Source organism: Moesziomyces antarcticus (genome assembly GCF_000747765.1).
Source record: "Moesziomyces antarcticus DNA, scaffold: scaffold_v10023, strain JCM 10317, whole genome shotgun sequence".
NCBI lineage: Eukaryota > Fungi > Basidiomycota > Ustilaginomycetes > Ustilaginales > Ustilaginaceae > Moesziomyces > Moesziomyces antarcticus.
The window spans coordinates 1-52,652 of NW_014638987.1; the positions used below are offsets into that span (position 1 = coordinate 1).

General features: G+C 61.7%; 20 protein-coding genes across 20 annotated transcripts; 9 read left to right on the forward strand and 11 right to left on the reverse strand.

The window, feature by feature from the left end:
• Nucleotides 1–119: 119 nt before the first annotated feature.
• PAN0_023c6097 (cortical actin cytoskeleton protein asp1) lies at nt 120–2,894 on the forward strand (the record flags this gene model as incomplete). The annotated part of the gene is made up of 1 exon (XM_014798429.1): nt 120–2,894. One exon carries the CDS (start codon nt 120–122, stop codon nt 2,892–2,894), a length of 2,775 nt encoding a protein of 924 aa, XP_014653915.1.
• A 129-nt stretch (nt 2,895–3,023) lies between these two features.
• On the reverse strand, nt 3,024–3,688 carry PAN0_023d6098 (tspO/MBR-related protein; the record flags this gene model as incomplete). The annotated part of the gene is made up of 2 exons (XM_014798430.1): nt 3,024–3,563; nt 3,656–3,688. 2 exons carry the CDS (start codon nt 3,686–3,688, stop codon nt 3,024–3,026), a joined length of 573 nt encoding a protein of 190 aa, XP_014653916.1.
• Nucleotides 3,689–5,030: 1,342 nt separating this feature from the next.
• Nucleotides 5,031–5,843, forward strand: PAN0_023c6099 (alport syndrome; the record flags this gene model as incomplete). The annotated part of the gene is made up of 1 exon (XM_014798431.1): nt 5,031–5,843. The coding sequence occupies one exon, from the start codon at nt 5,031–5,033 to the stop codon at nt 5,841–5,843; it is 813 nt and encodes a 270-aa protein (XP_014653917.1).
• Nucleotides 5,844–6,051: 208 nt separating this feature from the next.
• On the reverse strand, nt 6,052–8,516 carry PAN0_023d6100 (cysteine peroxiredoxin; the record flags this gene model as incomplete). Its single annotated transcript, XM_014798432.1, has 6 exons — nt 6,052–6,661; nt 6,740–6,795; nt 6,972–7,349; nt 7,427–7,529; nt 7,992–8,389; nt 8,514–8,516. 6 exons carry the CDS (start codon nt 8,514–8,516, stop codon nt 6,052–6,054), a joined length of 1,548 nt encoding a protein of 515 aa, XP_014653918.1.
• Nucleotides 8,517–9,605: 1,089 nt separating this feature from the next.
• Nucleotides 9,606–11,112, forward strand: PAN0_023c6101 (uncharacterized protein; the record flags this gene model as incomplete). The annotated part of the gene is made up of 2 exons (XM_014798433.1): nt 9,606–10,497; nt 10,607–11,112. 2 exons carry the CDS (start codon nt 9,606–9,608, stop codon nt 11,110–11,112), a joined length of 1,398 nt encoding a protein of 465 aa, XP_014653919.1.
• A 28-nt stretch (nt 11,113–11,140) lies between these two features.
• Nucleotides 11,141–13,836, forward strand: PAN0_023c6102 (RAS-domain-containing protein; the record flags this gene model as incomplete). The annotated part of the gene is made up of 3 exons (XM_014798434.1): nt 11,141–13,100; nt 13,190–13,292; nt 13,611–13,836. 3 exons carry the CDS (start codon nt 11,141–11,143, stop codon nt 13,834–13,836), a joined length of 2,289 nt encoding a protein of 762 aa, XP_014653920.1.
• A 264-nt stretch (nt 13,837–14,100) lies between these two features.
• On the reverse strand, nt 14,101–16,617 carry PAN0_023d6103 (MCM-domain-containing protein; the record flags this gene model as incomplete). The annotated part of the gene is made up of 1 exon (XM_014798435.1): nt 14,101–16,617. The coding sequence occupies one exon, from the start codon at nt 16,615–16,617 to the stop codon at nt 14,101–14,103; it is 2,517 nt and encodes an 838-aa protein (XP_014653921.1).
• A 494-nt stretch (nt 16,618–17,111) lies between these two features.
• PAN0_023d6104 (C4-dicarboxylate transporter/malic acid transport protein) lies at nt 17,112–18,773 on the reverse strand (the record flags this gene model as incomplete). Its single annotated transcript, XM_014798436.1, has 1 exon — nt 17,112–18,773. One exon carries the CDS (start codon nt 18,771–18,773, stop codon nt 17,112–17,114), a length of 1,662 nt encoding a protein of 553 aa, XP_014653922.1.
• Nucleotides 18,774–19,165: 392 nt separating this feature from the next.
• PAN0_023d6105 (acyl-CoA dehydrogenase NM domain-like protein) lies at nt 19,166–20,554 on the reverse strand (the record flags this gene model as incomplete). The annotated part of the gene is made up of 1 exon (XM_014798437.1): nt 19,166–20,554. The coding sequence occupies one exon, from the start codon at nt 20,552–20,554 to the stop codon at nt 19,166–19,168; it is 1,389 nt and encodes a 462-aa protein (XP_014653923.1).
• A 1,207-nt stretch (nt 20,555–21,761) lies between these two features.
• On the forward strand, nt 21,762–22,754 carry PAN0_023c6106 (zinc metalloproteinase; the record flags this gene model as incomplete). The annotated part of the gene is made up of 1 exon (XM_014798438.1): nt 21,762–22,754. The coding sequence occupies one exon, from the start codon at nt 21,762–21,764 to the stop codon at nt 22,752–22,754; it is 993 nt and encodes a 330-aa protein (XP_014653924.1).
• A 664-nt stretch (nt 22,755–23,418) lies between these two features.
• Nucleotides 23,419–25,752, forward strand: PAN0_023c6107 (uncharacterized protein; the record flags this gene model as incomplete). Its single annotated transcript, XM_014798439.1, has 1 exon — nt 23,419–25,752. The coding sequence occupies one exon, from the start codon at nt 23,419–23,421 to the stop codon at nt 25,750–25,752; it is 2,334 nt and encodes a 777-aa protein (XP_014653925.1).
• Nucleotides 25,753–25,793: 41 nt separating this feature from the next.
• PAN0_023d6108 (srrm2 protein) lies at nt 25,794–26,888 on the reverse strand (the record flags this gene model as incomplete). Its single annotated transcript, XM_014798440.1, has 1 exon — nt 25,794–26,888. The coding sequence occupies one exon, from the start codon at nt 26,886–26,888 to the stop codon at nt 25,794–25,796; it is 1,095 nt and encodes a 364-aa protein (XP_014653926.1).
• Nucleotides 26,889–27,257: 369 nt separating this feature from the next.
• Nucleotides 27,258–32,377, forward strand: PAN0_023c6109 (dicer-like protein 1; the record flags this gene model as incomplete). Its single annotated transcript, XM_014798441.1, has 3 exons — nt 27,258–27,293; nt 27,388–31,446; nt 31,547–32,377. The coding sequence occupies 3 exons, from the start codon at nt 27,258–27,260 to the stop codon at nt 32,375–32,377; spliced, it is 4,926 nt and encodes a 1,641-aa protein (XP_014653927.1).
• Nucleotides 32,378–33,917: 1,540 nt separating this feature from the next.
• PAN0_023d6110 (uncharacterized protein) lies at nt 33,918–36,518 on the reverse strand (the record flags this gene model as incomplete). The annotated part of the gene is made up of 1 exon (XM_014798442.1): nt 33,918–36,518. One exon carries the CDS (start codon nt 36,516–36,518, stop codon nt 33,918–33,920), a length of 2,601 nt encoding a protein of 866 aa, XP_014653928.1.
• Nucleotides 36,519–37,812: 1,294 nt separating this feature from the next.
• On the reverse strand, nt 37,813–40,098 carry PAN0_023d6111 (CCR4-NOT transcription complex subunit 3; the record flags this gene model as incomplete). Its single annotated transcript, XM_014798443.1, has 2 exons — nt 37,813–37,843; nt 37,928–40,098. The coding sequence occupies 2 exons, from the start codon at nt 40,096–40,098 to the stop codon at nt 37,813–37,815; spliced, it is 2,202 nt and encodes a 733-aa protein (XP_014653929.1).
• A 603-nt stretch (nt 40,099–40,701) lies between these two features.
• On the forward strand, nt 40,702–43,578 carry PAN0_023c6112 (hydroxylation of heme O to form heme A; the record flags this gene model as incomplete). The annotated part of the gene is made up of 3 exons (XM_014798444.1): nt 40,702–40,879; nt 40,959–41,541; nt 41,835–43,578. 3 exons carry the CDS (start codon nt 40,702–40,704, stop codon nt 43,576–43,578), a joined length of 2,505 nt encoding a protein of 834 aa, XP_014653930.1.
• Nucleotides 43,579–43,671: 93 nt separating this feature from the next.
• PAN0_023d6113 (MFS multidrug transporter) lies at nt 43,672–45,495 on the reverse strand (the record flags this gene model as incomplete). Its single annotated transcript, XM_014798445.1, has 1 exon — nt 43,672–45,495. One exon carries the CDS (start codon nt 45,493–45,495, stop codon nt 43,672–43,674), a length of 1,824 nt encoding a protein of 607 aa, XP_014653931.1.
• Nucleotides 45,496–46,844: 1,349 nt separating this feature from the next.
• Nucleotides 46,845–47,816, reverse strand: PAN0_023d6114 (proteophosphoglycan 5; the record flags this gene model as incomplete). The annotated part of the gene is made up of 1 exon (XM_014798446.1): nt 46,845–47,816. The coding sequence occupies one exon, from the start codon at nt 47,814–47,816 to the stop codon at nt 46,845–46,847; it is 972 nt and encodes a 323-aa protein (XP_014653932.1).
• A 328-nt stretch (nt 47,817–48,144) lies between these two features.
• On the forward strand, nt 48,145–49,978 carry PAN0_023c6115 (mitochondrial 40S ribosomal protein; the record flags this gene model as incomplete). The annotated part of the gene is made up of 4 exons (XM_014798447.1): nt 48,145–48,393; nt 48,476–48,534; nt 48,900–48,973; nt 49,104–49,978. The coding sequence occupies 4 exons, from the start codon at nt 48,145–48,147 to the stop codon at nt 49,976–49,978; spliced, it is 1,257 nt and encodes a 418-aa protein (XP_014653933.1).
• Nucleotides 49,979–50,100: 122 nt separating this feature from the next.
• PAN0_023d6116 (splicing factor sf1) lies at nt 50,101–51,927 on the reverse strand (the record flags this gene model as incomplete). Its single annotated transcript, XM_014798448.1, has 1 exon — nt 50,101–51,927. One exon carries the CDS (start codon nt 51,925–51,927, stop codon nt 50,101–50,103), a length of 1,827 nt encoding a protein of 608 aa, XP_014653934.1.
• Nucleotides 51,928–52,652: the final 725 nt, after the last annotated feature.

The following is a 52,652-nucleotide window of genomic DNA, read 5'->3' on the forward strand; positions in this document are numbered from 1 at the left end:
TTTTTTTTTTTTTTGTATTTCCTGCCTTTCGCACGGCCATTTCATATTGGACCGAGCTGCAGAAGGAAGTCGTCCATCCTCTCGCCCATCATCGCATCCATAGCACACATTCGCCCAGCATGGAACGCATACAGCTGGGCGTCGCCGCCATGGACCGCAAGGCGCGCTCCAAGCCCATGCAAAACATCCTCAACCGCCTCATCAGCACCAAGGACTTCGACGTGACCATCTTTGGCGAAAAGGTCATCCTCGACGAACCCGTCCAGGACTGGCCCATCGTAGACGTGCTCATCTCCTTCTTCTCCACCGGTTTCCCACTCGAAAAGGCCATCTCCTACGCAGATCTCCGCAAGCCCGTGCTCGTCAACGACCTCCGCCTCCAGCAGGTCCTCTGGGACCGTCGTGCCGTCCTCCAGATCCTCGACAGCGTAGGCGTGCCCACCCCGCGCCGTCTCGAAGTCGACCGTGACGGCGGCCCAGACCTTGAGGATGCCATCATCGAAGATCTCAAGTCCCGAATCGGCGCAGACCTTCGCAAGGACCGCGACCCCAAAGAGTGCCGCCTCGAGTCGTACGACCAGCTCGTCATCGGCGACCACAAGATCGCAAAGCCCTTTGTCGAGAAGCCCGTCTCGGGCGAGGACCACAACATCCACATCTACTTCCCCAAGGCCAAAGGCGGCGGAGGCCGTCGCCTCTTCCGCAAGGTCGGCAACAAGTCGTCCGAGTACGACCCCAACCTCGTCCACCCGCGCACCGACGGCTCGTACATCTACGAGGAGTTCATGGACGTCGACAATGCAGAGGATATCAAGGTCTACACCATCGGCCCGCACTTTGTCCATGCAGAGACCCGCAAATCGCCCGTCGTCGACGGCGTCGTCAAACGCAACCCAGACGGCAAGGAGATCCGCTACATCACCAAACTCACCCCGGACGAGATCAAGATGGCCACCGCCATCTCCACCGCCTTCAAGCAGAACATCTGCGGCTTCGACCTCCTCCGCGTCGGCGGCAAGAGCTACGTCATCGACGTAAACGGCTGGAGCTTCGTCAAGGGCAACGACTTCTACTACGACAAGTGCGCAGACATCCTCAGCCGCTTCTGCAACGACAAGGTGGTTCGTCGCCCCATCGGCAGCTCGGGCAGCGGCGTCGGCAGCGCAAGCCCGCGCGAGCGCGAGCGCTCCGCCTGGAATCTCAAGGCCTCCGTCACCGTCTTCCGCCACGGCGACCGCACGCCCAAGCAGAAGCTCAAGCGCTCCTTCAAGCCATCCGACAGCTGGGCGGCTCCCCTCATCGCGCTCCTCCAGGGACGCAGGGAGGAGATCATCCTGCGAACCCAGCTCGACCTCGTCTCCACCGCCGCCTCCGAAGCGCTCGCCTTGCCCGGCGCCAACGTCGAGGATCTCGAGCTCATCATCCAGCTCATCAACCGCAAGAAGGATATGCCCGGCACCAAGGTCCAGATCAAGCCGAGCTTCGACAAGCAGTCGGCCGAGCTGGCCAAGATGCAGCTGATCATCAAGTGGGGCGGCGAGTTCTCGCATGCGGCGCGCCACCAGGCCAAGGAGTTTGGCAACAACATGCGCAAGGACATGATCATCATGAACGCCGACGCGCTCTCCAACTGCACCGTCTACACCTCGTCCGAGCGTCGCGTCACCGCCAGCGCCGAGATCTTTGCCGCCGCCTTCCTCGACGAGTCGAGCGGCGAAAAGGAGATGATCATCCGCAAGGATCTGCTCGACGACAGCAATGCCGCCAAGGACGTCATGGACGTGGTCAAGAAGAAGCTCAAGGCTTCGCTCCGGCCCGATTCGCCCGAGGCCGGTACGGTGCCCGACGATTGGCCCGAGGATCTGCCGCCTCCGGCGCGGTTGGCGCTGGATATCGCCGCACTGCTGGGCAAGCTGCGCGAGATCATGCGACAGAACTACAAGACGCTGGGCAAGGCGATCGACAGGGTGCAGACGCGATGGTGCACGCACGAGACGCCCCAGCTCTTCCGCGAGCGCTGGGAGAAGCTGTTCAACGACTTTGAAGAGGATCCGCACGATCCATCGCGATCCTCGGAGCTGTACGATATGCTGAGCCACGATGGTCTGCACAACCGCCAGTTCATCGAGACCGTCTTTGCCGATGCGGCGGTGACGGACGCGGACCTGGACAGGAGGTTGACGCATCTGCACGAGCTGTACCGCAAGGCGCTGGCGCTCTTCCAGTTCATCTGTCCGAGGGAGTACGGCATCACGCCCGAGGAGAAGGAGGAGATCGGATTCCTCACATCCATGCCTCTGCTCAAGAACATCGTCGAGGATCTCGAGGGTGCCAAGGAGAGCAAGGGCATTTGCAGCCTCTACTTCACCAAGGAGAGTCACATCCACACGCTGCTCAACCTCGTGCTCGCTTCCGAGCTCAATGTGGTCATGCAAAAGATCCCGCCGCTCGACTACTTTGCCAGCATCACGTTCGAGGTGTACGAGCGCAACTCTTCCACCACACCCGCATCGTCTACAAACACGCCGGGGAGTGCGTCGAGCAGCCTGCACGATGGATCGTCCACCTCGTCCCTGCCTAGCTCGCAGCAGCAGTACTCGCTGCTGATTAGCGTCTCGGAAGGCGCCCACTCGAGCAACATCCTCAGCATCAACCTCGATGCACGCCATGCGCTCACCGCCTTACCCAGACGTCCGCTCACCACGCACATGGACTTTGACGAGGCCATGAGCAAGCTCCAGGCGCACAGCAGCCGCACCAACACCGTCGAACGCGGCATGGTCGAAGGCTCCACCGTCTTTTTCGGCCAGCACGATCCCGACCGCCAATTCATCCCCATCAAGAACCGCCGCGACAGCGTCGATACCGACCGCAGCTCCGTGCGTCAAGCTTAGCCTAGAACCAGCCTTGCGAATTTTTTCATGTTTGGATTTCATTCACCACACCATCGATGGGGGGGCTACGTGGGCAAGGTGTATAGAATACAGGAAGCCGATTGAAAGCACGCGCGTGTGGCTGGGAGCTTAGAGGTCCTTGGCCTCCTTCTTGAGCTTGCCGAACTTGGCGTTGCCGTAGTTCTGCCACCAGATGCTGGCGTTGAGGTAGGTGGCGTAAGCGAGCCATCCGACGTAAGGGATGGCGAGGAGGCCGGCGGTCTCGTCGACGTCCTTGACGGTGGCGGCCCAGTAGCCGACGGTTCCGGTGAGCGCGCCGATGTTGACGAGGGCGAGGCCGACGTTGCCGGCGCCGAAGAAGAGGGGCGACCAGAGCGCGTTGAGGCCGAGCTGGATCCAGTAGAGCGAGAGCGCCTTCTTGGCCGTGTCGCGGCCGAGGCCGGGCGGGGTGCGGTCGAGCGCCTTGACGGTGAGGTGCGAGGCCCAGCCCATCGAGGCGTACAGCACGGGCCACACGATGCCGTAGTAGCTGCTGGGCGGGTTCAGGCTGGGCTTCTTGAGCGACTTGTACCACACCGAGTCGGCCGAGTAGTTGGACGACTTGGTGGCAAAGCCGTTCACCACGCCCACGGCGACGGGGATGCCCACCGCCAGGATGGGGTTGCGCGGCTGCAGCGACAGGGTGGATGCAAGCATGCGAACACGGTCAGCGCGCGGCTCGCACGAAATACGTAAACAGCAGTTGCGGTGGAGGTACTCACGATGTCAATGAGGAGACCGGGAAGGTTGGACATGGTTGGCGAGATATCAGAACGGGCAAGGATGGATGTGGATGGAAGCAAAGGTGCAAAGTACGCTCAGCAGCCGGTTGAGCAGCAAAGCCGAGACTCGAGCCAGAGTCTATTTGTAATCCAGACCAACACGGGGCAGAGCGCGAGAGGGGGCGCGGCCGAAAAGGGGAGGGGGAAGGGGGGGAGGGCTGGCTCCAACTGCCGCGATCGCGAGCGACAGCCAACGCCGCTCTCACGGGCGTCGCCTCCTGCCTGCCTGCTGCTTCTATCTTTGGTGACAGCTCAACCCCTCGTCCAGCTCCCAGCTAGCTCTCGCTCTCAGGCTGTCTCTTCAATCGGCACGCGGATTGACAGCCCGTCTTTCGCTCTATGAAGCTGGTCCCTCGCGGCTGGCTACGGTTCGGCTGCTCCGCATCCGACGTGCCCGATGGATGGGGGCGTGTCTGTGAGGCTGCGTTGGCGCGTGCACGTTGGGCCGGCCCGCAGCTGCCCAACCGCGACCAGCCTCGGCATTTTGTTTCGGGATGCAGCTGTGCACTTGCGCACGTCCCAAAACGTGCGATGCACTACTGCAGTTGCGTTGCGAAAAAGAAAAAGTGGAGAAATTGCGGCTGCGAGCCAAGGCGCGCTGATGTCATGTCGGCCTCGACCCGATGCTGCGTGGCGCCTTGTGAGGCCCGTCAGTCATCGTCGCTCGTTGTGCCCGCGCCCCAATCCGGCTCGAGTCGGAATAAGCCAGGAGGAGTCGGCAGTGATCCGTATCGGGGGCTCTGCTCTTCCATTCACCAGCTCGAGGCCGGACCCTCACCACCTCAGCCAAGCACTGTTTGAGGCCCCTTTTCTTGATTTTTGGGATGCTTTTTCAGGGTGTCTTTTCGGGTCGCTTTTTTCTTTTAACTTTTTCGTTTCTTTGTGCCGGGCTGGATCCTAGGCGCGGCGAGCCAACGGGACGAGGCTCCGCTCTCCGCTCTCGGCTCTCCTTGGCCCTCAACGCAGGGTCCAAGCGCTCACGCAGCCAAAAGCTTAGCCGTGCGCAGCCAGGTGTACTGCGCAATCCTCAAAACCCTGGCGGGTGTATCGACACAACCATCATCGTCTCTGTATCATCGCAGCGACCGTAGCAGCCCCCCAAACCCTTCCTCTCTTCCTGGCGTCGTTGCGAGCTGGCTTCCACGTCGCCGTCCCAGTCCAAATTCGACTCACGTTTCGAAGCACTTGTCCGCGAACATTTCCTTGCCCTCTCTCGAGCGTTACGATCCAAGCTCCAGCACGACTTGCCCACATTCCACGTCCAAGCCACTCCTCTGCGGTCGCTGCATCATACAATTCTGCTTTTGCAACCGCAATGGCTCCATCGCAATCGGACAGCGAGCCCTCGGCGGCTCTGGCTGAACACTGCTTCTACTGCTTTACGGTCATCGAACACGAGCTCAACTCGAATTCATACTCGTCACGCCCACCTGCTGCGCCCTTCGAGGACGACGGCAACGAGTACCCCCTCTTTGTCACCTGGAACATCTTCCCGCACAGCTCGACTGCGCGCAGGTCCATCCTATCCTCGGCTTCCTCCACCGCCACTCCGCGTCTGCGCGGCTGCATCGGCACCTTTGAGCCCTATCCGCTATCGCAGGGTCTCGCCGAATACGCAAGCATCGCCGCATTCAAGGACCGTCGCTTTTCGCCCATCTCGTCGTCCGAGCTGGCTCGCCTCGAGTGCGGCGTCTCGCTGCTCACGCATTTCGAAGACTGCGACGACCACCTCGACTGGGCTGTGGGCGTGCACGGCATCTACATCCATCTGCCCAATCCCGCGCTCGCCCCCAAGCCTCTGCTGGCGAGAGGCAACGAGGATAGCGCCAGCTCCTCGTCGGGCTCGGGCGCATCCACCCCTGCCCCACTCAAATCCACCAGATCATCGCGATTCTCCAAATCCGCTCACAGCGGCCCCAATTTCCTCACCGCCACCTACTTGCCAGATGTCATCCCGGACCAGGGCTGGACGAAGCAAGAGGCCATCGATTCGGCCATCCGCAAGGCCGGCTTCAACGGCAAGATCACAGACGACATCAGAAACGCCCTCCGCGTACGCAGGTATCGCTCCCAAAAGGTCTCGCGCACCTACGACGAGTACCTCGCGTGGAAGCAGGACCACAACTAGAAGACTCGCTTGCGTCCTTGAATCCATCGTTCGCCTCGACTTGATCGCACTCTGTTTTGTTCGCCGTGCAATCGCATCTGCATGTCTTTTTCCAGTCTTTCAGTCTCGACCCTGCCTTGGAGCCAAATCATTGTGCTCAAGGGGAATCATTTTTGTGCATTGCCAGCATGGGATGCATAAATCAATTAGGTTGCGGTCGAAGCACGAATCAGGCCGCGTTGGCCGAGGGGTCCTTGGTGAATCGGAGGTAGGGCTTGACGGTCTCGTAGCCGGGGAAGAGCTTTTCGGCCTCCTCGCCCTGGACCGAGGGGTGGACGATGACCTTGTCGCCCTTCTGCCAGTTGACGGGTGTGGTGACGCGGTACTTGTCGCCGATCTGGAGCGAGTCAATGACACGCAGGATCTCGTCAAAGTGGCGACCGGTGCTGGCGGGGTAGCTGATCTTGAGGCGGATGACCTTCTTGGGGTCGATCACAAACACGTCACGCACGGTGAAGGGGATTCCCTTGGCATCGACGTTGGTAGGGTCGAGTGCGTCGAGCATGTCGTATTCGGTCGAGACCTTGCGGTCCTTGTCGCCAATGATGGGGAAGTTGACCGAGGTGTTGCCCACCTCGTTGATGTCCTTGATCCATCGGTCGTGCGATGCAATGTCGTTGGCCGACAGGCCGATGATCTTGACGCCGCGCTTCTCGAACTCGGGTGCCTTGCGTGCAACCTCACCGAGCTCGGTGGTGCAGACGGGCGTAAAGTCGTCCGGATGCGAGAAGAGGATGCCCCAGCTGTCACCCAGATACTCGTGGAAGTTGAGCACACCGCTGCAAAAAGCACAGATCCAACCCGCAGTCAGTCTAAAGCGTTCATCCTCGTTGTGCGTGTGGGGAATGCAAACTTACTGGGTGGTCTCGGCGGTAAAGTTGGGAGCAATGGATCCAAGTCGAAGGCCAGGCATCTTGAAAGCGTCAATGGGTATCGATGATCGAAACAGAGCAGTTGACGGATGGTGATGGTCGAAAGGCAAGCGTGCATCAATATCTCTGCTTCTTGTAGGATCTTGGCAATCTCAACTGCGAGCCCAGGAATCTCGCCATCCAAGAACACGCGGCACAAATCCTTGGCTTTGCCCACCACTGCCGCGAGGGGTGGCGAACCCAATGCAGCCGATCCGGCAATCAACAGCGCCAGAAAGCGCTCGCCAGGGTCGCAAACGGCGTTAGAAGAAATGCGCTGAGCTGAGCCTGGGCCGTGCGCGTGTGTGTGGAGAGCTGCGCCGTGTTGAAAGAGCGGGCGCGCGCTGACTGACACCAGACTCGAGAGCGATGGCACCTTGCCGGTCCCACCCCCGCACACCATCCGCTGCATCGATGGCGTGCTTCGGACATTTTGCTCTCCTCCCATCTCGCCGAGCAATTTGGCGACCAATTTGTGCGTTTTACCAGGCGTAACATGAGCGAGAAGAGCGCCAAGGTCACATGACCAGAATCGGAGCTTCGCGTGCGAAAGACCCTGTGCACACACGCGAGATTTTAGGCTCCTGCCGCAACGTAGCCGCGGGGATGCAGGGACCGACGCTGCTGGCTGACGCTCGGTAAGAGCCACAAGCCCGCGGATGCCGAAGTGGTCATTCTCCGCAGTCCAGCCTTGAACTCCACACGCCCGCCACCACCAAGCGGTGACTGACGATGGCTACATGGCAAGTCGCAAGCTCTTCAGCGCCAGCGAGTCGCTCGGCCGACTCTGCAGAGACAAATAAATGGACCTTTGCGCTTGGCGTGACCATTAGACCATCCAGATCAAGTCGGATCTGTAGGACGCTTCCCGAAGGCGATGCTTCACAATATTACGCATCGAACAAGGCGACTTTTCACGTTCTCTCGCTCTCCAATCTTTGCGCGGGACAGTCGAAGGGGCTGGATGTGGGGCAATGCTCGAGCATACAGCATCGCACGCGACCCTGCGTCTTTTGGCAATGCAGGGTCCAAAGGCGACAGCGTACCAGACGCACCCAAGGTGGCGCGGCGAAATTGGCTCTCCGCAACGAGGCCGAGCGTGATCATGCGTCCATGGAGATTCCACCAGCCAGTAGGTCGCTCGTCGCGGGGCTGGTAGCTGCTGGCCAGCTTGCGAGTCCAGACCGCGCTGGCCTACGCCACGACTTGGCTCGCGACTCCGACGCGGAGCGCAGAGGCGACCACGGCATCGTTATCCGAAGCGGAGTGGCTTGGTGATCGCATTTTACCACCAGCTCGTTCTTGCACCAGCCGGGCATACGTTGGCCTACTCGACGAGGTCTTTGGGCGACGATTGCTGAGCTGGCCGACGAGCGAGGTAAAGCTGCGCAATGAGGTCGATGCATGAAATTCAGCCGCCGCACTAGCGCCAAGCGCGTGTGGGGGAGCGCTAGCCGAACTGGTCTCCTCGCCGCCTCCTCCGCACGTCTGCTCCAGCAGCTTTTTTCGTCTCTTTAGCTCTGATATCTCGGCCCACGTTGAGCTGGGAGGGAGGGGGTCGTTGTCTAGCGAATCGATTAGCGGGCAAGTCGGTCGCTGTCAGCCCGTCGAACAAAGGGATTTGACGGGTCAAGGATGATTCGGGCTACGAGTCACTGCCAGCCGAGCAATGTGAGAGGCCCCAACTGCCAACGCAAGCGAGGCGCGCCGAGGCACTCACCATTGCCGCGCCTGCTTCATGCGAGGCTGCGGGGCACGCAACGTTGCCCGCGGGAGGGTGCTCGACACATCACCCTCTGCCTCGACGCGCGCTAGAGAGAGAGAGAGAGGGAGGGGCGAGACGGACAGCCGTCATCTGAGCTGACCGAGCGGCACCACCCCACACGGGCGCCCCGGCTCATATCGTCCATTGCAACGCGCCAAGCGCCCCTGACTGGAGCAATTTTGCGCGCCAGCCCGTCGTCGGATCTCCTGCCTGCGTCCAGCACGCATACCGATAGATACGCTTGCACGCCAAGCCAGCATGGACTCCTAAACCAACGGATAGCAGGGAGGAGATCGCATCGGAACAGCCGAAGGCGACAGAAGTGACTGGGCACGAGGTGACGTGCTTCTTTCCACTTCGAGAATCGCGCGGCTGACAGGTTTGGACCCTGATGATGGCAATCCGAGCCGACCGCGCAGCACTTTGGCACACGGCTGCTGGCGGTTGCGATCGCGACGCTGGCCCGTCTCGCATCGTCTCTTCCGATGCGATAGCTTACTGCACTCTCGTTCCCTTTGGGTCTGAGCTTAAGGCTGAGCTAAAGCCTCAAAACCATGGCCTTGTCGGCCTTCCCTTTGTCCCTTTTTCGATGTCCAGGCTCGCTTTGTTCCTCAGTTTTTCGTCGACATTTAAATATTTATTTTTTTGTAAAACAAAAAGAACTCGAGAGGGGGTGTTCTCTGGGCGTGTGTTGTTGGCCGTGCTCTCGTCGAGCGACACTCTACTGCCCAATGCGATCCGCGGTGGCTTGGCCTTGGGTAGGTCAGGCCATGCTCATGATTGGCGGCTGACTGCAGCTCGACAGCAGCTTGGCCGACTCGAGCTTGACCGGCAAGCACGAGCGCATGCTGTCCCGGCACGGCCAAGCCGACGATGTGCATGGCCCGGCGTGCTGGAAAAAGAGGGGCTAAAAAAGTGTTGGTCGCAACCGCTGCGTTTTTTTGACCGGTGGGCCAAGCGCGCTGCAACCAAAAGAGCGTCGGTTGCAGCGCGGTGCAGCGCGGTGCAGTGTGATGCAGCCAAAGTGTGCAGCTGAGATGCAGCCAAATGCGCGGATGTGCAGCTGATATCGCCCACCCTTCATCAGCGACGCCCATCCTGGCCACGCCTCGACGCAACATATTACCAACCCACCTCGCTGTCACCTGCAGCTTCTTGCATGGCCTCCATCCACCGACCCGTCGCTTCCCATCCCGCCATCCTCTCCGCTCCGCATTCCTCTCATTGCACCCACCTGCAGCACCACGCATACAGTCCACATCCGCACTTTTTTGGCAAGCGTCTCCACCACACCGCGCGCCATCGCCAAGCCAAAAAGCTTGGGAGCTATCGTATCATAGAGCGGTTCATCCGACACGTCTTGGCCTTCTCAACAGTCTCTGGGCTAAGCACGTCAATCGACCACGCATCGCAAGATTGGCATCTCGTTTGCTGCGACTGTCGCCCGTCCAAAGTTGCGCAGATTGCATCAATTCGGGCCCGCCTGCACAGCTGCGCACCACTCGGCCGTCGTGCAGACGCATCGGTTGCTGCACATCGTTCTCAGCTACTATTCCTCTGCAGCTCCTCGCTTTGCTGCCCGCTGCGCCTCTGTCCCCACCGCCGCACGCACTCGTCGCGCCTCCTCGCCTCATCACCTCCTCCCCTATCCATCTAGATCCTCCTCCCTCGTCGCTGTACAAGCCTCGCTTCGGCGCTACCGCAGCTCTAAATCAAAGACAAGACCCTGTCTCAGGAAGATTGGCTTCACTCCACCAACCCTTGCCACCACCTCGGCTTCCGTTCCTGGCTCGTCCCTTCCGTCTCCCAACCGTTGCGTCAGGTCCTCGCCTGCCTTCATCCGCACAGCCTTCGAGCCTCTTTTGCTTCTACGCACGGATCCATTTGCACGGCCCGCCTCATCCAATACACCTTCGACGTGCCTCGGACCTTCAACACGGTGCTTCTTCTGAATCAAGTTGCGGCTCGAGCACACACCTCCTCGCCCTCCTCGCCCTCCTCGCCCTCCTCGCCCTCGAACCCACTTTGATGCATCGCATGCGAGTCAGCATCACCACCCGCCTCTAGACCTTCGCATCTGGCGCTGGCGCTGGCCATTGGATCTTTCTTCCCTCTTCTTCCCCCCGCGCGCCACTCGCCATACCCGGCATCCTCCCGATCCGTCAATCTCAACTCGCTACGCACCCGCGCTCGCCATCTTGCTCCCGCTTCCGGACAAAGTGTAGATCATCCTTCGATACGCCACCCACCCCCGGACCCTTTCTTCGCAAGCGCTTCCAACTGTTCCTTCACGGACCCTGTCGATCCCTGCAGCTTGCCTCGTGCTAAGCGCACCCTGCCCCCCTCCCATTGCTTCTGGAGTCCACCCAGATCTCCCCACCTCAGCTTCGCCTGTCTTCGCCATCTCCTTTGCGCTTCGCCATCATCCGATACGCCTCCATCACTTGGTCAACCCACACCAAAGCGAAAGCTTGACGTCGAAGCCAGCGCAGCAACCAACCTTCTTTCAGCCACAGGCGTAGCGATTCCAGCGCCCATCCTTTGCCAACAATAGAATGACGGCACAGGTAGTCCTCGGCACAATGCCCCACCCCTTTCCATCGGCGTTCTCATCGCCCGTGGCCACACCTTCCCCAACCAAGGAGCTCCAGTTCCCATCACTCCCACCGTTCTCGCGTCAGACGTCCACACCCGCGTCAGCCGAATCAAGCAGCGACGCCATGCACAGTCAAGCACAATCATCGACCGCCGGCAATGCCTCTTCCAACACACCCTTTCCCGGTGTCGCAACCGCAGTCGCCGAATCGAGCGCACCGCGCACCTACCGTGCCCCCGACGCACGCCGCTCTTCTCGGCCGCGATTGCGCAGCCTGCAGAGCCTCAACTCGACACCAGCATCTCCTTCGCTCACCGAGCAAGACAGCGGTCGTGCTTTCATCTCCACCTCCCGCTTTCACACTTCCCATCCCAGCCTCGGCAGGGCTCCCTCACGCAATGCCGTCGAGTCGCTCCAGCCTCTGGCCGAGTCGAGCGTAGCTGCTTACTCCATCATAGCAGACCGTCCACCAGCACGCTCCCCCAACTCCGCCTCTCATCCCTGGCCCGCATCCAATCATCACACGGACACCGCCGCGTTGCCGCCACGCGCGCGCCGCTCTTCCACCAGCCCAAAGCTCGACTCGGGCCTGAGCGAATTCGGCCAGATGGGAGCTCCCTTCTCTGCCCACGCTCCCAACCAAGGCTTCTTGCGACGCAGTCACACCATTACAACAGGCATTAGCTCAGCTACTCCGAGACGCGCACCAGATGATCCCTCATCTCATCGTTCTCCGCCTTCCAGCGCCATGACTTACGGCCCCAGCAGCGGCAGGCATGCTCCCAAACTATCTCAACGCCGACAGACCGTCTCCAACGTGTCGCCATCTTCGCTCGATCGCGCGACTCCGGCACAAATCGCCGGTGTCTCTCCTGTCCCCAGCCGCACCCTATCCTATGCACAGCAGCACACGCCCCATGCTAACGGCGGCAGCGCCATCTCGGTTTCTTCGCCCCCGAGCCGCATCCGCGAACGTGGCACCTTGCCCAACAACCAACTCGAAGCCAAGGTCGTCATCCTCGGCTCGCAGGGCGTCGGCAAGACCTCGCTCGTGCATCGCTACACTTCGGGCCAGTTCAGCGTCGCCTCAACACCTTCCACCATCGGCGCCAGCTTCTTGACCAAAAAGCTCATCGTCGATGCCGTAAAGGTGCGCCTGCAGCTTTGGGACACCGCAGGACAGGAGCGCTTCCGCAGCATGGCGCCCATGTACTACCGCGGCAGTCACGCTGCCGTGATCGTGTACGACATCACCTCCATGTCGAGCTTCCTCGACGTGCGTGCTTGGATCGAAGAGCTCAAGAAGAACATGACCACCGACCTCGTCATCCACGTCGTCGGCGCCAAACTCGATCTCGCTTGGTCCCAGCGACAGGTCGAGCTCGACTACGCACGCGCCACCGTCAAGAGCTGGCTACAGCCCTACCAGACCCAGGCGATCACCTTCCCCACGCCCGGCTTCGCCAACGACTCGGACGGCAGTCCCGGCTCGCCTACACGGCCTCCGTCACGGCTGAGCGGCCTGGGTTCCCTGGCGATTGGATCCGCCTCCCGCCTCGCCGCCTTCCAACGAACATCCAGCCAGGCTGCAACTCCGTCGTCAGCCGCGGCGGGTGGACTCAAGCCCAGCAGCTTTGGCAGCAGCGGTGCTTCCAGTGGGTCCGCAGGCAGCGACACCGGCCGCGACGTCGCCGCCGACCTGGACGCGTTTGGCTTCAGCCTCTCGTGGGATGTGGTCGAAGTATCCGAGGTGTCGGCCAAGGATGACCGCGGCATCGAAGAGGTCTTTCTCGCCGTTACCAAGAAGCTCGTCGAGCGTCGCAGCCAGATTGAGCACGACCGCGCCGAGCGCGAACGCAACAGCATCTTTCTCTCGTCGCACGACGCTGATCAGCTCCTCGCCGGCAGCGACCAGCCAGCTATCACGCCCAACAGCTGGACCTGTTGTGGCTGAACTTCCTTTTCTCTTTCTCTTTCTTGCATCGCACTTTCCGTTCCGTCTACATCATCACTACCCAACTCACATCCGCTCCAGCTTCCGCATCGCATGCTCTGCTCATCCTGTCTCGTACCGCCGTCGACATCGCTGCGTTTCTCTGTCCCGGCCTCATCCCTCGCACTGCTTATACCTCTGAATCGTCAGCAAGTTGCCCACCTACAAGCTCGAGTGAAATGTCTGAAGATCACGAATGTGGGTTTGGTGATGCTGGAGGCGGGAGGGACTTTGTCATGAGGTGGGAATGAGTGTGGTTGCGTGAGGTTGGCTGTGGCGTTGAGTTGGTCAGAGGATTCTTGAGAGAAGGCTGGAGCGAGCGCGGTCGATAGCATTTGCATCGTCATGACGGTGTTTGCATCGCATGGAACTTGCACCACGGGCGCTGTGGGGCTTGAAGCGATGCATGGACTCGAGCGAGTGTAGCGTCGCACTTGGATTCTTTGTCTTGCTCCGCGTTGAGAGCGAGTCAGACCCAATCGGAACGCGAAGTGGAAGAACCAGCCATGCGCCCGCTCAATCGCGCGTACGTGGCTGCTACCAAGCTGATCGTCGTCGCAACCGTGTCGGTAGGATACGACTTTGAGAACGTGCGTCGCCACGACCTTGGCCAAGCAACAACTGGAACCATGCGAGCCGCAACGATAAGCATCATCATCCGTCTGCTTGCCCCCCATCGCCACGGGTGACTCTTGCCTAGTCGGCACGTCATTTGCACCTGCACCATCGCCAGCACCTTGGCTCTCCATGTCCGTTCTACGTCACGCTGCTCCAATCGACCAACACTGAAATCCAAATAGCAAACAAAGCCGACCCAAAACCTTTGACCCTCCCTCTTGACCATGTCACAATGGATCTCTCCTTGCACACGCTCTGCTGTGGCTGCCCCAAAAACAAAACAAGACTGAAACATTGAATACGAGACGCGGAACGACAATGACAAGGTCGAGAGACTAGAGGAAGAGGAGCCGGTTCGCCGAGACCTGCAAAACGCCCAAGTCCTGGTACTCTTGGAGGCACTCTTGGAACTGGTCCTCGACGAAGCCGGAAGCAAGGATGCGTGCCCGGAGCTGGGGGATGGGGATGGCGTGGTCGATGTCCATGGCGTCGTCGTCGGCGAGGGCGGCTGTGTGGGTATTGTAGAACTCGCGGATGATGCGGTAGATCTTGGAGATGTAGGTATGGTCCTGTGCAGTGTCTCTAGTCGCCAGCGAGGGGTGGTTGAGTACGGAGCTCTTGGAGACTTCGAGCAGACGCAGCGCCTCGTCTACATCGGGGAGGGAGACTTGATCGTCGAATCGCAGACGCGCCAAAGCCTGAGACAGACGGATGATACCCAGCAGCGTTCGTGCACTGACGTAGCCGGTACCGCTCGATGAAGGGCCAGTGGAGTCGGTGGAGAGTTCGTCTTCCTTGTACTGGTTGCGCATCTGGACGTAGGCGCCTACCACGTAGTCCGATACCGCCTTGCTGAGGACGGGACGCTTCTGACGCGCAAGCGCAATGTAGTGGCGCATGAGTGTGGGGCTGATCACATCGTACTCGAGCTCCGGATGCGCACTGTGCATATGCACATACGTCACATGCTGCGCAAGCCGCTCATCATCATCCCTCGAAGGCGTATCCAGAATCAGATACAGGATGTCGAATCGCGACAGCAACGCAGCCGGAAGATTGATGTTATCCACCGGACTCACGCGCGGATTGTACCGTCCGTACAGCGGATTCGCCGCGGCCAGGATCGAGGTGCGCGCGTTGAGCGTGGTGGTGATGCCCGCCTTGGAGATGGAAATCGTCTGTTGCTCCATCACCTCGTGAATCGCCGTGCGGTCGCTTTCTTCCATCTTGTCGAATTCGTCGATGCACGCAATACCGTTGTCCGCCAACACCAACGCTCCACCCTCGAGCACCATCTCGTCCGTCACGGGATCGCGCATCACCGCCGCGGTCAAGCCCACACCGGAACTACCGCGTCCCGTCGTGTAGACGCCGCGCGGAGCGACTTTGGAGATGTACTTGAGCAGCTGCGATTTGGCCACACCTGGATCGCCCATCAGACACACGTTGATGTCGCCGCGGATCTTCATGCCGTCGCCAACGGTCTTGCTGACTCCACCCACGAGCAGGAGGAGCAGACACTTTTTCACGTCGTCGTGGCCGTAGATCTCGGGCGCAATGCTCGATGCCAGCTTCTGGTACAGCGCCGGGTCGTCCTTGAGTTCGGCGATCTGTGCGGCGATTTCGGGCGTGCGCTGCATGGCGGTATACTGTTTCTTGAGCTGATGGATGCTCTGTGCATCCAGATACGTATCCGTAAGCAGACCGGCACGGATCGCCTTGAAGCCCGAGTAGGGCATGGGCAGAAAGATGCCGCCGACGTGGACGACGTCTCCCGGATTCATGGCGCGTGTAAGTGGGCCGTAGACGTGGATGGTCATGGTGCGCGGGATGTGGCCGACGGGAACCTGATCGGCCATTTCTTGGATCTTGACTTCCTGGAACGGCACAAACTTGCTCGCGCGCACCTGCGGGTACAGCGGGCCGCGCGTGTTGTTGGTGAGGCACCGGCGCGAGTTGCACTGCGTCAGCGGCATGTACTGGCGCGACGTGACCTCCTGGAACACCTCGGCGCCGCACACGTCGCACGCATACGCATCCACCAGCAAGAACGGCTTCACCTCCGACACGCGCGTCACGATACCACGCACCGTAATCAGCTTGCCCAGATGCGAGCCACGCACCGCACGCACCGCCAGCGGCTCCTCGGGCTGCTCTCCCGCCACCCGGCGCGTGGACGGCTTGAGGTAGAGCGTGTACCTGCGCAGCAGCACGGGCGGGAAGACGTTATCGCTGGCATCTTCGGGTGCGACGCCGGTGTCGTTGGGGTCTTGGGCGCTCTCGACGGTGCGGGCGTTGCGCTCCATGCGCTGGTGGCGGATGACGTCGAGCACGTCGTCCTTGTGCGAGATGTCCTTGCTCGGCTCGGGCACCAGGCGGTCGACGCACTCGGCAAACAGATCCGCATACCGCTTGGCATTGCCCCGAATCGCTCCGACGAGCTGTGCGCCCGACTCGCCCGTTGCTGTGTTGACGTGCGCCGCCACATCGTCGAGCTCGACGACGAGCGAGTCCTGCTCGCGGTTCGCAATGTTCTGCAGCTGGTGCATGTAAAACGGCACCTGGCGCGAACTGGACGCCTCGGCCTCGGCGCGAGCGCGACTACGACGCTGTGCCGCCGAACGGTCCACATTCATGCGGTCGATGGCACCGCTCAGCTCGCGCTCCAGCTCGTCTTCGTCGTCGTCGGCATCCTCGAGGCTGATGGGCGCACCGGCCCCCTGCGAGACCAGCGTGGTGAGCCGTGACGCGGGCGCCTTGAAGAAGCACAGGAAGTCGGTGATCTTCTGACGCTCCTCGTCGTAGTCGACGTTGATCGAGATCGTCGGCAGGATGGGAGCGGATGCAGCCATGGCGACGAGACTCTTTTTTTTCGGCAGCGGCGGAGGTATCTGAAGCGACTTTGCTGCGGTGCTGCGCGGCCTTGGTGAGTGTCTAGCGCTAAGGATGTATGCGGCGTCGTGTATGGAGGGATGGGAGTGTGACGAGGATGAGGAGGGGTGCGCTGGATGTCGAGAAGGAAAGCAAGTGTTGCGGACTGGCGCGAGGAGGGAATGGGCGCTGTGGAATTTCTGCCCATCTCTGCCTCGATTGCGACTTCGCCTTCGCCTTGGCTGCTGCGCTTCAGCGCGCGTGGCCGTGCAATTTACACGACGTGCGACGCGCGCGCTCGTGCTGTCTCGGCGCGTCTCACAACACGCCCCCACACGCGTCTGGCTCTCCGCACGCGTTTTTCTTCCACTGTTACGCCAGCGCGTCTCGGACGACGACACCATGCTCCACTGCCAGACGACGACACTGATTGCAAAGACGGTAACATACAAAACGTAGCACCTCGTCGCTTACACTACGGCTTGAGCGGCAGATCCGCCAGGCACGGCGCGCTGAACAGCCTTCCCGTCCACGCCCCCCGCACCGTCGGGATCGCCACGTACGTCCACAGCGCGATGTTGGCGACCACCAGCGCGGTATAGGTGATCTTGAGCGCCAGACTGTCGAGCTCCACCGCCAGGCTCGCGGTGCAGATGGCGAGACTGGCCGAGGGGAAGGTGAGACCCCACCAGCCCATGTTGAATCCGAGCTTGCCGTGGCTCAGCTCGCGTACGATCGTGCACACGCCGATCACGAGCCACCACATGCCCAGGCCAAAGAGCATCATGGCCGAAATGAGCCCAGCGCCGTACAGAGCCTGACCTACCGAGAAGAGCTGCGGCACCCCGGAGGACGATGCCGGCACAGAGATGACGGGAAAAAGTTGCAGCGCCACACGGCCGAGGTGCAGACAGGCGTAGCCGCCCTGACCGCACGGTCCGAGCGGAAGGAATACCGAGATGATCACGTCCCGCGGTGGACTGTTGAACAGCAGCAGACGCTGAAAGTACAGCACCTGGATCAACAGCGCCAGCGGCAACCCGATCCCGAGCACCAGGTAGCTCACCACCATGATGGTGAAGGCATAGGTCGGGTAGCGCTCGATAAAGATCTCGGCGAGCACGCTGCCCGTTGCAGCGGCGGTGATGGGCGGGACAATGGGCAGCAACAGTGCGGCGGTGATGCCTTCGAAGTAGTGCTTCTGGTACGTCATCATGCTAAACGGCACCCCGACGCTCGTTAGCAGACTCAGCACCACACACGCCCACCACATCCCACTCGCGGCCAGTGCAAAGCCCATCCCCAAACCGAACTCGACCGTGCCCAGCTGGGCGATCCCACTGACGATGGTGATGAGGCCCATGGGTAGGGTGCCTAGGAACATCGACTTTTGCGGATGCTTGATCGTCAGCGGCAGCACCTCGGGGTACATGACGTACCGCGCCAGGAACGCGCACAGAAAGACGATGAAGATCACAATATCCGCCAGCAGAAACACCGCTGCCGGGTATCGCAGTCCCGCGTGGATCGATGGCCAGGGTAGGAGGTTGAGCAGTGTGGCGATGACGCCCGTGCCCATGGTTACGCTGAACCACGAGGGGGTGAAGTGGAGCACGCGCTCGCGGATGCCGTGTCGACGCATGGGCTTGCCATCCTCACCCACCATCTTGATGCGCATCGGCACATCGCTCGCCTGCGTACTCGATGTGCCACTCTCCCCACTCTGCGTTCGAGCGGTAGTGGCTTTTTCCGAGTCGGCGGTGCGTGCCAGCTCTTCGGCCCGCTGGCGAACACCCGTCCTCCAGGCTGCCTTGCTCGCCTTGCGCTTCGTGTCGACCTTCCTACGCCGCATCAGCGTGGGCTTTGCTCGAGCGCGATTCGATCCACCGTCTTTCTGCGCTGAAGAGGGCTGTGTTGCTTCGGCTTCACCCGTGAGCACACGCGTTAGACGCTCTCCATACGTCTCGGCATCCTCCATGCCAAACTCGTCGTCCGCTGCTGCTTCGACACGGCCTGCCTCGAGCTGGGTGGGCGCCACATCGTCCTGATCCGCATGGCCATGCTCGTGCGCTGCGGCCATCACGTCTCGTTGCGCCTCCAGACCCGGCGCGTCCTGGTATACCTGGTTCGAAGTCATCCCCGAATGTGCAGCCTGTAGTCAAGCTAAGGGTCTAGCTTTGGGGATGCGCGCATCTTGTATTGATTCTTCGAGGCGTGGGGGGAATGAACAGGGCTGACTCGAATCGACGGAGCTCGGAACCTCGGCCGGGGTGTTGGGACGCAAAGGATGGTGGACGTGCAGATGCAAGCATGGCGCACAAAAGTGGGGCGCTTCGGAGGCAGCGGCCAAACTTGCAGCGGGTGGCGCGCTTAATCCCGCATCTGCCTCCACCTGCATCTCCCCGCGCGCGCCAAAAAAAACATCAAGCTGTTACATCGCTCACCAAAAGGGTATCGCCACCTCACTGCCGCTACTCAATGCTACGAAACGTCGTTTGATTTCCAACACTACTTGCGACATGGAGCGCTTCAGAGGTGCGACTTGAGGCCATTCTTGGCGAGCAAGCCTTCCGAGATGGCGTTGGTCTTGTTGAGCCTCTCCCACACCTCGGGTGCCCTGCGCAGTTCGAGCTTACCGAGCTGCTGCAGGTGCACCTCGTCGGGGCCATCGGCGTAACGGAGCGTACGCAGCTGGGCATAGGCATACGCCAGGATGGTATCTTGCGAAACGCCCTCGGCGCCGTGGGCCTGCATGGACATGTCGAGCACCTCGAGCGCTGCATTGACCACCGCGACCTTGGACATGGCGATCTCGCGCAGTGCGCCCTTGGCGTTGGTCTTGTCGATCATGTTGGCGGCGGACAGGACGAGCAGACGCGACTGCTCGATCTTGATGCGCGCCCACGCAATGTTCTGGACGATCGTGCCGTGCTCCGAGAGCATCTTGCCGAATGCACGCTTGCGCTGGTCGGTGGCGCGTGCCAGCATGAGATCGAGCGCGCGCTCCGCCGTGCCGATGGTGCGCATGCAGTGGTGGATGCGTCCAGGTCCCAGACGACCCTGGATGATCTCAAACCCACGACCCCAGCCGAGCACGAGGTTGCTGAGCGGCACGCGCACATTCTCATAGATCACCTCGCAGTGGCCCTCGGGTGCGTCGTCGTAGCCAAACACGGTCATCGGACGGATGACCTTGACGCCGGGCGCGTTGGCGGGCACAATGACGATGCTCTGCTGGGCGTGCGTGTTGGAGTTTTCGGGGTCCGACTTGCCCATGACCAGATGAACGGCGCAGCGCGGATCACCCGCACCCGAGATCCACCACTTGTGGCCATTGATGACAATCTCGTTGCCCTCCTGACGAATCGAGGTGCGGATGTTGGTAGCGTCCGACGAGGCGATGAAGCGCTCCGTCATGGCAAAAGCCGAACGGATCTCGCCGTTGAGCAGCGGCGTGAGCCACGTCTGCTTCTGCTGCGCATTGCCGTACTTTGCAAACACCTCCATGTTGCCCGTGTCGGGTGCGGCGCAGTTGAGCGACTCGGAGGCAAAGTGCGAGCATCGACCGGTCATCTCGGCGATCACGGCGTACTCGAGGTTGGTGAGCGGCGATCCGACGTCCGGGTAGTGCTTGGCGGAGAGGAAGAGGTTCCAGAGTCCCTGTGCCTTGGCCTTCTTCTTGAGCTGCTCCACCACCTCGGGCACCACCTTCCAGCGCTTGGCCGGGTCGGTGGACACCTGGGCGTGGTAGAGCCTCTCTGCGGGGATGCACTCGTCAATCATAAAGCGGATCACCTTGGCGAGCGTCTCCTTGCCGAACGGCGTGAACTTGTCCTCGATGAATGCCCACGTGCCGGCGCCGACGTAGTTCTTGATGAGCGCGTCGCCACCCAGGCTGGCAGGAAGCACGGTCGACATGGTGGTGTGTAGTGTGTGTGCGGGGTTCGGTTATCGAAAGGAGGGAGGGGAAGAAAGTATCGCGAGCGGATGTCACAAGGCGGGGGTGATGGAGGAGGCGCAAGGTAAAGGGACCGGCTTGGGTACTTGTAGCGAATCAATGTTGCTGGCCGGCTTTGGGGGGCCAAAGGGTCCGGGAAGAGGTTGTCCGGGGATGGACCGGAAAGCAGCCGTCGTTGGGTTGGCGTGGCGGGGCGCGAGAGAGAGAGAGAGGCCGTGCGCGCATTTCCTCCAGCTGCCGCTGCTGGGATGCCCCAAAGTAGCAGAAGCCAAGCGGATGAATTTTGTGGGGATTTCTCTTCCCCCGCGCGCCGAAGCGCTCGTTGGCGGTGAGTGAGCGCGCGGCACAAACACGCGGCTTCGCAAAATTGGTCAGAAAAGAGAAAAAAAAGAGAGCTTCGTGTGGCTTCGTTCGGCTTTGGACCGGCTAGACGCGCGGCGCTTCGAGTAGCCGGTCAGCCCGGCCACGCCTCTGTGCCCACTGCATGCCTCTACTCGTGCTGCTCACCTCAGCCAAGTCACAAGTGCTGCCACGGGATCCGCATACGAGCAGCCCACACTGATTTCAACACAGACATCAAACAACTTGCAGGTTTGACTACGCTCGGGCTCAAACTTCTGATCAAGAACAAGCTCGAACGAACGAAAGAGAAAGGCGTAGACAGCCGAAAGCGGGCACCAAGTGGTGTAAGTTACTGGAGCGCGAAGCTGCATGTAGCGGAAAAACTCGAGATGCGCATGTGCACTCTGCATTCCTTCGGCGTGGTAGCTTGTCGAGGCTGAGGTTCGGAAGCTCAGGACCGAAAGGGTTTGCCCCGCCCTGTGTAGACTCAAAGCCAAGCAGCGGCAACCTAGAAGGGCCAATTTGGGGTCAGGAACAAGCTGGCGGACCCTTGGGCGGACGTCCATTCGGCCGGGTTGGTGCTGGCGCTTCTCAAGTGGATTGCCGGCCAAAGCCACGCGTCGGCGCTTACGACTGCGCTTTAAGCCCGGCTGAACCTCCACCTCGCGCCTAAAATTCTGGGCTCAACCTTGGGCTCAGTTCGGCTTGCCACCGTTGAGGATGTCTTTCCCACCAACAACGACCATTCGCAGGCTGTTCATGCGACACTGACATACAGCGCTAGGCGTCGACGCACGGCGGAGGTGGAAGAACCGAACGCTCATCATGAACAGCTTCAGCCTCGAAGTAGTGTACCGCAAGCAGTCGTACACTGTGCAGGGACTGAGGTCGGACACCACCGTGGCGCAGTTGCGGCAGGCGATCGAGGAGCTGACGTACGTTGCTGCGGATAAGCAGAAGCTGCTCGTGCCGCGAACGGCTGGTGTGGCCGACCTCAATCATGGCGCGGACGAGCGCACGCTGGGCGATGTAGGCCTGGCGAGCCGACCCGAGACCAAGGTGACGGTGCTGGGACCATCGTCTTCGGAGCTAGAGGCGCTGTACTCTGCCGAGGCGGAGATGCAGAAACGCAACGCACCACGGAAATACCATCCGAGCGTGCTTCGTGGCGCCAAGCTTCGCAACACAACCCAGGCGGGTTCGAGCCATTCGCCATTTGACAAGATCTACGCACATGCAACGACGCCCGAATCATCGCCTCTGCACAGCAAGGTGGTCGACTACCTCACGCGGCTGAGTCGCGATCCGGGTATCCTGCACATTTGTGCGCTCAACCACTTTCGAGTGGGTGCGCTTACCGAACTGCTGCCATGGGAACATCCCGGCCTGCTTGGGCTTAACGAGAATGCGGGGCAGCGAATTTTGCTGCGCATCCGCACGGATGATGCCGAGGGGTTCCGGGACTACAAGACGACACGGCGTGTGCTGGTGCACGAGCTGGCGCACAACAAGGTCGCCGACCACCCGCCCGAGTTCAAGATCCTGAACAGCAAGCTCAACGCCCAGATCGACGAGTTCGAACGCGCGCAGCGGGATGGAACGCACAGACTCGTCGAGGGCGACGTTTACGAACCTTTGCCACCGACAATATCGGGTGGAGGGCAGAGGCTGGGAGGAGGTCCGGGGGCGGAGAGCGAGAGCGCAGAGGAGCGGCGCCAACGCGTGTTGATGGCTACCATGCGCCGACTCGAGCGCGAAGAGCACGAGATCGAACAGAGCTGTGGCAGCGCTACCACCAAGCCGAGCCATCCTTCGTGAGCGAGCGACAAGACGATGACTTGTTTGTATACTAGAGAAAGACCGTGCTAATCAAGGTGTAGATGCTATTCATCAGAAGCCGAGACTGATCTGGATCGGCAGCGGATGCTTGGGATCGGGAGAAACCCCAAGCCGGGAGTTTTTTTGGAACTGCATTTCGAAAGACCAACACCACTCTCGCCTTTTCGCCGCTTTTTTCCCGCCTTTTTTGGGCTGTGCTGGGGCTGCGATGCTGTGCCGGGCGCGCGTCGAATTGGGTCCAACAACAACACGCAGCTGCTCCTGCACGGGCGTCGGACTTGCCGAGAGGTGGGTGTGCCCAACCAAAGCGGTGCAGTGCGACAAAGGCGCAGCGCCAATTTCACGGCTTGGGCCCAGCACAGCTTTGGTCGATCGGTCCAACTCCGCCTTCAGCGCCGGTCGAGTGGAGTCAAGACAGAAAAGAGTGTGGTCGGTGAATTGAGTTTGAAGATCAAAACGTGCCCGAGTGGGGGAGGGAGGCAAAGAGAGAGAGAGGGAGAGCGCCGCTAGGAGAGTGTAAGGAGACGCCCAAACGCGCCTGTGCGTACCACTACTCGACCAACACCTGGGCCGCCTTCCCGTCCGCTGCCGCTTCAACACCACCATCTTCCACCATCACCGTCGCTGGATCCGGTCGCCCACCATGCCGCCGCCATCATCCGAGCCCGTGCACAAGGGCACGCTCGTCTGCGTCGTCCTCAAGGCGCGCAACCTGCCCAACAAGAAATCCATCGGCAAGCAGGATCCCTACACCGTCCTCACCATGGGCACCGAACAGCAAAAGACCAAGCCCGACAAGCGCGGCGGTCAACATCCCACCTGGGACGAGCAGCTCCACTTTGAGATCTACGAAGACATGGAAGACGCCCTCGCAAAGGCCTCCAACACTGGCTCCGGCTCCGCTGCCAAGTCCGCCTCCTCCTCCGCTACAGACAAACTCAAGGGCGGCAAAAAGGTGCTCAAGGTGGCGTGCTACGCCGACGACAGCAAGGAGCCCGAGTTCATCGGCGACGGCATTGTCGACCTCACAGACACGCTCAAGACCGGCGAGTTCGACGAGTGGGTCACCATCAAGGCAAAGGATCGCTATGCAGGCGAAGTCTACCTCGAGCTCACCTTTTACTCGTCCGCTGCGCCCCCCAAGAAGCGCAAGCCCCACACCAAGCCTCAACTCTCCGGCACAGACACCTACGGCGGCGCAGGCACCTTCCAGCGCATCGACGACCTCGCCGATTCAGCTGCCCCACCAAAGCCACCCAAGGGCAAGACCGACCATCCTCCCATCCCTGCCTCCATGCGGCCCGGTGGCGGCGCTGCCGCTGCATCCGCTGCCAACTCGCACGGTCGCATGTCCAGCAGCATGTCTACCTCCAGCCTCGCTTCCTCCCTCCACAGACCCGCCGGCTCCTTGTCGCACTCCCAGACCATGCACGACCTTGGCGCTGGCACCATCCGCCCCAGCTCGTCGCTCGCCAACCTCGACGCCTACACCCCAGCCTACGCCCCCGCCAGCATCTCGCGCTCCACCAGCCCCGTCCCGCCCTCGTCCGCCTACCACTCGGCTGCGCCCTCGCACGCCTCGCACGCCTCGCACGCCTCCTCCATCGGTCCCGCCGCTGGGTCTTCGCGCCGCAACAGCTTCGCCGCTCCCCATCCCTCCGAGTTTGGCCATAGCGTCACGCCGTCCGCATCGTACTACGCACAGCACTCCATGACTCCCTCGCAGAGCCACCACCATCTTGCTGCCGCCCAGCAGCCGTCCGAGGCCAGCGACGATCGCTACGCCACCATTCGGCCCGGCGCAGTGGTGCAGCAGCATCAGGTGCAGCAGCACCACCATGCGCAGTATGGCATGCCGCGCTCGCACTCCATATCCCACGTGCCCGCGTACGCTCAGATGCCCCAGCCGGACTACGGCGCCGATCAGCTCGCGCACTCCATGGGCCAGATGAGCTTCCATGCGCCGCCCGCGTCCTCGGGCACCGACAAGCCGCTGCCACCGCCAACGCCCGTGCAGCAAGAAGAAAGGCCGCCGCAGTCGCACATTTACCAGACACCCGCGCACCTCGCCTCGCTCTACACGCCGCCCTCGACGGTAGGTTATGCAGCGCAGCACGAGGTGCATCAGGGCTTGCAGAGGCCAGTGTCGCCCGCGGCGAGGCCGGCATCGGCGCTTTCGCAGTACAGCACCAGCCCCGCAGCGCCACATGCACAGTCGGTCGTGAATGCGCAGGCGTACTATCAGCAGCAGGCGTCGCAGCCACCGCCGCCGCCGCCGCCGCAGCAGCAGCAGCAGCAGCAACAGCCGCAGGTGGGCGCGTACTTGTCGCAGCCGCAGTCGGTGCCGCCTCGTGCCGCCTCGCCGGGCATTCCGCAGGGATACACGCCTATTCCTTCGCCCTATAGTCAGCCGCCTGCGCCGCAGCATCATCAGCAACCGCCTCCTCCGCCGCAGCCTGCACCACCACCTCAACAGGTGGCAGCGTCGGGGCACGTTTCGCGACCTTTGCCGTCGACGCAGAGTTCGACATCGTTGGCGTCGCAGGCTGTTCCGCCGCCGCATGCGTATTCGCATCTGTACCAGGCGGTGCAACAGCCTTCGCCTCCGCCCGCGCACGCGCACACGCACTCCTACTCGCAATCGAGCTGGACTGGTCCTCCCCCCTCACAGCAGCCTGCGTATTCTGCACCACCGAACGGGGGTGGGATTGCAGCATCGACGAGTGGGTATCTCTACACCCAAGGTGGCGAGGGATGGGCACCGCAGCGTTCGCCATCGCCTCTACCGCCCATTCCACAGCCACAGAATTATTCGGCTGCACCTTACCCTCCCGCAGCGGCGGCAGCGGCGGGGTATGCGTATGCAAATCAGCCACAGTACGCCCAGTATCCACCGCAGTATCCACAGCAACAGCAGCAGTACGGCGTGCCCGCTTCGGCGTCGTCAGTGTATCAGCCTCATCAGTACCACCATTAGAATCACAGGTAATTGCATGTTATCCGAGGGAATTGCGGGGGTTAAAGGCCGGGGGGACGTGTGGGTGGGGGGCCGGGTGGAAGCGCGCGTGCGGGACTAGCACTGCGACTGCGACTGACACTGCGACTGAGGCTGCGGGAGGAAGCTGAGCGAGAGGGAGAGCGCGAGTACGAGCGACGACGACCACCGCTGTGCGATCGAGACGAGACTGAGCGCGAACGCGAGTGCGATACAGAGCGTGATCTCGACCTCGACTTGGATCGCGAGCGCGAACGAGAATCATACCTCGACCTCGTCGTGGACCTCGACCTGGACCTGGAGCTGGAGGTGAAGCTCGATCTGGAAGGCGATCGACTTCTCGCACGTCCCCGTCCCACCTCTCGCCTCGTTGACCTGCCCTCATCTCTGCGTCGGGGGGATCGCTCGCTCGAGCCCGAATCGGATCCCGAGCTTTCGCTGTACTTGCCGCGCTTCCTTGCACGAGGCGATGGCGAACGCACCTTTTCCTCCCTCTCCCTACGCCTACTCCATCCAGCATCCCTCTCCTCGCCCGCCCTTTCGCGCTCTCTCCTCGCATCGGCCTGTTGTTCCTTCCTCCTCTCCCACTCCTTCCTCCTCTCCTCATCCCTCCTCCTTCGCTCTTCGATGCGCTCCTGCTTCTTGCGTTCCTGCAGCTCGCGGTCAAACGCATCGCCCTCCCTATACCCGCTCTCCACCCCCACTGCCCTTGCGAATCGTCGTTCATCATGCTGCTTAGCTTCTGCCAGCCTATGCGTATCCCCCGCCCTCAACTTGGCCGCATCGATTTTCGATACCGCCTCCTGCTCGCGTTGCTGCTCCATCTGCGCGGTCAGCTTCTCGCGCAACGCCTGCACCTGGAGCTCAATCTCGTCGTCGTGGACATCGTCGTCTTCGAGCTGCACGCGTAGTTCCATACAGCGCACTTCGACGCGGCGCTTGCGTTCGTGCTCCAGAATCGCTGCATCCGGCTGCGTGTGTCGCACATCAGGGGCGGACGAGGAAGCGGCAGGTTTGGTGAAGGGATTGTCGCGCGGTCGGACGTTGGATAGGTTGCGTTGGATGTAGCCATTCGTGCCTGTGCCACGCGCCGTCTTGAGGCCAATACCGTTGTACATGGCGATAATAAAGGCGCCGAGGCCAAAGATGGAAGAGATGGATGGTGGTGGTGGTGAAGAGAAAGGGTGGATGTGGACGCCAAATTTAGATGGCTCAGATTCGGATGTCGGAACTGCGAATCGATTTCGGCCGGCTCTGCTGCGCGGCGCCAAAAAAGGCCAGAAGGTTGGACCCTGAATCGGTTCCACCTGTCAAAGCTCCACTCACCGACTTGGTGCGCACCCACCTCCTCGCTCATTGTTCCTGCCGCAACTTCCATCGCACAGCGGACCGGCTCCAACAAAGGGACATCGACTGGATATTATCTCACTTGCCAGACAAGCTCGCGGCGCAACTGCCGCTATCCGACCTCAGCTTCATCTGCACACATGAGCAGCGGCATCCCACGCCAGCCTGCACCAGCCGTGCGCGAATCATATGAACCCACCAACCTGTCGGCAAGCTTCGGCTGCTTAGAGGGTGGAATGCCCTGGAAGCCTTAACTACGTCTTCGAACAGGATGCGGCTTCGTCCTCCTCCTCAGCCGCATCCGCACCCCTTCCCGCACTCCCTCTTCCGCAGCTGAACCTTGAAGAGCCCGCACGGAACAGCATCGGAGACATGGATATATTGTCCGCACAGGCTCGTGTGTCCAACTGGCTTGCCGACGTCCATCTGTCTCCGCCCACCTCGTCTCCAACACCCATCGACCATATCGATATCGACCACCTCTCGTCCGTCGCTGCCACTCCTCTGTCTCATCAAAGTCTGGATACAATGGCAAAGCGTTCTCGTCAGCTCTCGGCCAGTCCAGCGCTGGAACCAGCCGATCCAGGTATAGCACCCTCACCGCCCCCACACGCTACCGTCGAGGACGATGGCGCGCGCAAGAAGCGCAGGATCCTCGAGCACATCGCTGCCCAGACCGCCGTCGATCCCTCCAACCAGCTTCGCACCGACCAGCTCACCTTCGTACCGCGCTCCTACCAGCTCGAGCTCGCCCAGATCGCCAAGTCTGGAAACGTGCTCGTCTGCCTCGACACGGGCAGCGGCAAGACGCTCATCTCGGTGCTCCTCCTCCAGCATATCCACCAGCAACCCCTCCCTCCCACCAACCCGACCGCCAAGCGCAAGGTGTCGTTCTTCCTCGTCAACCTCGTCCCGCTCGTCCACCAGCAATCGTCCGTCATCGCCGGCAACTCCGACCTCGCCGTCGGCAAGCTCTATGGCGAGCTCAAGGAGGCCACGCGTGGCCGCAACAAGCTCACCGTCGACCACTGGCACGCCCCCCAGTGGGCCGCACTGCTCCAGTCGCACCAGGTCATCGTGGCCACCGCGCAGTGCTTCCTCGACGCGCTCATCCACGAATTCATCAAGATGGACGATCTCAACCTCATCGTGTTCGACGAAACGCACCACACGCTCAAGAATCATCCCTTCTTTAGGATCATGAAGTACTACCGGCTCGCACCCGCCGATCAGCGGCCCAAGATCTTTGGCATGACTGCCAGCCCCATCTTTACGAGGAGCGGCATGTTCCACGAGGCCGCGCACTATCTGCAGAGCACCATGGACGCCAGGATCCACACCGTGTCCAAGGCAGCACTCGACGACCTCGACAAGGTCAAGCAGAAGCCCGACGAGCTCGTCGTCGAGTTCGCGCCCTTTGTCACCGTGCTCGACGACGAGCTGGACGGCGTGCCGCTGTCGGAGCTCAGCCGCGAGATGCTCGGCATGTTTGCGGTGGATGTGGCGCTGGACGATGACCAGCTTGATAGCGTCGAGAGGCACTTTCGCGACGAGGTGCAGCCCAAGCTCGAATACACCATGCGCCATCTGGGCGCCGTCGGCTGCGATGTGTTTTGGCATAGTACGCTGCTCGAGCTGCGCTCGCGCGCGCGCAAGTGGGCGGCTATCGGCAGGGATAAGCGCACGCTCGTCAGCGATGCGTGGATCGTCGATGCCAGCATGCGCAATCCGCCCGAAAACGGTGATGATGGCGCAGAAGAGCCGCAGAAAGCGCCTCTACCGCTCGGCGCCGCTCACCTGTCCACCAACAGCGAGCTGAACCGACGCATCCTGCTGCACATGCGCGCCCAGCCCGCGTTACCCGACGAGCTGCGCATCGATGCTTCCAATGCATCGCCAAAGCTGCTGCGCCTTGTCGAGCTGCTGCAGTGCTTCGAGCCGGACGCGGCCAACTTTTGCGCGATCGTGTTTGTCGAGCGTCGACAGACGGCGACGCTGCTCGTCGAGCTCATCAAGCGCATGCCTGGGCTCGGCTTTATCCATCCCGAGTTCCTGCTCGGCCACGATAACGGATCGGCCGCTGGCGGGGCGCCTGCCATGGACTGGCACGACCAGGTGCAGGTGCTCAACCGCTTCCGCCGCCGCGCGCCCACCAACCTTCTCGTCGCCACCTCGATCGCCGAAGAAGGCCTCGACATCCAAGCCGCCAACCTGGTGATCCGGTTCGACCTGTTCAACCGGCGCATTTCGTTCCTCCAGTCGCGCGGCCGCGCACGCGCGCGCGGGAGCCGGTTCATCCTCATGGCCGAGAGCGGCAACGCCGACCATGCCCAAGTCATCCACAACGCCTTCGACACCGAGGCGCGACGCAGCAAGTGGCTCGATGCCATCACCGAGTCCGGCGGCGACGATGCCGATGCCGATGCGATGCTGTGCGACGAGTGGCAGCAACGACTGCGCATCGAGCCCGAAGATCCCGATGCCGAACCGGCGATCCACGAGCCGACCACAGGCGCACGGCTGTATGCCGAAGACGCCCCGAGCCTCGTGGCGCACTATGCGGCGACGCTGCACAGCGAGTATCTCAAGGACGCCGTGCTGGCGTACCGCATGCAGAGCACCGAGGTGCTCGGCGGCACGCCCGCGTTCAGCTGCACGCTCGAACTGCCTAGTACTGCGGCGGTGCGCAGTGTCGAATCCGGGCCGTGCAGCTCCAAGAAGCGCGCTAAGCGCATGGCGGCTTTACGCGCATGCCAGCAGCTGCGGAAGCTCGGAGAGCTCGACGAGTGGCTCATGCCCAAGCTCATCGGTGCCAAAGTGGCCGATCGCGACGCTGCGCCTGCGATGATGAACCCGCACCATAAGGCGTGGCGCGGGACGGGACAGCCCATCCACGTGCCCGTCAAGAAGATGGATGGATGGGCGCGGTTTCACGCGCAAGGTGCGAATGAGCAAGTGCAGTGGCATGCGACGTTCCTCCCGATGGCTAGCTTTGATGCGGGATGCCAGCCGCTGCTGCTGCTCACGCGCGGTGCGCTGCCGGCTACAGAACGGTTGACACTATACCATGCAGCTTCGGGCAAGATGAAGCCGATCCGCGCTGCATCGCTCGGCGCCGTTCCGCTGGAAAGCACAGACCTCGAGGCCGCGACGCGGTTCACGCGGTTCGTATTCGCGCTGTTGAGCCGCCGCGAATCCGGGCCTGATGACGGCGAGCCAGCCGTGCTGGTTGCACCTGTCCGCGTCGCCGATGGCGTAAGCGACGTGACGACCTGGTCGCAGCTCGCGTTCGACTGGCCAGCCACGCTGCAGCCATCGCGCATCGACCCGTCAGGGCTCGAGTCGCTGCACAACACGGTGCTTACGCGGCAGCACGGCTATGCGTCGAACGCGCTGTACATCTTCCAAGACGTCAGACACGACCTCACGGCTCTCTCACCGCTCCCATCCAAGGCCGGGACGGAGACGGTGGACGAGACGCAAACGTACCTCTCGCAGCACCTGACCAAGTACGCGCGCCGCGTCAGCGCCGACGAAGCCGCCTCCCTGGCCACCCAGCTCGCCTCGACGCCGCTCGTCGCCGTCACAAAGCTCGGCAAAGTCACCAACCTGCTGACACCCCCGAGCCGGGGCAGCCATCGCACCGCCACACCGGTGCGATTCGTCATCCCGCGCTTCTACCGCATCTTCCCTCTGCGCTCCGACACGCTTTCGAGCGTGCTCGTGCTGCCGACGATCCTCACGCGGTACGACCATCTCCTGCTCGCCTCTCAGTGCAACACCGCTTTATTCAGCGGGCTGCTGGAGGTGGACTTGGTGCTCGAGGCGTTGGCGAGTCCAGCTGCTCGGTGCGGGCTCGACTACGAACGGCTCGAGTTTCTCGGGGACACGTTCCTCAAGCTCGTTGCCACCTGCCACACATTCACAACGCAGCTCGGGCGGACGGAGGCGGAGCTGCATCTGGCGAACAAGGCGATCCTGACCAACGTGCGGCTTCTGCGCGAGGCTCGCCGGCTCCAACTTGGGCGGTGGGCTTTATTCGGCAGTGCGGACTTTGCAGCCAAGCGATATACCGCGCCGATGTCGGGGTGGATCGGTGGGGCACTGCTCCAACCCGGGCGCGTTAAGGTGGAGGTGGGGGCGGGGGAGACGGATGTGATTCGCGAAAAGACACTCCCCGACGTCGTTGAGGCGCTGATCGGTGCGGCGCTGGTGGGCGGTGGCACGGATGCGGCACTGCACGTGTGTCGAGTCCTCACACTGATCCCCGAGTCCATTCAAAGGCTGGACGACTTCAACACGCTGCTGGAAGAGCTTAAGCTCACATCGGTGACGCAAGGTTGGGAGCGGAGGGTGGATCGGTCGGGGTTGGACCATTTGCAGGGGCTGTTCGGCCACGTGTATCGCTAACCCCCATCTGGGGCTGGAGGCCTTTACGCATCCGTCGCTGCTCGCATCGGTGCTGCCGTCCTACCAGCGGTTGGAGTTTCTCGGCGATGCGTGGTTGGATCTGAACATTGTGCGGTACTCCTTTTTCGCCCATCCGGATTTGTCTCCGGGCGAATTGACGGCGTTGAAGGGGATGTTGGCATCCAACTCCACCTTAGCCGCGCTGGGGCATCGACTGGGATTGCACAAATACGTCGCGTCGAATAGCGAGGTTCTTGCATCCACGCTCGGCGCATATTCTCGTGCGATGGAGGGCGCGGGGGAGGGTACGGCATATTGGCAGGACTGTGGGGTTGCAACTCCAAAGGCACTGGCGGATGTGGTCGAAGCGAGCTTTGCCAGCATCGTGGTGGATTCCTCCTTCGACCCTTCGACCGCACAGAGCGTATTCGACCGCATCTTTGTCCCCTTTTACGCCAAGTTTTGCCCCTGGGATTCGATCCCCCTTACGGATATCAAACGGCTCCTACTCAGCACGTCTTGCACCCTCACCATCTCTTCCTCCCTCGACGGCGACGAGATGGACGTGGATGTGGATGCGCTTCTGGACGAGCTGACAGTATCGATTGCAATCCACGCTTCCACCATCGCCCAGCTCAAAACCGTCCCAACGTCGATCAACCACCTCGCCAAAGCCAAAGCCATAATGGCCGGTATCAACGCAAAAGGCAAGGACGAACAGCGGTTCTTGCTCGCCCAACTCGCAAGGACGCTCGCGTGGAAGAACCCCTTCCAACCCCCCGCAGACCACAACCAACCTACACTGGCCCAGCTGCTCAGCCTCACAAAGGATTGCGATTGCACAGCCTAAACCCCTCCCCACTCCTCCCCACGACACAGTGTAAAGTAAGACATCGCCATCCGAAACGCGCCACAGACGCCGCACCCTCACGCACTCACACTCGCACACTGCCATTCGCACAAGCCAAACGTGTAAAGAAATTGCTGTGTTGCGAATGATCGGTGCAACGTGCGACTGTGAGTGTTCTGAAGCCGGCTTTGGGCTACAACGCGTTCGAGGGCGACACTGTCCGACGGGGACTGCGGCGGCTGTGCATTGTGCTGACCGTGCCTATTCGTGCGACTTCAATGGCCGAGATGGTCGTGCCGGCCACGTTGCTGACGGAGCTGTGGCGGACTGTGCATTGTCGTGCAGGCGGACGGTCCGACTGCGAGGTGCTGCAGTACGATCTTGCTCCACCGGGAGTTGTCGGCGAGTTGGACGCCTGTTGCCTGGCTCGACTGTGCCTTGCTCGACTGCGCCCTGTCCGTATTCGAGTGGTCCGCCTGTTGCCCTGCTATAGTGTGCTTTGCGGGGGCTGCGCCTGGTCCGACCGCGGCTGTGCATGGCTGCAACTCGGGCGCAACTGCGGCCTTTCCCCAGGGCCGTGCTTGAAAATGCCTTGCCCGAACGTGCCGTGTCATGGCTGCGTCCGGTCTTTCTGCGTCTTGCTTGACTGCGAACTGTCCGCCTGTCGCCTTGCTTGCCAGTGTCGCGCGTAGTTGCGAGTGTGCTTGGCGGCAATTTCGCGCGGCTGGTCCCTAAGATTGTTGCCTTGTCATGATCGCATTGGACACCACTTGCGAGACGGCGCTTTGCGGAGGCTGCGCTTTCTCCGACTGCGGCTGTGCCAGATTGAGTCTGTGCTCGACGTGGCTGTGCCCGACTGTTCCTGATCGTGACTATGGCCGTGCTGAATCGCGACAGCTGGCGGCTGCGCCTTGTCATGACCGCAGTGGCTGCAGCTGGGCCCGCCTGAGCCTCGCCATGACCGTAATTCGATACGACGGTCGCTCGGCGTGACAATCCTTCGCTTGACAGCGCCTCGCTTGACCGTGCTTTGAGCCGGCTGCGGCTGAGCTCGACTGAGACTGTGCTCGAGTCTATCTTGCTTTGCTTGACATTGCGACGGTGCTCACTTGCGACATGGCGCAACTGTGCCATGTCATGACGACCGAGGTCCAATACGACTGGTGCCTTGCGTGACAATGCCTTGCGATGCCGCGCCTTGTCCGAATGCGGTCGGGTCCGGCGGCGACTGTGCCCGCCCGAGCCTGTGCCTTGCGTGGCAATGCTTTGCGATCATGGTTGCGCCTTGCCTGTCTGTGCCTTGTCACGACCGAGCTTCGACACGGCGGTTGCCTCGATTGATAGTGCATCTTTTGACGATAGCTGTGCCCCAAGGCGACTCGGCGCGACTGTACCTGTGTTGGGAGCGTCTTGCTTGACTGTGCTTCGCTCAGCAATGCCTTGGTTGACACTGCCTGATCGTGATTGTCACCGTACTTGACCATGACAGCTGGCGACGGCGACTGTGCGCCTGGTGTTGATCCTCGCCGTGCTGGAACTGCTACGAGACCGGGGGCAGTGCGCCCTCTCTCGCGACGGCCGCCTTGATGGCGGCATGCATCTCGGACGCATCGGTATGCTCGGTATCGGCCGTATCCTGCGAATGCGTCCTCTGCCTCTCGCCCACACCCGCCCATCCGACCACCTGGAACGCGGGCGCGCCAAACAGCGGCGAGCGCACCGAGCCATGCGTAGTGGCGGTGTTGTGGCTGCTCGAGCTGTCCCTGTCGCTCGAGCCGCGCCGGTAGGCATGTGCGGGCGCAGCGAACACGGTCCTGCTCGCCACCAGGCGCGCTTGCGCATGCGTGTGCATTTGGCGCAGCCGCAGCTCGTCCGCATCCACCACCGCCGCACCCGCACCCGAACCCGCACGCGCACTGAAGCTCGCCGGCGTAAACAGCTCGCCCTCGAGCGCGCCGCCCGCCGTGTCCGAGGCAGGCGCGGGCGAGCGCGACGAGCGTGCGGTCGACGGCCGCGTGTCAGCAGCCTCGCCGTCCCTGCGCAGCATTTCGCGATTGCCGCTGCTGCTCAACGGCATGCTGGCGATGCCCTTGTTCTGCGTCTCGGGTGCAGTGATGGGCCTGCGCCTGCGTCTGGGTGCTGGGCGCAGCGAAACGCCGAGCCCGCCGAGGCCGTCTGTGGCCTCGCGTGCGCTGGGCGGACGCACAGCGGGCGCGGGATGCATGCCTCCGAGCGTACCTCTCAGCGGCGTGGCGTCTGCGTGGAATCGCGAGTCCGAGACCAGGTCGGGGCTGTCCGAGTTCGCCGCAGGAGGGAGCGCCTCGAGCTCAAAGTGGCTGCGGCTGCTATCGACGCCGCAGCGCCTCCTAGCGGCGAGGAAAGCATCGGCGAGCCGGAGCTCGGCGATCTCGAAACGCACGACGTCGCCCTTGTGCGCGGCGAGCTCGAGCATGGCGTGCTCTGTCTGGCACTCGAGCTTGTCGAACTCGTCTGCGAGCGCGGCGAGGCGTGGGTCGGCGGAGGAGCGGCGCGCGGGCGGCGGCAAGCTGGAGCGGTTGCTGGCCGGCGCGAAGGTGACGGGATCGTGCGGCTTGGCGAGGGGGACGAGCGGCACCTGGTTTTGGATGTAGTGCTGGATCATGAGTACACGCTCGTCGAAGCGGTGCGGCTCGAGACCGACGGGGGGCGGACCGAGGCGCTTGAAGAGTTGCGAGGCGAGGAGCGAGGTGGTCACGGCTGGTGAGGCGGTGCGGGTGGGCTTGGCGGGGAGGGGCAGGCCAGCGACGATGGGCGATGACGGTGCGTTGTGGCGGGAGGGCGGGCGTGGCGACGACTCGGGATCCGGAGTGCGCGGAAGCAGGGCAGACGTGATGGCCGAAAGACGATTGACGGGCGTGCGCGGGCGGTGCCCGTGGGCATGCTGAGCGTCTGTATGACCGACGAGCTGGGCGTGGTATGGACCGGGCGATGCGGCGCCGACGCTACTGTTGGCAGCGAGGCCGTGTGCATGGCCCGTGGAGGAGGCTGCACTGGCGTCGTTGTCGGAGCTGTAGCTGGACGATGCGCCGGCTGCTGCTTCGATCGAGGCGGCGTCGGGCCTCCACGCCGAGGGAGGAGCGCCTCTGTTCAGTCTGTTCTTTGCGGGCGAGGGGGGAGCGTTGGGGCCCATGTCGGCGCGGCTGTCCTTGGGACGCAGAAACTTGGGCGCCATGGTGCTGAGCGAAGCGCTGCGCGAACGCGAAGTGGCGGCGGAGGCAGCGTTGTCGGATTGGGAACGAGCCGAGGAGGAAGCCAAGAGCTGGATGTCGGCGGTCGAGGCATTTTGACGCCTGCGCAGCTTACGAGTGTTGGGTAGACGGGAGAGCAAGCTCGAGGTTGCGTCGGAAGCGGAGAGGAGGCAAAAGTCTCGAGTGTGTGCCGAAGCCTGGCTGGCGAATGACTGGACGGAAGCGTTGTCTTGGGCGTGCGAATAGGGAAGACGAGAGCCTGATGCAAAGGAGGCGGGCAGGGTGGCATGGCTGATGTCGGCGTCGGTCTCGGCGCCCGAGTCATATGCCAAGCCGGACTGTTGGGAGCGTGATTTGGCGCGTCGAATCTTGGAGGCGAAGCGGCGCGAGAAGCTGTGCTTTGAGGTGTGGGCATGGTCGTGTTGGGTGGTTGTGGAGGCGTGAAGCACCTCGAGGTAGTCTGTGCGGATATTATCTGCTGCCGATAGGGATGGTCTTGATTCTAGAAAGTCGATACGCTGTCGATCCTGTGCGCTCGATGCGGTCTTTGGTCTTGCGCGCGACTTTGCATTCTGGGGTCTGATGGGGGTTGACTTTGCGGGCACGGGTGGTGGGTGGTTGAGGTGCTGGCTTGCGGTGAAAGCACGGTAAACAGGGGTATCGATGGGGCCTAGGCCCGGAGATGGGAGTGGATCTCTGGAGCGGATGTGGACGTCGCGGCCAGCAGCTTCGAGGTCGCGTGGATCCCAGCTGATGACGTGGACGTCTGCGGGTATGGCAGCATTGCCCGCGTTGCCCGAGCGCACTGGTTCGTCGGGGAGAGCGATGCACGCACGCGAAGGCGAGGGCTGCGAGTTGAGGATGGAGTTGGATCGGTCGCGATCACGACGTCTTGTGAGGAAGCGTAGCGACATTGTGACGGTGGAGCGGCATTGGATGCGACGGAAGCAAAGATTAGTGGGACATTGATTAACGATTCGAAACGGATGTAGAGAGCGAACAGCGACGACGAAGGCAGCGAGGAGAGGATGGCGGTGGTGACGAGACAAAGGGCAGGGGCGTGGAGAGGCTGGCGGGGGCTGGGCTGGGCTGGGCGAATTGGAGTTGCAGTTTGCGGTGAAGTGCGGTGGAGAGCGGTGGAGAAGCGGTGGAGAAGCGGTGCGGTGGCAGCAAATGGCGAGGCGGGGAGGCAGGTGGAGTGCGCAGATCGCATGCAACCCTGCATCTCTCTCTGCCTGCCTTGAGGCTGCCAGGCTCAGCCAGCCAGCATGCGTGACTGTACTCTTTGCATGCTGTCGAGAGTGATTGTGTGATTTCATCCGACGCTCAGCCGCACGCTCCTCCTTCTTTGACTCTCTTCTTCTGCCCTCGGACCTGCTGCGAACTGTGCCTTTGGCTGGGCCCCACCACGAGCATGCTTGGCATCCTCTGCGAGATTCCAGCCCTATCTTTTTCGACGCAAGGGTCCTCTTTTGTGCTTTTCGGCACAATGCGAAGCGCGGCTTCTACGGGCGGACTGTGAATTCCTTCGACTGCTCTGAGACTGGACATTTTTGAGTTGAAAGGCGGCTCCTCCGCGGTAAACTTTGTTCTTATCCCGCGCGCGTGTGCGTCTCGCTGCCTATCACATTTTTGCCTTGCCGTCTCCAACAGCGGGATCAAAGCCAAAAAACATGGCGGGGACGGAGCATCCGATGATCGGTTCACACCCGCGGCAGTGTGATCGCTCGACATCCGAAGCCTCGGTGGATTCCGACGGAGAGTCACAGCTAAGCTCGCCAGCCTGGCGGTTGGTGCATCTCGGCTCCAAGACCTCCCCGCGCTCACGACTCCTCTCCGGAGAAAAAAAAACGCGCTCTGAATACAAAAAGAAGCACCCGAGCGCATCGTCCCAGCCTGCGTGAGTGTGACTGGCAGGTCCCTGCTCTCGGCTCGCTTTGGATGCGCATTGAGCTGCAATGCACCGCTCGACTCGACGGTTGTCTTCGCTTCGCAATCTTATGCACAGGATGCCATCCCTACCGCCGCCTCGAACGCCCTCGCTTCCCAGCAGGACATCGGCAAAACATCATCCTACGGCATACACTCTTCCGATCATCCCGCTCACCCTTGCCCACCTCACCACGCCTCGGCACCACCAGGCAATGTACCAATCACTTTGCTTTTTCTTCTTCGCAACTAACAATCTGCCCATGTGAGAGAGACGGCTTAGTTGTCTTCCAACCATCGATACTCGAATCTATCCCCGCAAAAACCAAACAAGAAGACATCAGTAACCGCACTCTTACTCTCCCACTCTCTCACTGCTGCTGAATAAACTTACCGGAAGTCGCTCTTTTTGCGCTGGCACCAGCTGCCCTCCCAGTCAAAGTAGACGTAGACGCCCTGCTCGTACTCGTCGGTGATCGCCTGCGGTTCCGAATGGCGCTGGAACCACGTGAGATACTGCTTGTGGAATCGCCAGCTCTGCTTCTTGAGCTCCTTGGCCGCCAAGTACTGGTGGTACGTCCCCTGCTGGTAGTAGAAGATGTAAAACAGCGTGTCCACATCAAACTTGGCGTACAGCGCCGGATTGTCAAACACCCCCGCGGGCGTCTGCGGATAGTAGCTCGGCGTGGGGAACGGATTGCGTGGCACATAGTAGCGCGGTCGATCCGAATCCACCGCCTCGGGCACATTCATAAACGACGACTCGAGCGACTTGTGCACCAGCCCCGAATTCGCCTCGCGCTGCAGCGACTTTTGCTTGGCCGACTCGAACGACGACACCAGATCCGTCAGCGACGTTGGCAATCGCGCCTCCGTGCCCGCCTCCTTCTGCGCTGCCGCCTGCTGCGCCGCCGTACCCGCTCCCCCGCCCGCAGGCTGCACCACGCTCGCCGCCGCAGAACTCGCCGCAAGCTGCGCAGGCTCGAATCCGGACATGCCAGTGCTCGCTCCCTCGCCGTTGCCGTTGTTGTTGTTGTTGTTGCTGCTGCTGCTGCTGCTGCTGTTGCTGTTGCTGTTGCTGCTCGCATCCACCTTGCTCAGCCCAGGCGGCGCTGGCGACGCAGACCGAGCCTTGTCCGCCGCATCGCTCGCACGCGCCGCATCCACCCCAGACTTGATTGGCGTCGATGGCGCACCTACCGCTGCCGACAACGCCGACGCAGCTCCATTTGCAGACGCCGCACCATTCGCATCCGTCGAGTCGTTGGCCATCGGCGCGGTGGCGGCGGATGGCGAAGAAACCGCATTGTCGTTGGTGCTCGCCGTGGCACTGCTTGCCACGGCTGCGGCTGCCGCCGCCGCATATCGGATGGGTGGAAGCGGCGCGGCGCTCGGTGCCTTGGGTGGCGAAAGCACGGCAGACTGCGACGCTGCCGGCGCCTTGGCCTGCGCAAAGTTGGCCGTAGGCACCGCCTTCTCCTTGGGCACCGCCACCGCCTCCTGCGACGCCTTCTTCGTCGTCTTCTTGGCCGCTGGTGGCGCAGGTGACGCTGCGGGCTGCGAGGCTGCCGACGAGGCCGCCGCTGCAGCTGCTGCTGCCGCCGCCGCATCCTCCTTCTTGGCATGACCGCTGCCGCTGCCGCTGTCCTTGTCCTTGGTGTTGTTGGATGTACTGCCACTGCTGGTGAGGATGGTGGTATCCTTGTTGTTGATGCTGGTTGTGGTGGAGGTGTGCGTGTCTGCAAGGCTGTCGCGTCGCTGCTTGGTGGGCGTGTCCTTGAGGTCGCGGAAGCTGAGGTCGTCCATGCCGGCGGTCGAGTCGTGGTTGCTGTGCAGGTCGTCGTTCTCCTTGAGGCCGAACGCCTCTTCGCCGTCGTCGAGGTTGAGGTCGTCGTAGATGCCCTCGTCCTCCTCAAAGTCCTCCTCCATGTTCGACTCGACAAAGTAGGCAATGTCCTCCTTGATGTCCTGCACGCGCTCGGTGTCGAGGTTGCCGTTTTCGAGCATGCGCAGCAGGATCTCGAGGCGCGACATGTGCCAGTTGCGCCGGTCGTTGGCGTTTTCGAGCTGCGAGGCGCGCTCGTCCTTGGCGGAGCCCTTCTTCTTCTTGCCCGAGCCCGAGATGGTCTCGATCTCGGCCTCGGCCGCCTCGGTCTGGCGCGCCAGCTCGTCGACCTGCGTGGAGAGCCAGTCGGAGATCTCTGCCTTTTCGCGGTCGCGCGGATTCATCTTGGCGGCGGCTATGAGGCCCTCTTTGGAGAAGGCCTTGGTCTTCATCTCCTTTTCGATGGCCTTGAACTTTTCCATCTGGGTCTCGATGAGCTTGCGGTTGTCGAGCAGCGGCTTCTTGTCCTTGATGTCGTTGCTCTGCAGCCACGTCTTGATCTGGTCGCGTAGACGCTGCAGCTTCTTGATCTGCGTCTTGAGATCCGACTCCATCTTTTCCTTTTGTGTCGAGTTGGTGGAGCGCTGCAGCAGCTCGTACATGTCTTCAAAGATCTCGACACCCTCGCCCACCTTTTTCAAGGTCTTGTCGATCTCTGTTTGCAACTTTCTCGCCGCCATGCTGGACGAATGTGTGGCTCGGCTCTAGCGGAGCGCGAGCTTGAAGTACGGATAGGCGCCAATGCGGAGCGCAGTGTGGTGGCAACGGTGGTGGTGGTGGTGTGACTGCTGCTGGTGTCGATGCGTCGAGGTGGTGGATGGAGGGGTGAAGTGGGGTCGTGGCGTGGAGGAAGGTGTGATGCTCGACACTACTCTGCGGTTTGGATGAGTGGATTTGGAAAGTGGACTTTTGCAGCTGCGCTCAATGCTGGCTCAGGCGTTGGGGGCCGGCTTGGGCTGGGTGGCCAACGCGCGCCCGATCCCCACCCTGGCTCTGCCTCACTTGGCTCTGGGCTCTGGTCGCCTTGCCAAACGGATGCGGACCCAGCTCGAGAGATCCAATCACAGCCTGGGCGCGGCGCTGAATTTCTCGCGCGAGACAAACTCGGATCGAAGGCGCGAAGAATTGCGAGGGCGAGGGCGAGAAAAGTGGATTTGGGCTGCAAGCAGGCCAGCTGGTTGGCATTGGACAGCTCCATCGTCGTTGTTGCCTCTGCACCAACCTCCTTTCGCTTCGTATCTACACCACAGACACCACAGCGGGAGGCATACAGAACATCGACAATGTCCGTTCAACGAAGCTCCAAGCCGCTGACGGCGCTCTTCAAGTCGCTCAGGCTCGGCGCCAACCCTTCCACAACATCAGCATCGCCCATCGCGTCCAGCAGTCGATGCTTCTCCTCCTCACACACTCCTCGTGCCGCCTCCAAAGCAGCGGCGGCTGCCAAGACACCGCAGCGATGTAAGTCCACGCTCCACTGCAGAGACATGCTCGACCACACTCCAGCTGACCCGATCCTCCATACGCTCTGCACCTACAGCCGCAACGTATCCGTTCTCGTCGGCGGCCCTGATCCCGGAAGTACCCGAGTTCATCTCGACGAAGCAGGGCGTCACGCCGCCTCCGCAGCCCAAGAGCGTTCTGTCGGGTGTGATGCCGCGCGTGCACTCGGAGCTGCGTGCGCGCTACGACCCGGGCAACCGTCTGACCAAGCTCTTCGACCGCCAGTCGCGCGAGCGCATCCCGCCGGGCTCGGTGCTCATCGTCGAGTCGTGGACGTCCCCGCTCAAGACCAACTTTTCGTCGTTCTCGGGCGTGCTCATCGCCGTGCGCCGGCGCGGCGTATCGACGTCGTTCGTGCTGCGTAACCTCGTGCAGAAGCTGGGTGTCGAAATGCGCTTCAACCTCTACTCGCCGCTGCTCAAGGACGTGCGTGTCATCCAGAAGGCAGAGGCGGGCAAGAACGACAAGTCCGGCAAGCTGCGCAGGACGAGGCGCGCCAAGCTCTACTACCTCCGCAACGACGACAGGCGCCTCGCTGGTATCGGCAACGTCATCAAGCAGCAGCGCCTCCTCGAGGAGAAGCGCGCACAGGAGATGGCAAAGCGTCGCGGCGGACGCAGGTGAGAGTAAGCTCACGTATAGACTGTCTTTCTTCGTCGAATGGCAAGTGCGTTTTCATTGTTACAATGCCCGTGCAAAAGCGGCATGCTGCGATGCGGTGTGCAATCTTGCATCGGTGCAAATCGGGAGAGGCGGTGAGGGCTGAGAGTGAGATTCGGCCAAGAACGCGCTGCCGGGGCGGCTTCGGATTATCAAATCCAGCCCAAAAAAGCGCCGCCAAAATTAAATAAAGCTCGTCGAATAGCGCCTTACCAACACCTCGTTCAACCCTTCCTTCTTGCTTGACAACCAGCAACCACATCCACCATTGGAGGCTCACGATGGCTGCTCACATGGTGCCCAGGCTCGGCATCAGGCTGGCATCGCCTGCCCTGGTGTCGCACACATCAAGACCGTTGGCCGCCGTCTTCCAGCGCTCGTTCGTCGCGCTCGCTCAACGCTCCTCCGTACCATCGCTCGCCAACGCTTCGCCACTTTGCTCCGCATCGACCACCACACCGACACTGCTATCAACGCCAAGGCCTGGGTCGCTACATGCCGCGCCACTGTCCCGCTCCGTCATCCTCACCGCTCTTGCTCGCCACCAATCGACTGCTGCGGCGACACCGGCCGACTACGCCTCAACCTCGTCCGCCGACTCGACGTCCAGCTCGACACACACCGCGTCGGCAGCCCCCGCGGTATCGAAACCCGTCGTCGCACTGCATCTGTACGCTCTTGCATTCCTCGTGTACGCCATCGTGGTCGTGGGCGGTCTGACGCGGTTGACCGAGTCGGGCCTGTCGATCACCGAGTGGAACCCCGGGTTCAAAGGGATGCGTCTGCCCATCACCACGCCCGAATGGGAGGCCGAGTGGGACAAGTACAAGCAAACGCCCGAATTCCACCTGCTCAACTCCAAGATGTCGCTCGACGACTTCAAGGCGATCTACATGTGGGAGTGGGGCCACCGCGTGCTGGGCCGCGTGATCGGCGTCGCATTCGTGCTGCCCGCCGCGTACTTTGTCACGCGGCGATGGGTTGCTCCAGGCACGCGGTGGAAGCTGGCTGCGATTGCGGCGGGCATTGGATTCCAGGGGTTCTTGGGTTGGTTCATGGTCAAGTCGGGTCTGACGGCACCCGAGCCGAGTGGAAGGGCAAAGACGGTTCACGTCGAGGGAGGCGAGGTGCCTACTTCGGCCGCGCAGACGAGTACGGCAGCGGCAGACTGGACACCGCGCGTGTCGCACTTTAGACTGGCTATGCATATGGGTACAGCGTTCCTGGTGTACCTCGCAATGCTGCATACCGGTCTGGCGGTGCAGCGCGACTACAATGCGGCTAACCTTACGGGCGCCGTGTCGGGCGTGCGGGCTCGCACACAGGCCGCACTGACGCAGTTGGCCAATACGCTCAACCACCCACTGCTGCGCACCCACTCTCGACTCACCAAGGCGGTGGCTGCGCTCGTGTTTACCACCGCCATGTCCGGTGCGCTCGTAGCAGGTCTCGACGCGGGGCTGGTGTATAACGAGTTCCCCACCATGGGCGAGGGTCGCATCGCACCACCCATGCACGAGCTTATGGACGACCGCTACGCCCAGCGTGACGATGGCTCCGATAAGGTGTGGAGAAACCTCGCGCAGAACCCGGTCACGGTACAGCTGATTCACCGTACGCTGGCGGTGACCACGGCGTGTACCGTGCTCGCGCTGGCATGGAAGACGCATCGCCTTGCGCGGGCGTACACTGCCGCTGCACGTGTGGCTTCCACCCCCGTACTGCCTGCGTTGCCGCCAAGGGTGGTGCAGCTCGCCAATGCGTCGGTGGCAGTCGTGGCGGCCCAGGTGACGCTGGGCATTTCGACGCTCATCTACATGGTGCCCATCCCACTCGCCTCGGCGCACCAGGCCGGCTCGCTCGCTCTCCTCTCGGTCCTCGTCGCCCTCATCTCGGCGCTGCGTCCCATCCCTACTCGCATCCTTGCCCCGGCCGCAACGCGCAACACCCGCGTCCTCCGCAAGGTCGCCCACCCCACCCCCGCACTCAAACCTTAGACCCTCTCATTCGTCTGTACTTGTATCTGCAATCCCACCACTTCTGAACCGCTAACTTATGACGTCGATACAAATACAATGAGGAGTGTGATGCTAGCCTTTGAACTTGTACTTGGCACGCAGATGTTCTCCGTACCTGTACAGGATGATGGGGACTGGAAGGCCGAGGAGGCCGATACCGGCGAGGAGGGTGCACGACCACGCATATCCGAGGCCTTCGAACATGTACTCTGCACACAGCGGGAATGCTGCCGCCAGCACCGAGCGCACCAGCACCGCACATGCCGTGGCCGAGGCCGAATACGGCACGAATGCATCCACGAGATACACGAGGATCGTCTGGAAGCATAGGATCGTCGCACACCCCACGAGGAACGACCCCACCAGCGGCACGATCCAGTGCGTTTGGTTGGCAGCACTCCATCCGAACGTCGTCAATCCCACGGGGAGGATGAGCATCCCTACAAGGCAGAGTGGCAACCTGTACTCGGGTCGACCTTTCTTCACCTCTGCGGGGGGGATGGAGGGTGGGAGTTTGTCCGGGTTGACGGTGGGTGTGACGTTGCCAAAAGCGGAATTGGCTCCTTCGGCTGCAGCATCACTGAGGCGCTTGGGCTGTTCCACATCATCCGCTGCTGGATCGGACCGATCGCGCAAAGCTCGCTCGAATGCGCAGCGACGGTAAAAGATGAACCAGCCAACCCTGCCGTCGGCTTCGACCAGACGCGCATAGATCTCGTCCTGCAGCAGCGCATTCGTAAACGCCGCCACGAGAAAGCCGAGCCCCAGACCGAGGTACGACAGCCCCGAGATGCCCAGTGTCCAATTGTACGTCGGCAGCTTCTGTGGCGACGGCGCATCCGGCTCGTCCTTGCGCGTCTGGAACAGCAACGGATGCTGCGTGATGAAGAGATAGATGATGCCATAGCAGAAGCCGAGGTAGTACGAAAAGATCGCACAGATAGGATTGGTAAACAGCAACCTGAAAGGCCGCGATTGGGCCAGCTTGAGTTTGTGCATGATCGCCCTGCTCGGCAGCCATCTCTGCGCCGCCATGACGAGTCGGCTTTGCTTGACCTCTGCCTCGACCGTCGAGGAGGGGGTTGCGTCTTGGATCTGTTGGAGCCGTTGGGCGATGGCACGTTCGCGCTTCTTGCGCAGCAGCACGGGAGCATACGTCTCGTCCAAGAACAGCACGATCACCACAAACACCACGCCGGACAGAATCGTCAGCGTATGCAGCAACCACCTCCAATCCCTCGTCCCCGCGGCAATGAAGCAGCCCAAAATCGACCCGAGCACAGGTCCCATCAACGGCCCCAGACCATAAAGCGACTGCGCACGACCGCGTTCCTTGGGTGCAAACATATCTCCGATGCTACCAGCACCCAGACTCGGCCCGGTACTGCCCGCCGCACCCGCAAAGAAGCGCAGGATGTTGAGCGCCGCAAAGCTCGGACTGAACGCCGACGCGAGGTTGAACGCGATGAACACCGCGCTCGTCATCACGTACACCGGCTGCCTTCCCACCGTCTCGGAACACGGCGCAAGAATAAACGGCCCCACACCCAGCCCCATGACGAAGAGCGATACGGGGAGCACCGAGAGCGTGCGCGATCCGAGGCTGAAGCTGTGGTCGACGAAGCCGTTGCCCGGCACGAGGATCGACGAGCCGAGCGGAGAGATGAAGCCCATGAGCGAGATGATGAGCGTGGTGCCCCACTTTTTGGCGTGCGACCAGTGGCGCGAGTCCTCGCTGCCCTCGAGTGCAATCGCCTCCACCTCGGCGGGTGTCAAGGGCAGCATCGGTGTCGCAGCTACCGCCGCCGAGTTGTGCGCATCCTGTGCTGGTGGCGCTTGGCTCGCATACGTCTGTGTATGGCCGATCGTTTTCAGCGAGGGTATTGACGTCGCCATGGTGAAGGATAACTGCCCAAGCACAGCGTCCTGTTCGAATAGCACTAGCGTCGAGAAGCGCGATTGAGGTGTGCGCAGTAGACCGGGTTGGCCGCAGGAGTCACGACGACATGGCGGCCTGCACTCGAGGTGGTGTATATGAATCGGAAAGCGCGCAGATCGAGCGTAGTGGTAGTCGGATGTACAGCCGTCTATCGAGGACTTTGCATGCAATGTGAGCGTCAAGCCGGCGGCAAAACGCTCGAGGCGGAGCGAGTGTCGAGACCACGCGGTCTGTGCCGGACGCCTAGGTGGGAGAGCCGCACTATGTGCCGGCAAGGCTTGGACTACGGCTCGAAGCGGACGTCTGTACTGGAGCTGGCTGGCCGGATTTGCTGGTTGGTGAACGGTGAACGGCGAGTAGCTGCAGGATTGCCGTGACGCCGCTAGCTGTGCACGCCTGAATTGGCGCAAAGATGGTCGAGCCCACTTGCGCGCCCTAGGATAGCGTGCAATGAACCGAGCTAAGCGTGCCAGCTAGACGAAGAGGAACGAGGCAAGGTCGCGGTTAGGGCGGGTGAAGGATGCGGCGAGCCTATCCATGGTGGCGAGCGTTGACGGCAGAAGCAGTTCGGCCGCTGCGCGGGTTCGGCAAGGGCATGAAAACGAGGCCGCACCCCGGGGGCGGGCGAGCGCGGCAGCAGGCAAGTATCCAGCGTGAGAAACCACAGAATGCGACGGCACAAGGTTTGCGAGCACCGCATGCCGGACACCGGCTCCCAGCACGGCGAGATGATGCACGTCTTGAAAAGAAGCCGACGGTTCGAAAGCCCACCGCTGTCTCCGCTCGGTCCTCATAACCCCACCGCGCTCCCTCCCTTGGCCCGCACTCACTCGCGCTGCTATCCACCACTTAGCCTTGCAAAAAGCCTTTTGGCAATCCAAGTCCTGACTTCAGCCTCGTGGCTGCCAGTAGACTCGTGCAAGACCGCAATGATGATGACCCAAGCATGCCGTTGGGGACCCTTGTGGGATGCCGAGAGTGCGAACCAAGGCTGCCGAAGTTTGAGGCTCGCACGAGCTGCGTCTGCGCGTCTGCGGGGTCCAAGGGGCGGCTTCGGCAGGCGGTGTAATGCTGGTATTTGCGCATTTAGGCCTTGGAGCCGTGAGATTGTAATGCGCATTTCGAGGCGCGTTGCCGTTGCGGCTGCCGCTTCAGCTCCGCCAGGCTTGGCAAAGCCAATCTCGTGCCGCTCGCAGTGCCGCCTCGACCCTTCGCCGAAAATAGATGCCGCTTTGCCCATCTTCGCCAGCATCCACCCCGATGCCACCTCGATCGGGAGATCCCACTCGCCGTCCACTGGCAAAGCTCAACTGACACGGCGCATGTCGGCGGCGGCATCGTGCCACAGATCCGACTGGCTCCAAATGGATGCTACGATGGTGACCACCATCCAGGCACCCGCCTCGTCGCGGCGCATGCTTGCCTCGTCGTCGTCGGCGATGGAATCGTCCGGCTTGGTGCGCGATCGCAGTGCCTTTCGTCGGATCCTCGAGAGTGTGATGGCAGCCACACAGGCCCGTGCGAGCGTGCGCAGCGTGCTGATCTCCTCGCTCACCAGCTGCGAGTCGAGACGCAGCAGCAATGCAAACAGCCACCTTGCATGCAGTGCCTGTACGACCTCGTCTGCTCTGCCGCCGTGGCTGTCGGGTATGGGCACGCGATGCGCCAGCCAGTACGGAAAAGCCTCTAGCAGGCCCAGGATCTGTTCTGTGCTGAGGCGCAGCAGAAGAGCACCGCTGGGCTCGCGGATGCGCCACTCGTGCGCCTTGCTCGCCTGCTTGGCCGCCTCTTCCGCCGACGTCGCTGGTGGTGGCCGCCCGTGGATCCATGCATACCATGCACTGCTGTTGCCGATCTTGGGCAGGTCGTCCTTGCTCAGCTTGACCGGCGCGGTCGGAGGATTGCTGAGCGCCTCGCGTGCGTTGCGGAAGTGCGTCTCGAACACCGACCTCCATTCGTGCGACGGCATGAGCAGCGCTTCGTCAGTGCTGCCTTCCAGTTGAGAGCTGGTGCCTAGCGGTAATGCCTCGGCAGCGGATAGAGCTTGAGCGTACGGGTTGTGTGCGGCGAAAGAGATGGTGGGAGCAGCAGCTGCCTCTCGCCGCACGATGGCCAGGTACTCTTCTCCGTCGGCAGGCTCGCCCGAGAAGTCGTGCGGCAGATCGGCGACGGGCAGCGATTGGACGCCGAACGACTCGTCTGGTCTGGCGTGTGAGCTTTGGCCGTGCTCGCTGGACCTCGGCTTCTTGTGTGCTCGTTCGCCGGCTGTCGATGCCATGTTGAGCGAGTTGCATTCGGGTCGAGTCGGACTTGTTCGTTGGAGGAGCTGCGCCAACAGCGAGCCCTTCTTTTCTTCTCGTTCAAGGGTCCATCAGCAACTTTGGAGGTGGAGGCGTCAGCCTCGATTTTTTCATAAGTGTGAGATCAAGGAAGTGTACATTTATCGAAACAACGGATCCGAGGAAAGCGGCTCGTTTTCGGGAAGAAGTGGACAATTTCGCCGCCATCCTCCAGCCCTCTCCGTGCTTCCTGATCGACTTCGACTTGTCACTCTCGTCATCATCATCGCTGTTCGACTGTCTCGCAGACACAAGGACATATCAGACATGCCGGTCCGACCCAACGCACGCGTGCTGCGCGACATGGCCACACGCCAGGCCGTGCAGTCCAACGAACTCGTGCGTCGCGCGTTCAAGTACATCGCACGCAACACCACCCTGCCGCAAAAGGTGCGCCACCAGGCCCAACTTCAGCTCAACCAGTTCCCCAACAAGACCCGCCCCGTCAGCGTCTCCAATCGCTGCGTAGAGACTGGCCGAGGTCGCGGCATCATCTCCGAATTCGGCCTGTGCAGAGTAAGTTTTTGCTTCATCGTCGACCTGTCTGACTGGCTAGGTGGGATTGCTGATTTGGTTCTTGGCTCGGATGGAAAAACAGTACCAGTTCCGCATGAAGGCGCTAGCAAACGAGCTGCCCGGCGTCAAGAAGGCTTCGTGGTAGGGTGGCCCTCGAAGCCAAGCATCAAACCCGTTCGTCGTTCCGACTCTGTACACTAGCGAAAAAGGCGTAACACATTCAACGCTCAAGAAGATCTCGCCGTGGTCGTGTAAACGAGCACATAGTTCTGTCATAGCAAACGCATCGCGCACGTCAACAAAGCAGGGGGAGGAAGCTCGCGATGGGAAATCAGTCAAGTCGCAGGTGGTTGGCCACCAACCTTGGCAGCTCTCCTTGGCTTCCTTGCTACGTGCCGCGTCTTGCTTGTCGAGGGCAGATTCGTGCCACTCACGCTCGCCTTGAATCGTTGAGCGTGAGAGGGGACTACGAATGCTGAGGGCATACTCGTTTTGTGAGGAATGAGCTTCGAGTCTTGCTGGATATCTTCTTTATGCGACCTCATCGACGGTTACAAGACCACTCCTTTCATGAGCGACGGTACTCAGGCTCCACTTACCTTCCTGATACGGCCCATGCTACCGCTTTGCTCACGGCCATTCTATCGCATCTCGTCTCCGTGAACAGTGAAGCAAAGTGAGGCTGCTACGGGTGGTCTCAACTCTAACAGCATTTCGCATTTTTCCTCGCGCTCGGAATTCGGCGTTGGATGCGTCGCTTCTGTCAACCATCGGCGGCATCGTTGCTCAACACCTTGTCCTCTGCCATCCGCATCCACACTATTCGCCGCACCGCGGTTCTTGGTTGAGAACACCCGCCATGGCGATGTACCAGGACGACGCGCAAGACACGGGTCTGCGCGGACCCGTGCCGCGCGATGCACGCCTGATCGCGCTCATCCTCGCCTCGATGGGCGTCTCGGACGTCGAACCGGCCGTGCTACTGCAGCTGCTCGAGTTCGCTCACCGCTACACGTACGACGTTCTATCCGACGCGCTCGTCTACGCAGACCATGCCAGCGCCCGTCAAGCCTCCAGCAGCCTTTCCCTCGACGACGTCAATCTCGCCATCCAATCGCGCGTCAATTACTCGTTCACCAAACCCCCCGAAAAAGACGTAAGCCCCCTCCCTATACCCTATCGAGAGCTGAATCGAATACTGATGGTGGTGGATGAACAGATGCTGCTGGCACTTGCAAGCACGGTCAACGCAATCCCACTGCCGCCGATTTCGGACCGACATGGAGTGAGGTTGCCTCCGGCAGCTCATTGTCTGACGAATGTCAACTTTAGCTTGGTCCCCAACCCTCCGCCTGCGGACGCGGAGGAGTTTGAAGATACAACACTCGTGCACCAGTCGCAACCACAAACACAAACGCAGCCACAGAGCACACAGACTTCATCGCTCTTCGATGCAAATACTGCACACGATGATGGCGATGTCTCCATGACTGCGACCCAACCATCCCAACTCACCGCACCCAGCCAAGCAGACGATGCAAGAGGCACAAAACGTAGCCTCGACGAAGACGAAGACTACGACTAAAAGGCCTCCATCCCCCGCACCTTCCTTTTGTATTTCTAGCACACGCCGCGCCCGAAGCTCAATCGGTCACACTGTCATTAGCGTATGGATTGATCGTGTGTGATTTTCCAGCAACCTACGGTCTACTGCTGTTGTTGGGTGTAAGCTGCAGCGGCACTTCCGTCCTGAGCTGCAGCAGCCGCTTGCATTCGGTAGTACTCCTCCCACTCCTTGGTATAGTCGACGCCTCCCGCATCTCCCCCCGCTGCTGCTGCCTGAACAGCATTCGGATCCGCATACGCCGCCTGGGCTGCATAGTACGCCGCCCACTCGGCAGAGTAGTCCTTCTGCTCTCCCTCTTGCCCCACAGCCGCAGCTGCAGCTGCCTGCTGTCCACCCTGGTCGTAACCGGCATACTGCTGCTGTGCATACGCCTGGTGCGACTGGGCGCCGTACTGATTGTATCCACCACGGTCGCCTCGATTGCCATAACCACCGCGCTGACCCCATCCACCACCACCACCGCCGCGGCCACCGCCATCGCCGCGCGGCATACCAAAGCCAGGCTGCTGCCATACGTCCGGATTGCGCCACGGCGGGATCTTCCTGCCGTCCGCTCCCACTGCCTGACCCGGAGCCGCACTGCCCACCGCCGCACCCGCACCTGCACCAGCAGCAGGCTCACCCAACTCTGCCATGAGGTTGGCGTACTCCGAGTCAAATTGTCGGTTGCCCGTTGTGCCGGGCGCCGGTGCCGCATTGGGTGCGCCAAACCCGCCCGGTGCGCGGCCTTGCGTGCAGTCCCTGGCAAGATGCCCTTGCCCACCGCAGCGGTGGCAGATGATGTGCGCCGTCCAGTTGCGCTGTTCGGGACACTCGAACGCGCGGTGTCCCTTGTTGCCGCAGTTCTTGCACAGCTGATTCTCGTCGTCGCGCAGCGTACCGTTGAGCGCCGCGAGCTCGCGCAGCTGGTTGCGCTTGTGGTCGTTTTCGCCCTCCGGCGTGGAGGCGGCGGTCTCGATGACCTGGTTGATGAGCTTGATGCACTTCTTCACCGCCGCCTCGTCGTCGGCGGTCACGACGCAGTGCATCTCCTCCTCGTCCTCGTCACCACCCTTGCCCTTGCCGTCCTTGACGGAGCCGCGCCCGCGGATCGAGATCTTGGCGCCACTCTCGCGCTCCATGGTCTTGAGCGTGTTGCCGCGCGGTCCGACGAGCAGGCCGAAGAACTTGATCTCGGGGAACTCGCGCACGGGCAGGTAGACCTTCTCGGTGGGGCGCTGGTTGCGCTTGATCGCATGGTAGTCCGAGGGCGCACGGTAGTTGGGGTCGAGCTTGAGCTGGCGGTCGACGAGCGCCATGCGTTCGTCCTCGAGCTTCTTGCGGTAGCGCACCTCGCGCGTGTTGGTGCGGCGGCCCTGCGCGTCGTACGTGGGCGGCGGCGAGGGCGAGCGCTCGCGGTCCGGCGGGATAAAGTCGCCCGAACGCAGCTTGCGCGCAATCTCGTCTAGACGCACCTGCACCGCGTACTTGTCGAGGTCCTGCGCCGACACGTTGGCGCCAATCGCCGTAGGGATGGTCACCTTGTCTGCCGCATCGCCCCATCGCGACTTGCGCTTGCGCGGGCCGCCGTCGGCGGCGTCGGGGCCGGATGCAGAGGAAGGAGGTGGGTAGGCATAAGATTGTGGCGGCGCGCCATCGCGGTCGCGCTTCATGCCGATGCTGGCTGCGACGGCTGCTGCTGCTGCGAGTGCAGCATCGCGCGGATTGGAAGAGGAGGAGTGGTTGGGTGGAGACGAGTGGTAAGGTTGCGAGTACGGCTGCTGCTGATACGAATGCGGGTAGTTGCGAGACGGATCGTTGTTGTATGGCGAAGATGCGGAGCCGGAAGGTCCAGGGTTGGGGCCATCGCCGCCGCCGCCACCGCCGCCCCCCCATCTACGTGCGCCTTGCAGCGGCTGGGCATTCATGCCGGTGCGTTGTGCGTTGCTCCTCCACGACATGGTGCCGATTCAAGAGGTCGAAGCCAGGTTGACAGGTGGTCCTGGTTGTTGACGAAGCTGCAAGTGGTTCAAAATGCGAGCTGGAAGCGCCAGAGTGTAGGTGTCAAATCACCGTTGGAGAGCGGATGGTGATGGTGGGCAGACAACGATCAAAGCCTTGGATGTCGTTCGAGTTTGGCTCTTCCGCACGCTGCGGGGCAAACACGAAACCTCCTCCGACGCTCGGCAGCGAAGAAAATGTGATTTGACTGCTGCGCCCGCGACGAACCCTGGCATCGGGAGGCTTTCTCTGATCTTGCCCAGCATCTCCCGATATCCTGTTCGCAAAAGAACAAAGGCGTCGGCGTAACATAGTGACAAAGAGCGGACAGTGATCGCTCGCATGGAATGCCGCTGAAAATTTGGCCGAAGCTGGACCCTGAAGAATGGACGCGTAAGCGCCGCTCAGCCGAGCTGCATTGAACGGTCACCTGCGTGCCTCGTGGAAGAAGGTCATACTACCGAAGAGGTGCGCTTTGGAAGGTGGTGGATGGCCTCGGAACATGCTGACATGCTGACATGCTGAAGGGCTCATACACAAGGGGAAGAGGGAACCACCATGCCCGGGTGGTGACGGCTCACGGAGGATCGATAGCGGTGCACGCCACGACCGAAGGGAGACAGCAGCAGCAGCAGCAGCAGCAGCAGCAGCA